This window comes from Ursus arctos, unplaced genomic scaffold (genome assembly GCF_023065955.2).
Source record: "Ursus arctos isolate Adak ecotype North America unplaced genomic scaffold, UrsArc2.0 scaffold_31, whole genome shotgun sequence".
Lineage (NCBI taxonomy): Eukaryota > Metazoa > Chordata > Mammalia > Carnivora > Ursidae > Ursus > Ursus arctos.
In genome coordinates, this window is record NW_026622997.1 from 438,260 (window position 1) to 510,348 (window position 72,089).

A 72,089-nucleotide genomic window follows, 5' to 3' on the forward strand; every position below is an offset into this window, starting at 1 on the left:
CCTTACATGACGTGGGAAGAATTCCTTTCTCTATTTTCTGAAAGGGTTTATTTAGCATTGATATTGTGTCTTCTTCAAAATTTAATAGAATTCACCGGTGTAGACATATGGCCCTATAGTTTTCTTTGTGGGAGCATTTTAAATTAAAAATTAAGCTACTTCCATTGGTATCAAAGTATTAACATTTTACATTTCTTTTTGAATATGTTTTCATTATTGATATCTTTCAAAGGATCTCCCAATTTCACCTTAGCTGTCAAATTTATTGTTGATAATATTTCGCTACTATCCTCTTGATCTCTGTAAGATCTATACTGACCCCCTTCATTCTGATCTAGTAGTTTGTATTTCCTCGTCTTAGTTCTTAGTTAGCCTAGCTAGAGATTGTCGGTGCTTCGATCTTTTCTAAGTACCAACTTGTGGTTTCATATGTTATTTTTTAACAGTTTTGTTCTGTATCTCATAGATCTGCTTTTATATTTATTATTCCCTTTATTCTGTATTTCATTTAATCTTATCTTTCTTCTTTAGCCTTTTAAGGTAGAACCTGAGACTACTGATATTAGACATTTCCCTTTTTCAAAAAGCATGAGCGTTTAATGCTAAAAATTTCTGCATCTCACACACGTTGACATTTTTCATTGTCATTTTTATTTTGTTTCAAATATTTTCTCATTTGTGATTTCTTCTTTGGCTGAAGGCCGTGGCACATTGGGTATTGTCATGAAAGACTAATCAGGAACACAGATACGGGGAAATAAGATTCCAGCTGAGCTGATAACTTTACATGAATCTAGAAACACTTCACTATCGTACATCGTGTCTATCTTCTCTGTAGCTTTTCTATCATTCACACAAACTCAGAGAATTTGTCTTGAGATCAGAGTTTAAACAGAAAAATCTGGTGTTTATGGTAAAGGCAGATTTTTATACGTGCGAGTCATTGCAATTTCCTGAACTAGAGTCCCTTACTGATCCGTGGGTTATTTAGGGTCCCTGGAAGTCGGTCAGGGACAGCCAGCTCAGGAATTCTATGCCTCTTGTAATGGGTACACATGCCATCACCTACCCCATTAAGAGCCTTTTATTTGGTCAGTCCTAGAACTGTCTTCACCATTTTAAATCTGGTGAGATATATATATAGTGCATGGATTTTAAAAAAAACAGGCACCTACCCCTTCTCAAGCTTAATCTTCATAGACACCTTTACATCCTTTTTTCTCAATGTATTGATGAGGGTATTGACACTGAGGGTGAGGATTACATAGAAGAGAATAAGGACTCTGCCTGATCTTGGCAATGGAAGTATGTTGTTGGAGAGAGATCTTTGTCTATAATCTGCTCTATTGCTATCTATCTATCTATCTATCTATCATCTATCATTATCTATCATTTATCTATCATCTATCTAACATCATCATTATCAATCTACCATTATTTATCACCTCTCAATCACTATCTATATATTTATCATCTACCTACCATTGTTGTCCATCAATCATTGTCTACTGCCTACCATCTATCAATCATCTATCATGTTGTGGTAGCACAGGAGAGACACACGGTAGGGAAATATAAACATTAAAGGTTTTCTTTCCTCTCGCAGCTGTTATAATGAAAGGTCAAGTTACCACATGCCAGCGTACCTATAGGAGATGAGGGTTAGAAGAAGGGGCACAAGGGTAATAAGTGTTGTGAAGACAAAAGCCCCAAGGGCCATAGTATTCACCAGGAGGACAGTGTCTGGGTCAAGGGCATCCATGTAAGAGCACGGCCAAACATATGGGCATGTGGGGCCAAGTAGTGCAGTGTTTTGCAGCCTGCAGCATAGTTGTCTAGACAGCCACTAGGATTCACCTCCCCCGTTCCATTGCCCAGGAAATATAGTGCTGGATGGCAACCCCAGACAGATGTGGTCTTACCTGCACCCCAGATGAGATTATACAACAATGGAAGGGTGGAGCCTATGGTGAAACTCACATCCGGCAATGAAAAGGTGACTCCCAGAAACCATGTTGATATGAGGAGTAGAAAATCTAGAGATGAAAGCAAGAAAATATTCCTACTTCTCAGGAGGAAACAGGTAAAAGTAGGAAAATCACAAAGGGAATTAGCTCTTGAACCGAAATAGCCATAGAAACTTAGGAGGATAAAGCTTTCTAAGGTCTGATATTGTTCCTTTTCATTTCCTGTAGCCTTGCTTTCCCTCTTGGAGGAAGACAAGTGTCTGTGACAAGGACATAACTGCAGAGTCCAAAATGGAATGACCCTGGGGGAGAAGCGGTTATTTGCCTAGAATATCAGCAAAGGCACATCAAGCAATTGTGAGATCTGAGATGCATAACATTTTGGGGAGGTGATTCTTTGATAATATGGACATTTTAACAATAATTGTTTTTCCAATTCATGAACATGGAATGTCTTTCCATTTCTTTGTGTCATCTTCATTTTCTTACATCAAAGTTTATAGTTTTCAGACTACAGATCTTTCACCTAAAGAGGCTAGGTTTATTCCTACTTATCTTATTATTTTTGGTGTAACTGTAAATGGGATTGTTTTCTTAATTTCTCTTTCTGCTGTCATTGTGGCTTTGGTTAGCATTTCTCTAAATGATGAGTGATGTTGAGCATCTTTTCTTAAGGATTTTATTAATTAATTAATTAATTTGAGAGACAGAGAGAGAGAGCGCACAAGCAGGGGAAAAGGCAGAGGGAGAGGGAGAAGCAGGCTTCCTGCTGAGCAGGCTGCCAGATGCGGGGCTGGATCCCAGGACCCTGACCTGAGCCAAAGGCAGATGCTTGACCGACTGAGTCACCCAGGTACCCCATTGTGACATTTTAAAAAATGTTGAGCTTCTTTTCATGTGTCTGTCAGCCATCCATATGTCTTATTTGGACAAATGCCTGTTCATGTCTTTTAAGTTGGATTATTTGATTTGGGGGAATTGAGTTGCATAAGTTCTTTATGTATTTTGGATATTAACCCTTTATTGAATATATCATTTGCAAATATCTTCTCCCATTCAGTAGGTTGCTGTCTGTTTTGTTGATTCATTCCTTTGCTGTGCAAGCTTTTTAGTGCGATGCAGTCCCGAAGGTTTACTTTTTCCCTTTTATTTCCTTTGCCTCAGGAGATATATCTAGAAACGTTTTGCTATGGGCACTGTCAGAGACGTTACTGCCTGTACGATCTTCTAGGATTTTTGTGATTTGGGGCCTCACGTTTAGGTCCTTAATCCATTTTGAGTTTACTTTTGTGTATGGCTTAAGAAAGCGGTCCAGTTTCATTCTTTTGCATGTAGCTGTCCAGTTCTCCCCACACCATTTGTTGAAGAGATTTGTCTTTTTCCCATCGCGCGTTCTTGCTTTCCTTGTCAAAGATTAATTTGATCACATAATTGTGGGTTTATTTCTGGGCTTTCTATTCTGTTCCAATGATCCCTGTGTCTATTTCTGTGCCAGCACCATGCTGTTTTGATTACTAATGCTTTGTAGAGTAAGTTGAAATCTGGGATTGTGTTACCTCCAGTTTTGTTTTTCTTTTTAAAGATTGCTTCAGCTATTTTTGCTCTTTGTGGTTCCATACAAGTTTAAAATTGCTTTTTCTCATTCTGTGAAAAATATTGCTCGTTTTGATAGGGATTGCATTAAACGCAGATTGATTTGGGTAGTGTGGACATTTTAACAACATTTGTTTTTCCAATCCATGAACGTGGAATTTCTTTCCATTTGTTTGTGTCATCTTCAATTTCTTTCATCCTGTTTTTTAAATAGTTTTCAGAGTACAGGTCTTTCATCTCCTTGGTTAAGTTTCCTCCTAGGTATCTTGTGGGATTTGGTGCAATTGTAAATGGGATTGTTTCCTTAATTTCTCTTCCTGCTGCTTTATCATTAGTGCGTAGAAATGCAACAGATTTCTGTACATTGATTTGGTATTCTGCAACCCTTCTGAATTTATTTATCAGTTCTAGGAGTGTTTTGGTGGAGTCTTTCATGTTTCCTCTATATAAGATCCTTTCATCTGCAAATAATGTAAGTTTTACTACTTCCTCACCAGTTTGGATGCCTTTTTTTTTCCTTTTTGTTGTCTGATTGCTGTGGCTAGATCTTTCAGTGCTATGTTAAATAAAAGTGGTGAGAGTGGACATCTTTGTCTTGTTCCTGACCTTGGGAGAAAACTGCCCATTTTCCCCCATTGAGTATGATGTTAGCTGTGGGTTTTTCATCTGTGGCCTTTGTTATTTTGAGGTACATTCCCTTCAGACCTACTTTGTTGAGAGTTTTATCATGACAGATGTTGTACTTTGTCAAACGCTTTGTCTTCCTGTTGAAAGGACCACGTGGTTTTTATTCTTTCCCTCATTGATATGACGTATCATGTTGATTGCTTTGTGAACATTGAGCCACCCTTGCATCTCAGGAATAAATCCCACTTGACTGTGGCGAATGACTTTTTAAATGTACTGCTGGATTTGGTTTGCTTATATTTTGTTGAGGATTTTTGCATCTATATGCATCAGAGATATTGGCTGTGGTTCTCTTTTTGGGTAGTGCCATTATCTGGTTCTGGAATCAGGGTAATGCTGGCCTCGTAGAATGAATTTGGAAGACTCCCTTCCTCTTCTGTTTTTGGGAATAGTTTGAGAAGAATAAGTATTAGGTCTTCTTTAAATGTTTGGTAGAAGTCATCTGTGAAGTCATCTGGACTTTTGTTTTGGGGGAGTGTTTTGATTACTGATTTAATTTATTTAATAAATTTAATTTATTCACTGGTACTCAGTCTGCTCAAATTTTCTCTTTCTTCCTGTTTCAGTTTTTCTCCCGTCTCTGTGCCCGTGGCATCCCTCCCTCCCACAGGCAGTCCTGTGGGTCTGGTTAGCTCTCAACTGTGTCTCTGCCCTCTCCTACCCTCTTTGATTCAGCTTCTTCTCCACATTTCGTTGTTGAGTTTGTTCCACCGGTCTTCAGGTCTTTTTCTGGCTTATTTACACTGATGTAAATGTTATCTAGTTGTATCTGTGGGACAAGGTGAGCTGAAGGGCCTCCTTCCCTGGCATCTTCCCAGAAGCCTAATGATCAACTTCAATAAACAATTTATTTTTGTCAACTTGAAGGATGTACCTATCAAATGTCAACCTAGTAAGCTAGTAAGTGACCAGGCAAGACCTTAGAAAGCAGGCAATGGGATAATTTTTGATATAGCCTTCTAATTTTCATCTGTTTTTCTCTCCCTTTATGTTAACATTTATCCTGGTGAGATGAGAGTGAACAGCCTGTGGCACCCCAGTGACCCCAAGTTGTATTCTATCCCAGCCTCAGTTGTGTTGCTATACCTTACATTGCTGGTGTGTGTTCTTGCCTTTGGTGTGTGTTGTTTTCCTCACACCTATCAAAGTTGAAGGGAAGGAAATCATATCAACAATAAATAAACACCACCGCCTGGAGCCCAGCTACAGCTGACATTCCATCCCTGATGGTACACACTTTATGATCTGTGCTAATTCACATTCTTCTTAAATAAAACACTCCATTGATCAGAATCCTACAGAGAGGAATTAATATCACTTGTCCCTAAAGGGTCTTATTCTTGTGCCCTGTGGTCTACAGTGGTTTTACAATTAAAATGTTTTCCATGGGTTTCTTATCCTTGAGGGTGAGTATGGAGTCAGAACCCATATTTCTGCCAGAAGTTACTTTGAAAGTCACATATGGCTAGTACGTTTCTTCTCTCAAGTGTGTTGAAGGAAAACCAGAAAGTTGAGAACTGCTGCTTTAAAAGTAATTTCCTGTGATTAAGTCGTTTTATAGCAATCATGTTTTCCCAACGAGCTCATAATATTTCACACAAAAGCTTTAAAATCTGATAGAGCCAAGTAGATTGGCAGAGGCAAAAAATTCTGCTACGAATCTGTTGCTTAAGCATGAAGAATAGTGGAGCATGGTGCAGTGTTTTCCCAGGTTTTGGTGACTGAGTGAATTGTGCTAGTACAGGATCACTGTTGAATTCTCCAGTAAAGGAGAGAAAATAAAATATAAGTATGTAACTAGTTAATAATATTGTATATTTAAGTATTTATTATTTAATTTTAATATATATTAAAGTGAGCCCCAATTACACAGGCCAAGCTCCTGACAGTGGTTAATCCTGATGAGAATCGGATGAGATCTCAAGCTACGGTGACATTTGGGCAGAGATAGGCTTAATTTGAATGAGATCATACGAGATTTGGACTCTCATGAGATTTGGAATGAGATCTGAAGAAATTTGGCTAGAAGTCTCGCAAGGTTTGTTGAGATCTAACAGGATTTGGACGGAGATGTGGTGAGGTTTGGACTGAGATCTGGTAGGTCTGAAAGAGATCTCATGAGATTTGGACTGAGAGCTGCTGAGATTCAAAGAGATCTCACAAGATTTGGATGAGTTTTCTTGAGGTTTGTACAGATATTGGCGAGATTTGGATGTGATCTCATGAGATTTGGACTGTGATCTCACGAGATTTTGCTAAAAATCTCTTGAGATGTGTGGGCAATCTCAGGAGAGTTGGGCCCAATTCTCAGGAAAATTGGGCAGAAATCTTGCGAGATGTTCCTGAGATCTCAAGAGATTTGGACAGAGTTCTGAGGAGATTTGGGTAGAAATCTCGGGAGATGTGCATGAGGTTTCATGAGATTTGGACTGAGATCTGGTGAGATTTGTATGAGATTTAATGAGGTTTGGACTGAGTTCTCACGAGATTTGGACTTGGACCTGGCAAGATTTGGACTAAGATCTCACGAGATTTGGGCAGAAATCTCGCTAGATGTGCGTGAGTTCTCACAAGATTTGGATGTAGATCTGGCAGGATTTGGAGGAGATCTCATGCGATTTGGTCTGCGTTCTTACCATCTTTGGACTGAGATCTCATGAGATTTGGACTGAGGTCTCAATAGATTTGGCTAGAAATCTCATGAGATATGTGTGAGATCTCATGAGATTTGTACTGAAATGTGGCAAGATTTGGATAAGATCTCACGAGATTTCAAGATTTGGACAGAGATTGGCTTGATCTGAATGAGATCATATGAGATTTGGACTGAGAACTCACGAGATTTTTCTAGAAATCTCAGGAGATGTTCCTGAGATCTCAAGAGATTTGGACAGAGTTCTCACGTGGTTAGAAATCTCACGAGATATGCATGAGTTCTCATGATTTGTATTGAAATCTGGTGAGATTTGGATGAGAGCTCATGAGATCTCAAGATCTGGATAGGAACTGGCTTGATTTGAATGAGATCATAGGAGATTTGGTCTGAGATCTCATGAGATTTTACTAGAAATCTCACAAGATGTTCCTGAGATCTCAAGAGATTTGGACAGAGCTCTCAGGAGATTTTGCTAGAAATCTCAGGAGATGTGCATGAGTTCTCCAGATTTGGACTGAGTTCTCATGAGATTTGGACTGAGAGCTCATGAGATTTGGCTAGAAATCTCGAGAGATTTGCATGAGAGCTCACTGATTTGCACTGAAATCTGGTGAGATTCGGATGAGATCTCACAAGGTCTGGAGATTTGGGCAGAGATTGGCTTGATTTGAATGAGACCATATGAAATTTGGACTGAGATCTCATGAGATTTGGGTAGAAATCTCAGGAGATGTGCATGAGGTCTCACAAGATTTGGACTGAGTTCTGGCAAGATTTGGATGACATCTCACGAGATTTGGACTGAGATCTCATGAGACTTGGACTATGATATCAGAGATTTGGGTAGAAATCTCGTAAGATGTGTGTGAGGTCTCACGAGATTTGGTCTATGATCTCATGAGATTTGGTTGAGATCTCATTACATATGGAGATGTGGACAGAGATTGGGTTGATTTGAATGAGATCATAGGAGATTTGGACTGAGTCTGGCAAGATTTAGAATGAGATCTGACAAGATTTGGCTAGAAATCTCATGATATGTGTGTGAGATCTCATGAGATTTGGAAGAGATCTCATGAAATTTGGACTGAGCTCTCCTGAGATATCGACTGAGATCTGATGGACTTGAAAGAGATCTCACGAGATTTACGTAGAGTTCTCATGAGATTTGGACTGGGATCTGGCGAACTTTGGACTAAGATCTGTTGACATTTGGGTAGAAATCTCCTGAGATGTGCATGAGTTCTCATGAGAATTGGACGTAGACCTGACCAGATTTGGAAGACTGCTCACGAGAAATTTAAACTGTATGTATTTAAGTAGTTAATAATAATTTATATTTAACTATTGATTATTCAACTAATTTTAATATATGTTAAAGTGAGCTCAAATTATACACGCCAAGCTCATCATACTGGTTATATCTGGGTTGGGTGTCTGGTTAGAGAATGGGAATTAAAGAGGATATGGGGTTTATCTGTGATATTTTCTCTGTTAAAATGTTAGAAATAAATATGGTAAAAGTAATAGTTGGTGATTCTGAGTTGTGGGAATGCAGGTCTCTTGTTTTTAATACATTTAATATCTAAAATAAAGAAAAACAAAGAAATAATGTAGAACTGTTTAAAATATCAGTTCAAATTAAAATTCAACGTGACGGCAAGAGCAGCTTACATGTATTGACTGATTATGTATTAGCCCTGTGGGAAATGTTTATGTATTTTTATTATTGAGTTCTCACAATAATTTAGGCCACTGAAACATATACAATTTAAGAAACTTAATTTTGGGGCGCCTGGGTGGCTCAAATGATCTTAAGGTCCTGGACTGAGCCCCACATCAGGCTCTCTGCTCAGCAGAGAGTCAGCTTCTCCCTCCCCTTCTGACTCTCCCCCTGCTTTTACACTCCCTCCCTCTCTTTCTCTCTCTCTCTCTCAATGAATAATTTTAAAAAATCTTTAAAAGAATAAAAATAAATTCATTTTATCACAACACATGATTTTCATACCAAGATTTTCTTTGGTACAAATGGAATATACTAGCTAGAAACAATATAAAATTCAAAAATAGTCATTAATCTATTAACTCATGATATAATTCATTAATCTATTAACTCATGATATAAAATATATAATCTATAACTCATGATATAATCTATTAACTCATGATATAACTCATGATATAATAGCTAGAAACAATATAAAATTCAAAAATATTCATTAATCTATTAACTCATGATATAATTTTGGTATAGTTTTTATGTATTACATTTAAAAAAATGTTTCAAAAACCAAAGCTGGTGGCATCACAATTCTGGACTTCAAGCTCTATTACAAAGCTGTAATCATCAAGACTGAATGGTACTGGCAGAAAAACAGACACATAGGTCAACGGAACAGAATACACAACCCAGAAATAGACCCTCACTCTGTGGTCAACTACTCTTTGATAAAGCAGAAGAGAATATCCAAAGGAAAAAAGACAGTCTCTTCAACATATGGTGTTGGGAAAATTGGGCAGCCCCATGCAGAAGATTGAAACTGGACCACTTTCGAAAACCATACAGACACACAAAAAAATTCAAAATGGATGAAAAACCTCTTTGTGAGACAGGAATCCATCAAAATACTAGAGGAGAACGAAGGCAGCAACCTCTCTGACCTTGGCTCCAGCAACTTCTTGATACACATGTCTCCAACAGCAAGGGAACTAGGGCAAAAATGAACTATTATAACTTCATCATGATAAAAAGCTTTTGCACAGCAAAGGAAAGAGTCAACAAAACCAAAAGACAACCGACAGCACGGGAGAAGATTTTTGCAAATGTCTTATCAGACAAAGGGCTAGTATCCAAAATCTATAAAGAACTTATCAAACTACATACCCAAAGAACAGATAATCCAGTGAAGACATGGGCAAAAGACATGAACAGATATTTTTCCAAAGAAGACATCCAAATGGCCAAAAGACACATGAAGGAATGCTCCACATCACTTGGCATCAGGGAAATAAAATAAAAACCACAATGAGATACCACTTCACACCAGTCAGAATGGCTACAATTAACAAATCAGGAAATGGCAGATATTGGCGAGGATGTGCAAAAAGGGAAACCTCTCACACTTGGTGGGAATGCAAGCTGCTATAGCCATTCTGGAAAACAGTATGGCGTTCACTCAAGAAGTTAAAAATAAAGCTACTGTATGACCCAGCGATTGCACTCCTATGTATTTAGCCCAAAGATACCAATGTAGTGATCCAAAGGGCCACCTGTACCCCAATGTTTATAGCAGCGATGTCCACAATAGCCAAACTATGGAAAGAGCCCAGATGCCCGTTGACAGATTAATGGATAGAGAAGATGAGGTATATATGTGCAATGGAATATTACTCAGCCATCCAAAAAACCCCGAAATATTGCCATTAGCAACATCATGGATGGAACTGGAGGGTATTATGCAAAGTGATATAAGTCAGTCAGAGAAAGACAATTATCATATGATCTCACTGATATGTGGAATTTAAGAAACAAAACAAAGGATCCCAGGGAAAGAGAGGAAAAAAATGAAACAAGAGGAAACTAGAGAAGGATATAAACCATAAGAGACTCTTAATCACAGGAAACAAACTGGGTTGCTGGAGGCAAGAGGGGTGGAGAGATGGGGTAACTGGGTGATGGCTATGAAGGAGGGCATGTGATGAAATGAGCACCAGGTATTATATAAGACGGATGAATCACAGACCCGTACCTCTGAAACCAATAATACATTATATGTTAATTAATTGATTTAAAAATTTTTTTAAATGTTAAAAAAAAAGAAACAGAAAAAAATTGAATTTGAAAACAATGACCTCTTACCAGTTGCAATGATGTGGATGGAATTAGAGGGTATTATGCTAAGTGAAATAAGTCGATCAGAGAAAGACAATTACATGATTTCACTCATGTGAGATTTAAGAAACAAGACAGAGGAGCATAGGGAAGGGAGGGAAAAATAAAAGAGAATGAAATCAGAGAGGGAGACAAACCATAAGACAAACCATTAACTCTAGGAACCAGACTGAAGGTTGCTGGAGGGGAGGTGGGTGGCTGGATGGGGTAACTGGGAGATGGGCACTAAGGAGGGCACGTGATGTCATGAGCACTGGGTGTTATAGGCAACTGATGAATCACTGAACTCTACCTCCAAAACTAAGAATACACTATATGTTAATTAATTGAATTTAAATAAAAACAAATGAATAAAAATTAAGAAAAAATGTTTCAAACTTCCCTTCCTTCCCCAAATTCGACTACCTCTGACAAATGATCCCTCAGGTTTTGCCCTCAGCATAATGAGGTGTTGGAGAAGAAATTTCAGGTAATTCAGGACAGCCCATTCCCTTCCCTCTAAATGCAGATTAAAGCATTTCTATCAGTGATGGGTGCTTTGTAGATTTGTCTTTACCTTAAGTACAACAGTGCGGTATCATGTTAAAGAGATCCCTCAGAAGCTGTTCTAACCAGGACAGCTCCTGGAAGAACATTAATTGCTTCTCTGGGATTTACCCTCCCAATGGCCCCAGTCAGGAGAAGCAAGTCATATTCTTTTGTTTTCATAAAGGCTCCAGTTGCTCTAGGAAAAGGGTCTATCCCTCAGTACGCTGAAGGCTCTAATCAGTTCTTCCTTCAGCTAAAACGAAACCTGTATGGTAAACGCAGGACTCTCTCTTTTATAGCAATGATAATCACAGTAATTTCCAGACTCCGTTTGCCTAATATGATATAGTGGATTAGAGCATGTGGTGTGGTCGGCCATCTGTGTTGGCAGTTTCATGGAGGTGAACGCCGAAGGTCAGATAGGTCCACAGGGAAGGCGGGCGTAGATCATGAAGACAGATGCAGGGAATGTGGACACACGCAGGAGGGACAAGTAGTATTTAAGCAGTAGCTAAGAGCATAAAAAGACTCACCTAAGAAAAAAGTAAGCTGGCCAGTGATTTGCACATGTGCAAAGACTTGTGTCCACCATTTTCCCTCCGTAGTGCCTTAGTTCAAAAAAAGAGAGGAGAGGAGATATTTCATGCCATAGCCTACAGAAGCAACTAGTGGTGAAGCCTTTCTCTCTCTTCCAGTAGGAAGAAAACTAAATGATAAAGTTCCTACCGTTTCTCTCGTTATGCCTGGTGTCCTTTGGTCCCTCACGTCCTACCGCTTTCTAACTTCTGTAGAATGCTAAGGGCGAGCGAGGCGATACATAAAGACACCTCACAGCTCCACTTTCAGTTAATGCACCAAGTTGTTCGGGTACCTGTGTAAAGAAGAAGAACATTATATCTGCATTGGGAGGAGCAATGGCAGTGGGATCGTGTTTCTCATGATGTATTATCGCCCATTCTAGGGAGGTTGAAAGAGAATCTCAGCATTTTTCCATCATCCCTCGAATGGAAGTGACCTGAAAGTGAAATAATCTTCATGGTTTCCTGTCCGTTGCTGTTGCTTGGTTCAGCCAGATCAGACTTCTTCACCCAGCGGGCTGCAGCCACTCCTGCTTCGGTGAGGTCTGACCCTCAGCCGTGGAGAGGGAGCCCCCCTTCCATGTTTGGATTCTCTTGGGTACTGTCCCTTGGCCCAAGATATCCTTTACAGCTCTATTTCCATCCTTATCCTCTCCTTCCATGGTTTAATAATTCTCTGTATTAAACTTGTGTTTAATTACCAGAGAATTTCTTTTTAAGCCTTGCACTTGTGTGATTATCCTGGATGGTTTCGGAGCTATAGAACATGGTCTAGATTCACGTAACCGCTAGTTACTGGTGAAGAGTGATAAAGCCTGCATAAGTCCTACAGCCTTGGGCCAAACTGTTTATCACTTTCCTGCTGAAACTCAATCAGGTAGCTATTTCTAATATCTTATAGAAAGAGCTGCATTTGTAGAAGGTAAGCAATTGGTGGCTCTGCTGTGGCTCTTTCTTTCTTTCTCTTTTTATTGTATGTGATTATTCTCTTTGAATTTTAATTTAAGTTCAATTTAATTAACATATAGTGTATTACTCCTTTCAGAGGTAGAGTTTAGGGATTCATCAGTTGGCTACGATACCCAGTGTTCATTACATCAAGTGCCTTCCTGAATGCCTATCACCCAGTTACCCCATCCCCCCCCCCCCCAGCAACCCTCAGTTTGTTTCCTAGAGTTAAGAGTCTCTTATGGTTTGTCTCCCTCTCTGCTTTCTTCTTTCTTTCTTTCTTCTTTCTTTCTTTCTTTCTTTCTTTCTTTCTTTCTTTCTTTGCTGTAGCTTATTAGGAAGTGTGAGGGAGAATCAGCTATGAGAGGGGGGAAGGGAACTGCAAAGCTGAATGAGGCAGAACCTTGTCATACCAACCACGGAACAAAAGGTAACATCAAGTCTCTCCTATGAACGACTGAAAACCCACAAGAGAAAAAGGATCACCTAAGAGATATAGAATTGTTGTGATGTACTTAATTCTTTAACCAAAAAGGTAAGATTCACTGGGCACAGTATATAAATGATAGCTATTCAGTAGTTTCAATAAATATTCAGAATGCTTCTTGAAGTTAGAGAATAAAAATACATGTAGAAATTATAAATTATGGCCAGAATTCAAATACTGCCTCAGTTACTGTCCTGGACCGGAGGGAATAATGTGGACACCTTCCTCAGGCCTGTGACAGACACACATTCAGCTTCAAGCCCTACAGTCAGGGTGCTTTCTATTTCCCTCTGTCCTCATGCTCGTCCTCCTTTGCTCTTTGAAAAAATGTATATCTTCCTTTCCTAGAAATCCCTCTTTTCAAATTCAGTTCCATTTACAGGTCCTTTGTGAAGCATTCTGTCTCTTTCTCCCAGCTCCATGTCACAGGTCTGTTCATAGGAACTAAGTATTCCAGCTTTGTTCATGTCGTGAGTTGATGTATGTCCGTGTGTCTTTTTTGTGTCTCTGTTGGTACCTTAGTTTTCAGCTTAGAAACAAGCTCTTAGTGCAAGCAAACCATCAGAAGATACAGTTGTTTCTACAAGAATATTTAACTGGAACTCTGGACTTTTCACCCTGTGTACCTAGCGCCCTTATCCGAGGTTTCACGTTTTGCAGTTTCCGTGACCCTGTGATCAACCGTGGCCTTAGAAGCAGGTGGTCCCAGTGACCTTCATCAGAAGGTCACCGGCAGCCCAAAGCTACTTCACATGCCTGCGTCATTCATGTCACTTCATCTCATCAGGTGGACATTTCATCATCTCACAGCATCACAAGGAGGAGAAGGGTGAGTTCTGCACAATATTTGAGGAGACACCACACTCACATAACTCTTACAGTGCACTGTTATCATTGTTGTATTACTAGCTATTGTTAACCTCCACTGAGCCTAATTTATAAATTAAACTTTATCATGGGCGTGTATATGTAGGAAAACATAGTGTATATGGGGCTTCAGGCATCCACTGGGGGCCTTGGAACATACCGCCTGCAGATACGGGGGTTTACAGAAAACAGTTTGAAATCAATATTGTTCATCCTGGGGTTTTAACCCTGAGAGATCATGGGGATTACAATTGTTCTGTGTGTTTTAATTATTATTATGTTATGTTAGTCACCATACAGTACATCATTAGTTTTTGATGTAAAGTTCCATGATTCATTATTTGCATATAACACCCAGGGCTCCATGCAATACGTGCCCTCCTTAATACCCATCACCAGCTTATCCCATTCCCCCACCCCCCCTGAAACCCTCAGTTTGTTTTCCAGAGTCCATAGTCTCTCGTGGTTCATGGAAATAGACTGAAAATGTTGAAAGAGAACTGAAGCAATTCATCTAAAAAAGATAATTTCTTCCATGGGAATTTTCTTCTGTTAGGAATGTTAGGAGTTTTCAAATTACTATTTACCCAGATGTCACCCTAGGATGGAATGAGTCTTTGAGTTAAAAAGCTATTTTTCCATTACATGGTAAATATCTTGATAAAATATAAATGTGAGAAAATTTTATTTTATATTTATTTTTGTAATTTTAATTCTGGTGAAATTTCAAATTTACATAGGAATTGCAAACTAGGTACAAAGAACTACTATAAACCCTAACCAGATCCAGCAATAGTGTATTTTGTACCTAAAAAGATGTTTTTTGTCCATGTACCTACCTACCTGCCTACTTACCTATCATCATCTTTTCTGCTGGACCGTCTGGGAGAAAGTTGAAGATGTCGTGTTTGCTCAATGTTTATTTCCTAACCACAGGGACTTTATTTTACATAACCACTGTAGAGTTGAGAAAACAGAAAATACAATATGGATACAATATTGCAATCTAATTCATAGTTCATTGTCATATTTCTCCATAGCTCTCAGTAATGTTAATAGCTGTTTTCCCAGTCCAGGGCCACACACTTAGATAACATGTCTCTTTGGTTTCCTTGAATGCGGACCAGTTCCTCAGCCTTTATTTGTGTTCATTTAACTGAACACGTTTGAAGAGTACAGGCGAGCTATTTTGTCCAACTTGCCTCAATTTGAGTTTGGCTTATGCATATTCGTTATTAGAATCAGGCTGTAAATTTTGGCAGGAATGTCACTGAAGTGACATTATGTCCTGCTCAGAGCATCATGTCGGTAGGTACCTCATGTTGCTTTGTCTCAACCCTGGTGATGTAAACATTGAGTAGTCTTGGCTATGATCATGTACACCACCATTTTCTATTATAAAGTTTACTATGTCTTATTTTGTAATTAATGAGCAATTAGGAAGAAGGTATTTTAGGCCATAGAAATATCCTGTTTCTCAAGACATTTTCATTCACTAGTTTTTAGCATCTATTTATCTTCTTTAATCTACCATTCCTTCTACACATACTATTAGGATCCTACTGACAGGAATAATTTTTTTCTCCACTAATTAATTAACTTACATATTTTTGATATCTCACTATGAGCTTGTGGATTCTTTTTTTTTTCTTTCAATTCATTAGTATCATGGTTAATGTCAAACTCTCCCAGAGTTGAACAGTGGTAGGCCTTTCAAACTGGCTTCTGATTCTTTTTCTAGCGTGCCTGTGATACTTGGGACATTTTCTTACCTTTTTGGATGAATGTGTTTCTTTCCTCAGGTAACAAGAAATGAATGATGATGGGAAAAATGCAAGTTCTGAAGGCTACTTGGTTCTACTGGGTTTTTCCAAGTGGCCTCATCTGGAAGTAGCTCTCTTTGTGGTTATCTTGATGTTCTACTTGATGACATTGATAGGCAACCTGTCCATCATTATCTTGTCGTACATGGACGCCCATCTCCACACTCCCATGTACTTCTTCCTCTCAAACCTCTCTTTTCTGGACCTCTGCTACACCACCAGCTCCATCCCTCAGATGCTGGCCAACCTCTGGGGCCCAGAAAAGACCATCTCCTACACCGGTTGCATGATTCAACTTTACTTTGTCCTTGCACTGGGAACCACAGAGTGTGTCCTCCTGGTGGTGATGTCCTATGACCGTTATGCAGCTGTCTGTAGACCCTTGCATTATGCTGTCCTCATGAACCCTCGTTTCTGCCACCTGTTGGCTGTGGCTTCCTGGGTCAGTGGCTTCACCAACTCAGCACTTCATTCTTCCTTTACCTTCTGGGTACCCCTATGTGGACATCGCCGAGTGGACCATTTCTTCTGTGAAGTCCCAGCACTGCTGCGATTATCGTGTGTTGATACCCGTGTTAATGAGCTGACCCTCCTGATCACGAGCTCCATTTTTGTTCTCATACCCCTCATCCTCATTCTCAGCTCATATGCTGCCATTGCCCGGGCTGTGCTGAGGATGCAGTCAACAGCCAGACTTCAGAGAGCCTTTGGGACATGTGGAGCCCATCTTACGGTTGTGTCCCTCTTTTTCATTCCAGTCATCTGCATATATCTGCAGCCACCATCAGGAGAGTCTCAAGATCAAGGCAAGTTCATTGCCCTCTTTTATACTGTTGTCACACCTAGCCTCAACCCTCTAATCTACACTCTGAGAAACAAAGATGTAAGAGGGGCAGTAAGGAGACTCGTAGGGCGGGAGAGATCCACACATTCATGACCTTCACGAGACAGTGGAGCCTCTTCAGCAGGGGCTCATCTGCATCCATCCATCGCCACTGTCCTCTTTACTCACACTGTCAGCACCAGTGAAGCATGTGTCTTGCGAGGGCACAGAGCTCTTGCTCACAGATATGAATTAAACAGTTTGCATGTTTGTACCATTTACTGGAGAAAACAGCCATGTAAAATCAAGATTAAACATCAATATTAAATTTTTACAGTGGCACAATAAATCAAAGGTATCCTTTTCTTTTTTTTTAAACGATTTTTATATTATGTTAGTCACCATACAGTACATCCCCGGTTTTCGATGTAAAGTTCGATGATTCATTATTTGCGTATAACACCCAGTGCACCATGCAATATGTGCCCTCCTTACTACCCATCACCAGCCTATCCCATTTCCCCAACCACCTCCCCTCTGAGGCCCCCAGTTTGTTTCTCATAGTCCATAGTCTGTCATGGTTCATTCCCCCTTCTGATCACCCCCCTTTCTTTATCCCTTTCTTCTCCTACCGATCTTCCCAGTTCTTATATTCCATAGATGAGAGAAATCATATAATATTGTCTTTCTCTGCTTGACTTATTTCACTTAGCATTATCTCCTCCAGTGCCGTCCATGTTGCAACAAATGTTGAGAAATCGATCTTTCTGATAGCTGAGTAATATTTCATTGTATATATGGACCACAACTTCTTAATCCATTCATCTGTTGAAGGGCATCTCGGTTCCTTCCACAATTTGGCTACTGTGGACAATGCTGCTATGAACATTGGGGTGCATATGGCCCTTCTCTTCACTACGTCTGTATTTTTGGGGAAAATAGACAGCATTGCAATGGCTAGTTCATAGGGTAGCTCAATTTTTAACTTTTTAAGGGACCTCCACACTGTTTTCCAGAGTGGCTGTACCAACTTGCATTTCCACCAACAATGTAGGAGGGATCCCCTTTCTCCACATCATCTCCAGCAATTGTTGTTGGTGCTATTATAAAAGGGATAGATTCCCTAATTTCTCTTTCTTCAGTCTCATTATTTGTGCATAGAAATGCAACTGATTTCTAAGCATTGATTTTGTATCCCGCCACATTACTGAATCGCTCTATAACTTCTAATACTTTGGGAGTGGATTCTTTTGGGTTTCCCATATAGAGTATCATGTCATCTGCGAAGAGAGACAGTTTGACTTCTTCTCTGCTGATTTGGATGCCTTTATACCTTTTTGTTGTCTGATTGCTGTTGCAAGGACTTCTAGTACTATGTTGAATAGTAGTGGCTAGAGTGGGCATCCTTGTCGAGTTCCTGATCTAAGGGAAAGGCTTCCAGCGTTTCCCCATTGAGAATGATATTTGCTGTATGCTTTTCATAGATGGTTTTTATGAGATTGAGGAATGTACCCTCTATCCCTACACTCTGAAGGGTTTTAATCAAGAAAGGATGCTGTATTTTGTCAAATGCTTTTTCTGCATCTATTGAGAGAATCATATGATTTTTGAATTTTTCTTTCTGGATAAAATCTAAGACACTGATCGATTTGCGAATGTTGAACCACCCTTGCATCCCAGGGATGAATCCCACTTGGTCATGATGGATAATCCTTTTAATGTACTTTTGGATTCTATTAGCCAGGATCTTGTTGTGGATTTTGGTGTCCATATTCATTAGGGAAATCGTCTGTAATTCTCCTTTTGGATGGTGTCTTTGCCTGGTTTGGAGATCAAGGTAATATTGGCCTCATAGAATGAGTTTGGTAGCTTTCCTTCTGTTTCTATTTTTTGAAATAGCTTTAGGAGAATAGGTATTATTTCTTCTTTGAATGTTCGGTGGAATTCCCCAGGAAAACCATCCGGGCCTGGAGTTTTGTTATTTCGAAGGTTGTTTATCACTGACTCAATCTCTTCATAATTAATTGGCCTGTTTAAAAAACCAATTTCTTCCTGTTTCAGTCTTGGTAGTTTATGGGTTTCCAGGAAGGCCTCCATCTCTTCCAGATTGCTTAATTTATTGGCATAAAGCTGTTGATAAAAGTTTCTAATAATCCTTCCAATTTCATTGGTGTTGGTTGTGACCTCTCCTTTTTCATTCATAATTTTATTAATTTGGGTCCTTTCTCTATTCTTTTGTAGAAGTCTTGCCAGGGGTTTGTCAATTTTATTAATTCTCTCAAAGAACCAGCTTCTAGTTCTGTTGATCTGCACTACTGTACTCCTGGTTTCTAATTCATTGATTTCTGCTCTAATCTTGGTCAAATGATTCCTTGTGCGTGGATTAAGCCTGTCCCTCTGTTGCTGTTCCAGCTTCTTGAGGTGAGAATATAAAAACTACATTTTAGATTTTTCTATTCTTTTGAGTGAGGCTTGGATGGCTATGTATTTCTCCCTTAGGACTGCCTTTGCAGTATCCCATAGGTTTTAGACCGTTGTGTTTTCATTCTCGTTGGTCTCCATAAATTGTTTAAATTGATTTTTAATTTCCTGGTTTATTGAATCATTCCTGAGCAGGATGGTTCTTAGTCTCCAAGTGTTTGAGTTTCTTCCAAATTTTTCCTTGTGGTTGAGTTCCAATTTCAAAGCCTTGTGGTCTGAGAATATGTAGGGAATAATTTCAGTCTTTTGGTATCAGTTGAGACCTGTTTTGTGTCGCAGAACATGGTCTATTCTTGAGAATGTTCCATGGGCATTAGAATAGAATGAGTATTCTTTGGTTCTGGGGTGTAGTGTTCTTTATATATCTATGAGGTCCAACTCGTCGAGTATGGCATTCAAAGCTCTTGTTTCTATGTTGGTTTTCTGCTCCGGTGCTCTGTCTATTGCTGATAGTGGAGTGTTGAGGTCCCCTACTATTAATGTATTTTTATCCATATGTCTCTTTATTCTGGTTAAGAGTTGGGTTGTGTATCTTTCTGCTCCCCTGTTTGGGGCATATATATTTATAATTGTCATCTCCACTTGTTGGATACATCCTTTAAGAATAATATAGTGCCCTTCTGTGTCTCTAACTATAGTCTTTAGTTTAAAATCCAATCTGTGTGATATGAGAATTGCTACCCCAGCTTTCTTTTGAGGTTCATTGGCGTGAAAGATGGTATTCCATCCCTTTACTTTCAGTCTGGATGTATCTTTAGGTTCAAAATGAGTCTATTGTAGACAATAAAAGGATGGGTCATGTCTTTTTATCCAATCTGCACCCCTGTGGTGTTTTATGGGAGCATTTAGGCCATTTACATTGAGACTGATTATTGAGAGATATGATTTTAATGATGACATGTTGCCTGTAAAGTCTTTGTTTCTATAGATTGTGACTTTCTGTTCCGTATCACTCTTGGGCCTTTTTACTTTTATAGAACCCCCCTTAATATCTCCTGTAGGGCTGGTTTCATGGTTATGAAATTGGTCAATGACTGGCGATTCTGGAAGGTCTTTATTTCTCCATCAATTCTGAATGACAGCCTTGCTGGATAAAGGATCCTTGGTTGCATGTTTTTCTCTGAAAGAACTTTAAAAATGCCCCCCCCACTACCCTTTCTCTCATTCCAGGTCTGTGTAGACAGGTCTGACATAATTCTGATACCTTTGCCTTGGTACGTGAGAAATTTCTTTGCCCTGGCCTCTTTCAATACTGTATCCTTGGATCTAATATTTGCGAATTGCACCATGACGTGGCGTGTTAGGTCTGTCGTGGTTCAGCTTGGGAGGGGTCCTCTCTGCCTCTTGGACACGAATGTTTGTTTCCCTCGCTAGATTAGGGAAGTTTTCAGCTACAATTTGTTCAAATATCTCTTCTAGATCTCTGTTTTTCTCCACCCCCCTCGGGGATGCCGAGGATTCTGACATTGGAACATTTCATTGAGTCAGTAATCTCCCTTAACCTACATTCCTGAGCATGGATTTTTTTGAGTCCAGATTCTATGCTAGCTTTCTCTTCTACTAACCCATCCTCCAATTCACTGATACATTCTTCAGCCTCATTCACCCTGGCCGTCAGAGCCTCTAGTTTTGCCTGCATTTGGCTCATAGTTTTTTAATTTCTTCCAGATTCGCTCTCATTTCCGCCCTTAGAGATTCTATATTCTCATTAACATTTTCGTTAATACTTTTTTCAAGTCTACACATCATCTTGACCATTGTTACTCTGAATTCCATTTCTGATAATTTGGTTATATCCATATCCATTAGTTCTGTGGCAGAGGCCACAGACTCATTGTTTTTTCTTTGCTGGGGGGGACTTCTCCTTCTCGTCATTCTGATGAGGAGAGGTTGCGGGGCTGTCCAGAGCCCAAATTATTGACCGGGACCCAGGCCATGCACCCTTGTTTTATAGGGATCTTAGGGATGTGGGCTTCTTGATTTTTCAGCCTGCCTTCTGGGGGAGGGGTCTGCCGCGCCAATACTCAGGCAACCCTGTTTGGGTAGAGACTCCGTGTCCCCTGTGAGGGGGGATGGGGATGGGCACATTGTGAGCCGGTATTTCCAGACTTTTGTTCTCTGGCGGCTTTCACTGGCGGTTTGCTGTGCCTCTTCTGAGAGTCAGAGCAGCAGTGGCCGAATCTCAGCCTCTGTCTCAGAACAGAGGGATCGCGACCGTTCTCCACTGATGTTCTGGCCACTTTAACTCTGTTTCTGTTGGTGCTGCTCAACCCTGCAGTGTCCCGGGATGTGTACCACACACCTGGCATCCCAGCCCTTACTTCCAGGGCCAGCGTGTCTCTGTCCTTTGTGTTTCTAACACCGCCAGCCGCAAGCCGCCATCTGCCCTGAGCTCCCTGGCTCACGGTCTCAGACTGCTCTCTCGCGGGTGCTGGTCCGTGAGTCCGCCCGATCCCCCATGCAGGTGGCTACCGCTTCCCAGCGCCCGAACGCGGTGGCTCCCTCCCCCTTCCGTTTATCTTCCGATATCTGTGCTCAGTTTCACGGCTCCCCGCTTCGTACCTCAATACTCATCGCTGGAGATGTTCATTTGTAGAGATCCAGATGTATCTTCCTGCATCTCAGGCTGACACCGTGGATGTTCAGGCTGGTCTTGTACCTATCCAACTCGACTCAGGGGACCAGCTGAAAATGGGGTCCCCTACTCCTCCACCATCTTAACTCCCCTCTCCGCCATATCAACATCTTGATTTTGGACTTTTACCCTCCAGAACAAGTGCCACAGTCACTTCCCCAAGGTAGAGAGAAGAGAAGGATGAATGAATTGAAACAAGTTGGGGATTGAGTCCTCACAGAGCTCGGCTTCCTCTTCTCTTTCTCTGGGTCTTTTTCCTGGTCCCTCTCTCATCTCTCTCCATCATTAGTTTTTGTTATAATGTTCAATGATTCATTAGTTGAGTATATTACCCAATGCTCATCATACCAAAGCTACCCTAATTTATTAGCACCATGCCCAGTGACAAATTAAGTCATATAAAGATAGTTCATTTTTCATCTTACATTGTCATTTCTTCCACCAGAAAATGAGTTCTACTTAGATTTTAAAAAAGAGTCCTTTATTCATCTATGTTAACAAAAATGCCAAAAGTAGAAGACATTTAGCTACAAAGTAAATAAATGAATGAATGAGCAGGTGAACATATGGACGGGAGAACAAATGAACCATTTGAACAGGTATTTCTTTATACTCTTCAATGCAACTAGTGTATAGACCCACAGGATAAAACACTCATATAATTTAGTATCTTGAAAAAAGTATGCTTCAGCCAAAGAACTGACATATATCTTTTGACCATTTAGCTAAATCAAATGCCTGTTAATGACGAAAGACTCAATTCATTTATATCTTTGCCTTATTGTTCCCCTCTCTGTAGATATTAATGCTCAGTCCATAAATTAGTGTATTATCTTTAAAACCCAGTCTCTACAATTATCATATGATTTCTCTCATCTATGGAACATAAGAACTAGGAAGATCAGTAGGGGAAGAAAGGGATAAAGAAAGGGGGGGTAATCAGAAGGGGGAATGAAGCATGAGAGACTATGGACTCTGAGAAACAAACTGAGGGCTTCAGAGGGGAGGGGGTGAGGGAATGGGATAGGCTGGTGATGGGTAGTAAGGAGGGCACATATTGCATGGTGCACTAGGTGTGATACGCAACTAATGAATCATTGAACTTTACATCAAAAACCAGGGATGAACTGTATGGTGACTAACATAATAAAAAATAATAATAATTTAAAAAAAATAAATAAATAAAAATAAAACCCAGTCTCTAGTTTCCATGGACACTAAATAGGGAATTATTAAAGATTAAAATGGTACAAATCAAAAAGTTACCTTTAGATAATATTTTCAGAATAAGCCAATCAAAAGAACCCAAAATTAGGGCCGAAATTTTCTGTTATGCTTCCTGGGTTGTAGACCAAAAGAAGTATCAAAGAAGCAGGGAAAACAAGCTCCAGGATGGACAAGACTCTGAACAAAGATTGCAGGACAAAAATTGTAATCTCTCTGTCACATCTCCCTCTCCCGCCCTACGAGTCTCCTTACTGCCCCTCTTACATCTTTGTTTCTCAGAGTGTAGATTAGAGGGTTGAGGCTAGGTGTGACAACAGTATAAAAGAGGGCAATGAACTTGCCTTGATCTTGAGACTCTCCTGATGGTGGCTGCAGATATATGCAGATGACTGGAATGAAAAAGAGGGACACAACCGTAAGATGGGCTCCACATGTCCCAAAGGCTCTCTGAAGTCTGGCTGTTGACTGCATCCTCAGCACAGCCTGGGCAATGGCAGCATATGAGCTGAGAATGAGGATGAGGGGTATGAGAACAAAAATGGAGCTCGTGATCAGGAGGGTCAGCTCATTAACACGGGTATCAACACACGATAATCGCAGCAGTGCTGGGACTTCACAGAAGAAATGGTCCACTCGGCGATGTCCACATAGGGGTACCCAGAAGGTAAAGGAAGAATGAAGTGCTGAGTTGGTGAAGCCACTGACCCAGGAAGCCACAGCCAACAGGTGGCAGAAACGAGGGTTCATGAGGACAGCATAATGCAAGGGTCTACAGACAGCTGCATAACGGTCATAGGACATCACCACCAGGAGGACACACTCTGTGGTTCCCAGTGCAAGGACAAAGTAAAGTTGAATCATGCAACCGGTGTAGGAGATGGTCTTTTCTGGGCCCCAGAGGTTGGCCAGCATCTGAGGGATGGAGCTGGTGGTGTAGCAGAGGTCCAGAAAAGAGAGGTTTGAGAGGAAGAAGTACATGGGAGTGTGGAGATGGGCGTCCATGTACGACAAGATAATGATGGACAGGTTGCCTATCAATGTCATCAAGTAGAACATCAAGATAACCAGACAGAGAGCGACTTCCAGACGAGGCCACTTGGGACAACCCAGTAGAACCAAGTAGCCTTCAGAACTTGCGTTTTCCCCTCATCATTCATTTTTTCCTGGACCTGAAGGAAGAGTCATAAACTAATACTACACTGTATGTTAACTGACTCTGGAATTTAAAGAAAAACTTCTGAAAAATGGAAAAGAATCCAAATATCACTCAATCTTTTTTATGCTGAACATTAAAGTGATCTTTGTCAATTTTTATTATTTAGACTAACATAACATAATAAAAAATTATTAGAAAAAAATTATATTATTTCAAAAATCTTCCATTAACAACCTCCCTTGACTGCCCATTAAAATCTGTATCCAGGAAGGGATTTTTGTTTCCTCATAATGAATCACACTGCTAATGCAGTGGCCTGTTTTCTATATTGCATGTCTTCCACTCGTCTGAGTCTAGCAGGAGCCACAGACGTTAATTAGAAAGTCTTAAGCTTCTATCTCCCTTATTCCCTCCAAACTCTAACAGTGGTTTGGTTCTACAATGAGCCCAACTCCTCTCACTTGCCTTTCACTCTTGAACTCTGTCTGGGTGCCTTTGGCTTTACATACTAGCTTCCAATTTTACACTGGTTCTGACATGCCCTCCCTAATAATAATAGCAAATACTTCTAATGCACTTAATAAGCGCTAGACTATTTTAAACACTGCATGTGTTAGCCCTTTTAATCCCCGCCAGTACCCTATGTGGAAGGCTAGTCTAATTACCAACTTGTCCAAATGAGAAAATTGAGGTGCAGAGAACTTAAGCCACTCACCCTTTGCCACAATGTTCGTGGTGGCAGCAGGATATGAAACCAAGCATGCTGGCTCCAGAACTGGAGCTCTTTGTCACTCCGATGTAATGTTAAAATTCAGCCACACGTATTTTGCAAATATACATGAGAGAGAAATCATTGCTATACCAAGCCATGTTCCATTAATGTAAACCATTAAAGTCTCCTGCAATTTTATAGAGAAAAGGATGTAATATTCTGTTTGTACAAGGATAGAAAAGTGCAAAACATTTTCTTATGTATATTACATTAAGATTACCCAATACTATCTTAAAATCTAATTTAATTTAGAATTTAATCAATTTTAGAAATATTTAGTTTTATATACAAATATAACATTATATATAATGTTACAGAAACATAATATATATGCATCATATAATAAATGCTACATATAATTATATATGTATATAAATGTATATATAAACATTATATAATTCTATATGCATAAATATATAACATATATGTAAACATTATATAATATGTAATATAAAGATTATAGGAGTAAGGGGGCAGATGGCGAAGGAGTGGGGGATTCCGATTCACCTGGTCCCCTGAATTTAGCTGAATATCTACCAAGCCTGTCTGAACACCAATGAAATCATCCTGAGATGTAAGATTATACCTCTGGATCTCTATGGGAGCAGAGGATCACAGCTGAGCGGTATAAAGGACGGAGCTGTGACTGCATGGACAGATATAGGAGGACAAACAGAAGGGGGAGGGAGCCACCAGAAGCTAGCCACCGGAAAGTAGTGTAATACCCCAGTGAAAAAGTGTCCTGCACCTGGGGACCAGAGATAGCTTGCAGAGTGGTGGCCGTGGGTCAGGAAAGGCCTGAAAACAGTGTTCAAATAGAATCCAGGAGCTTAAGAGGCAAATGCTGGGAGGTTGGCAGCCACTTGCACAGACCTGTGCTGGTGGACCCTGGGGGCTGGCCAGCCACCATCATGGCCTATGGCCCACGCCCACCTAGACCAGGATCGCTGTGGGTTTTGGAGGCACAGGGGGCAGAGACAAGCGGGGGCCTGAGTTGTTGCTGACAGATCGCTGGGGACGAGCACCACCTGTGTGAGGCTGCGGTGTTCAGCAGAACTTAGGGAGGGGGAGGCTGTTCTGGAAGATTCAGAGAAGAGCAGACTGTGGCTTCTCTCCTCGGGGGGGCAGAGGTCTGGAGTGGACATTTTCCTTCCCTCTGACCCTCTGAAAAGACGTGAAAAGCTGCCAGAGAACAAAAGCCTAAAAAACCAGTTTCCACAGACCCCAGCCCCTTGATAGGGGCAGGGCAAGTCCGCCAAATCAGGGTTGCCTGAAAAACAAGGCGACAGGCCTCTACCCCAGAAGACAAGCTCAGAGAACAAGAGGATGACAACCCTAGGGTCCCATGAAACTGTAAAAGCTCAAAACCATGGGAAAATAGTATGTTGAGCTCCTGGTGTTCCCTTACGGTCTGTGGATTTCTTAGATACAACTTTTTTTTTTTTTAATTCTGTCTAATGTTTCTTCTCTGTTTTTCTTTTTACCTATTTATATTGCAACTAGATGCTTAATACAACATATTCCACAGTAACTTTTTAACTTGTACTTTTTCACACCTATACTTTTTTCTTTTTCTTTTTATATATAGATAGATATAAGCTTCAATGTAGTCCTTTTTTCCCTATTCAATACTACCTTTATATTTATACCAGTTTTAATTTCCCTGTAACCCCTGGAAGCAGTGTTCTCTAACAAAGAGAACAAAATACACTCAGGAAGAACTGAAACACCCTTACATCGCTCACATTGAGAGATTACAGCCCCCCTCCCCTCACCCCTCCTTTTTTTTTAACTTTATAAATCTTACTCTTGGGCTTCATTTCGGCTGGGTTTTTTGGTGGTGGCTTCCGATTGCTCCGAACTTTCCCGGGTGCACCTTGCATGGATTGTGGTTGATATTTTTGACTCTGTACATTCCCTCAACCACCCCTCAACAGAATAACTAGGAGGAGGAACTCCAAATCAAGAAAAGAACCGAGGCAATGGACCCTCCTGCAGACCTAATGGATATGGATATAACCACGATGTCAGAAATAGACTTCAGGGTAACAATTATGAAGACAATAGCTAGACTTGAGAAAATGATCAACAGCAATCCCTAAGGAATCTATGAGAACTAATCAGGCCAACCTTAAAAATGCTATGAATGAGATGCAGTCTAAACTAGATACTCTAACAGCTAGGGTAAATGAGGCAGAGGATGAAATAGTGATCTAGAAGATAAACTAATAGAAAGGAAGGAGCAGGAGGAGCCTGGAACAAACAGCTTAAAATCCATGAAAACAAACATAAAGAAATCAACAACGCCATGAAACGTTCCAATGGCTGAATCATTGGGATCCTAGGGGGGATGAAGAGACAGAGAAAGAACTAGAAGATATATTTGAGCAAATCATAGCTGAGAACATCCTTAATCTGGGGAAGAAAATAAGCATTTGTGTCCAAGAGGCAAAGAGGACCCCTCCAAAGATCAATGAGAACAGACCAACACCACGACATATAATAGTACAATTTGCAAATCGTAGATCCAAGGAAACAATCTTGAAAGCGGCGGGGGGAAGAGATTCCTTACGCACAGAGGGAGGAACATCAGAATAACGTCAGACCTGTCCAAGGAGCCCTCACAAGCCAGAAAGGGCTGGCAAGACATATTCAGGGTACTAAATGAGAAGAACATGCAGTCAAGGATTACATAACTGGCAAGGCTGTCATTCAGAATGGATGGAGAGACAAGGATATTCCAATACCAGCAGAAACTGAAAGAATATGTGACCACCAAGCCAACCCATAAGAAATATTAAGGGGGGTTCTATAAAAGGAGAAAGACCCCAAGGGAGATACAGAACAGAAATTTACAGACACAATCTATAGAAACAAGGACTTCACAGGCAGCATGATGACATTAAAATCATATCTCTCAATAATCACTATCAACGTGAATGGCCTAAATACTCCCATAAAACACCACAGGGCTGCAGATTGGATAAAAAGACATGACCCATCCATATGCTGTCTACAAGAGACTCACTTTGAACCTAAAGATATATCCAGACTGAAAATGAAGAGATGGAATACCATTTTTCATGCCAACAGACCTCAAAAGAAAGCTGGGGTAGCAATTCTCATAACGGACAAATTAGATTTTAAGCTAAAGACCGTAGTTAAAGATACAGAAAGACACTATATTATTCTTAAACACTATGTCATCCTTAAAGGGTCTATCCAACAAGAGGATGTAACAATTATAAAAATCTACGCCGCCAACAGGGGAGCAGCCAACTACGCAAGCCAACTGTTAACCAAATAAAGAGACATACAGATAATAATACGTTAATAGTAGGGGACCTCAACACTCCACTCTCAGCAACAGACAGATCATCTAAGCAGAAAATCAACAAAGACACAAGAGCTTTGAATGACACACTGGACTAGATAGATCTCATACACATATACAGAACATTCCACCCTAAAACAACAGAATATTCATTCTTCTCAAAAGCACATGGAACTTGCTCTAGAATAGATCACATACTGGGTCACAAATCAGGTCTCAACCAATACCAAAAGGTTGAGATTATTTCCTGCATGTTCTTAGACCACAGTGCTTTGAACCTGGAACTCAATCACAAGAAAAATTTGGAAGAAAATCAACATTTGGAAGCTAAAGACCATTCTGCTTCAGGATGTTTGGGTCAACCAGGAAATTAAAGAAGAACTTAAACAATTTATGGAAACCAATGAGAATGAAAACACATCAGTCCAAAATCTGTGGGATACTGCAAAGGCAGTCCTAAGGTGGAAATACATAGCCATCCAAGCCTCACTCAAAAGAATAGCAAAATCTAGAATACAGACTCTATATTTACAACTTAAACAGCTGGAGAAGGAACAACAAAGGAGGCCTAAGCCACGCACAAGAAGAGAAGTAATTATTATTAGAGCAGAGACCAATGAATTAATAACCAGAAATACAGTAGAGCAGATCAATGAAACTAGAAGCTGGTTCTTTGAAAGAATTAATAACATCGATAAATCACTGGCTAGACTTACCCAAAAGAAATGAGAAAGGACCCAAATTAATAAAATTATGAATGAAAAGGGAGAGATCACAACTAACACCAAAGAAATAGAAACAAATATTAAAAATTATTACCAACAACTATATGCCAAAAATTAAGCTACCTGGAAGAAACAGATGCCTTCCTGGAAACCTATAAACTACCAAGACTGAAACAGGAAGTAATTGACAACCTAAATAGACCAATAACCAGTAAGGAGGTTGAAGCAGTGATCAAAAATCTCCCAAAAACCAGGAGTCCAGGGCCTGATGGCTTCCCAGGAGAATTCTACCAAACATTTAAAGAAGAATTAATACCTATTCTCCTGAAGCTGTTTCAAAAAATAGAAACAGAAGGAAAACTTCCAAACTCTTCATTTATGAGGCCAGCATTACCTTGATCCCAAAACCAAGCAAAGACCCCATCAAAAAGAATTACAGACCAATATCCCTGATGAACATGGATGCCAAAATACTCAACAAGATCCTAGCTAATAGGATCCAACTGCACATTAAAAGGATTATCCATCACGATCAGGTGGGATTTATTCCTGGAATGTAAGGATGGTTCAACACGCGCAAATCAATCAGGGTGATAGAACACATTAATAAGAGAAGAGACAAGAATCATATGATCCTCTCAATTGATGCAGAAAAAGCATTTCACAAAATATAGCCTCCTTTCCTGATTAAAAATCTTCAGAGTGTAGGGATAGAGGGTACATTCCTCCATTTCATAAAAACCATCTATGAAGAGCCCACAGTGAATGTCATTCTCAGTGGGGAAAAGCTGAGAGCCTTTCCCTTAAGATTGAACATGACACGGATGCCCACTCTCACCACTATTGCTCAACACAGTACTAGAAGTCCTAACCTCAGCATTCAGACAACAAAAAGAAATAAAGGGATTGGCAAAGAAAAAGTCAAACACTCTCTCTCGTTGTAGATGACATGACACTTTATGTGGAAAACCCAAACGACTCCACCTGAAAAATGGTAGAACTCATACAGCAATTCCGTAATGTCCCAGGGTACAAAATTAATGCACAGAAATCAGTTTCATATCTATACACTAACAATGTAACTGTCGAAAGACAAATTAGGGGATGGAGTCCATTTACAATAGCACCAAAACCCATAAGATACCTAGGAATAAACCTAACCAAAGAGGTAAAGGATCTATACTCTAGAAACTAGAGAACACTTATGAAAGAAATTGAAAGACACAAAAAGATGGAAAAACATTCCATGCTCATATATTGAGAGAATAAACATTGTTAAAATGTCTGTGCTACCCAGAGCAATTAATATGTTCAAAACCATCCCAATCAAAATAAAAACGCCATTTTCAAAGTGCTGGAATAAAAAAATCCTCAAACTCATATGGAACCAGAAAAGACACCAAATCACCAAGGATTTGTTGAAAAAGAAAAAAAAATCCGGGGGCATCACGTTGCCTGATTTCAAGCTATATTAGAGAGCTGTGATCACCAAGACAGCATGGTACTGTCACAAAAACAGACACATAGATCAATGGAACAAAATATAGAGATTCCAGAAATGGACCCTAACTCTATGGTCAACTAATCTTTGACAAAGCAAGAAAAAATATCCATTGGAAAAAAGACAGTCTCTTCAATAAATAGTGTGGGGGAAATTGGACAGCCACATGCAGAAGCATGAAACTGGATCATTCTCTTACACTATACAAAAAAATAAACTCTAAATGGATGAAAGACCTCCATGTGAGACAGGAATCCATCAAAATCCTAGAGGAGAACATAAGCAGTAACCTCTTCATCAGCTAAAGTTTTTATTTCAATTCCAGTGAGTCTACGGGCAGTAGCGTAATGTTAGCTCAGGTGTAAAATATGGTCATTCAGCACTTCCATACACCCAGTGCTCATCACAACAAGTGCATTACTTAATCCCTATCATCCATTTAACCCATCCCCCAACACCTCCTCTCTGGTGCCATCTGTTTTCTATGCTGAAGAGTCTGTTCTTTGTCTCTCTCTTGTCTTTCTTTGATTCTTTTGTATCTTGAATTCCACATATGAGTGAAATCCTATAGTATTTATCCTTCTTTGATGGACTTATTTCACCTGGCATTAGATTTCAAATGGCCCCCACAAGTAGAACTAAAACCAGCAAAAAAAAAAAAAAAGGCAAATAAAAGGGGACAGAAAAACATTTTGATTTAACCAAAGAGGTTCAAAAGACATTATATTATTCATGTAAGGCAAAAGCTCCTGCTTCACAGTCAAGGTTTGCTCATTCCTGGGTAACCAGTGAGAAATTTTTCAAAAATTAAACAATGCAGATGATTTGTCTCATGTGTCCAGTGTAGCAAATCTATGGACTATAATCACAGGATAAACAGTGAGGGACAAGGAAATCACTGTGTGGGAATGTAATATATATATAAATTACATATATCTAATATATGTATCTATGTATACATGTATGTGATATATGTATTTATGTATACATTTATAATATATGTATCTATGTATACATTATGTATACATAAGTATATGGATGTATACGTGTATACATTATATGTGTATATATATACATTTACATATATATAATACATGATATACATCTTTGTTTTTCCTCTTATGAAATTTAATTATAACTTTTACAGAAGTTTTTTTAAAAAACTAACAAGGAGAGCTATAGAAAACTTAACTAAAAGGGAAAAGAAGAAAACATGAGATTGAAAATTGAGATCTTTAGTCAACGTGAATATTTTCAAGTATCCGTATGTGAAAATTTTGATAGATAAAAATGGGCCATTGGCTGACTTTGTATTTCTTCTTATCATCATTAATAACAGTATTTATACAGAATCTGTACACAAATATACATATACTCGCTCTATATATAATCCTAAAAGAAGTGTCTGAGAGGGGGGAAAGTGTTTACCAGATATTTTGTCAAATACCAGTAGGAGCTCTCCCAAAACTGATAAAAGTATCTTTACATCGTACAGACCCCCAAATCGACTGCAATAGTAATAGTTAATACTAATTTGAATGCTTACTGTGTGCCAGCCAATACTGCAATATTTTACATATGTTAAATTTATTTACTCCTCATACTAACCCCTGAAAATATGTATCATTTCCCATCCCCCTATTGTAGACAAGAAATCTGAGGCACTGAAAAGTTAAGTAATTTTCCCAAGTTCACACCAGCTGATAACTGGAATCACCAGGATTTCAGCCCAAAACATCTGGCTCCATCGACATCATACTGTACTCTATCTCACATGTAGAATTCTATGCTTACTATCGTAACAGATACTTAAAATTATTGTGTTATTCAGAGATGAGAATTCATCGGACTTAAAGATGTATCATGAGTCAGCTTATGCTTACGTACTTCATGAGGTATGCAACTTTAACTTACGATCATAAAGCAACTCAAACATCTTCAGACACATACTCGATTCAGGGTCTTGGGTTTAGATAGTGACCTCAGCCCGACGAAACTAACTGTCGTAGACACGGAAGTGTGTGAGTTACTTATCGTGGTCATCAAGACAAAGGCAACCTAGAACTGAATAAAGATACAAATCTCGTGATCCTCAACTTATTATTTAGGGCTGTGCAGATTGAACATCTTCTCTTTCACACACAACTGTTTCAACTTGGCTATCAGAGATAACTATTATAGGTTCCTTAAACGATACTTGCTTCAGCCGCATCAGTTCCAAATATGTGCCTTTAATAGTAAGAGTATTTATAGATTAATATATAGTTCTAGAGTCTGACACGCACGTTTAAACGTACATTTTATTTGTAGCATATTCACTACCAGAGAAAAACTTCTAAATATACATTTTCTCCCCACCCCACTCCCACCGCCCACCTTACAGTTTTCCCTCATATTGGCACGACTTCTGTGTCTATGACATGTGTCCTAGTGAAACATTGGGATACGGTCTAATTGTCCAACCTTTTAATGAGCTGACATTTTCAATGGCACTTTATGGACATCAGCTGGATGCAGGTCAATGGGTTAGAAAATCTTTCTTGAGGATCCGGGTTTTCAGGCAACATCGGGAAATTTGGTTCAATTCTTATTCTGAATTACCTGTTGCTTTTATAAGGTGTCTCTAGGACTAAGATCTATTGGCAGGTTAATTTAAAGTCAGAACAAGTAGTAAGAATCTGTGATAGGTTTCATCCCCTTATGTGAAGTCACATGTTCAGGAAGGAGGAGTCCTGTCCAGAATCAGTTCCTTAACCCACTTGGGGAGCAGCAAAAGTCACAGATGCATTGCGGCAAAGACGTGAAGGAGCCACAGTGCCGGACAGCAAGTGCTTAACTTTTCCATACGTTGTGGGATCCTCACTAGTCGAGAAGCAGAATATCGGGGGAACTCTCTCTGGATCACAGTAATGTTAATCTTTAATATCTCTTGGAAAATAATGTGCCTGGCTTGGTAAAACATCTTGTGGGCGGTAAAAGGAAAAAAAAACACCTTATGTTTATATGGACTGATTCTTCTGGTTTTCTGTTAGAATTCTTAGACTAAATAAGTATTGTAAATCTCTGCAGAGAAATTCTCCTTTTTATCTCTCTTATGAAAGATTAAATGTATTGTCTGTTATAAGAGGAGGACATGAACCTATTTCTTGATTTGTGATTTCAGACATTTTGATCCAGCAGAAATACAAGAGGGAAATGTAGATTAAATTGCAAATGAAGAACTGAAAGACAATATTTTAATCATGAAGACTGTGGAGCTGGGAAGGAATAGGATATTTTTAATCTGTCTGTAAATCTCATGATGTGCATGAAAAATTATCTGAAGACTTCCTATGTCAGGTTTTTAATAGGCAGAAGAAGGATTTTTCCTTTCCTGAATTAATCTTTGAAGGCTATAGTGATGATGGAAATAGCGAAGGAATTAACAGCATGGCAATGGCTTTCATTTTAAAAGAATTTTCGTTTTTGTTTTCATGTAATTTTAACTGAAGTTTGTCTTCATCAGAAGTTAGCCGCTATCACACACGCCAACCTGTCTGTCAAAACATAAATAAGTGTTGGGTGTTAGATGCAACTAATGAATAATTGGACAGTACATCAAAAACGAATGATGTACGTTGGCTAATTGAACATCGTAACAAAAGCTTTTTAAAAAACAAGAGTAAAAACAAATAAACAAAAAATAAATAAGTATTAATTATGTATTTGTCCCCCTGCTCAGACATTGCATACCTCTCACGGTGTGTGACAGTGTGTAATACATTTCAGAGTTTTTTTTTTTCTCTTATCCAACTTGGTCAGTGGCAGAATCGAGACTCAAATCATGATTCTGGAAAAGCTAGTTCTGAGGAAATCACCAAACGACTCTCTCAAAACAACTCTCTTAACCGGTATATTCAGTTGGTCTTCTAAACGGTCCACTTTTGAATCATGGCCGCAGTTTGAAGTAATTTCTCATAATATCCAGGAAACATATTTGAAATGGCATAACGAACATAAAGCATAACCTTTTGTACTATATCTACACAGAGAAAGAGAGAGAGAGAGAGTCACCAGTTTGACCTTTAACTGTTATTTTTCGATCATGGTTTTTGTCTTAGTTATTTTTAACAGAAGTTTTCTGGATGTTTCTACGGCTTCAGGTGGCAGGAAGTTACCATTTTATACTCAGTGATAGGAAACTGCGGAGGGCTACTGACAATCTGTTCAACTGTTAAAACTTTGGGCAGTTCTGATGTCCTCATCCATGACTGTGGGAACTCTACCTGTGTCACACTACTGAACAAAGCTGAGCTGCTTATTCCGTAGAATAGAAACCGATGTCTTCCACTACTTTTCATCAAACTGAATAGATCTATGTAAACCGTGTAGATTTAACCACACATGTCGTCCATTTGTCCGCCACCTTCCATCATCCCATCCAGGTAATTTCAGAAACACCAGCGTAAGTTCTCAATGTAAACAAAATGCTAACAACAACAGGAAAGGGCTAACTAACCATTTTAAGTGATTTTTCACCATTATTCATACTGTGATATTTTGTCTTTTTTTCAAAAATCATGTGCAAATCAGGGGTTAAGGTAGAGGGTAGATGAGATCTAGGCACACAGAGGGACAGATGCATAGATACACAGATACATGGTTAGATAGGTATGGGGGGTACTTTAGGTGACATGGATAGAGTGGAGAGCAACAGACATCAGGCCCACTTTCTCAAAGCTTACAAACCACCATGGAGGGCTGTGAAACAAATTTTTACCAAAGAATACATGATTATAATCGGCTCACTTTTTCCGTTTTTCAAGTTCTTATTTAAGTTTCAGTTAGTTAATATGCAGTGTAATGTTAGTTTCCGGTGTACAATTTAGTGATTCAAGACGTCTGTACACCGCTCGGTGCTCATCACAAGTGCACCCTTTAATCCCCTTCACCTGTTTCTCCCAACCTACCCACCTCCCCTCTACCAACCATCAGTTCGTTCTCTAGTTAAGAGTGTATTTCCTGGTCTTCCTCTCTTCCCCACGATGCCCCACCAGATTCCTCTGCTTTGTTTCTTAAATTCTGCATATGACTGAAATCGTATGGTATTTGTCTTTCTCCGGCAGACTTATTTTGCTGAGCATACTACCTAGTTCCACAACACTGCAAACAGCAAGACTCAGTTCTTTTTTATGGCTGAGTAATATTATATTATATATGTAAATATGTATATTTATTTATACACATTATGTACACGTTATATATGTAAATATATAATGTAAAAGTATATTTGAATATACTGTAATATTGCCTTATGTATATAGATATATATCATGTTTTCATTGTCCATTCATCAACTCATGGACATTTGGGCTCTTTCCTAATTAGGCTATTGTTGATAATGCTGCTATCAACATGGGGGGCATGTATCTCTTCAAATTAGCATTTCTGTATCTTTTGGGTAAATACATCCTAGCGCAATTGCTGGATCGGAGGGTGGTTCTATTTTTAACTTTTTGAGGAACCTCCGCACTGTTTTCCAGAGTGGCTGCACTAGGCTGCAATCCCACCAACAGTGTCCGAGGGTTCCTCTTCCTCCGCAGCCTCTCCAACACCTGTTTCCTGTGTGTTCATTTTAGACATTCTGACCGGTGTGAGGTGGTATCTCATGGTACTTTTGATTTGTATTTCCCTGGTGATAAATGATGACGAGCACCTTTCATGAGTTTGTTAGCCATCTGAATGTCTTCTCTGGTGAAATGTCTATACGTGTTTTCTGCCCTTTTCTTTCTTTACTGGACTCTTTGTGTCTTGGGGGTTGAGCTTTATAAGTTCTTTATGTATTTTGGATACTACCCCTTATCAGATGTGTCATTTGCAGATATCTTCTCTCATGTCATAGGTTGCCTTTTAATTTGGTTCACTGTGCCGTTCACCATGCAGAAGCTTTTTATCTTGACAGAGTCTCAATAGTTCATTCTTGCTTTGGTTCGCTGGCCACGGGAGACATATCTAGTAAGAAGACGCTGTGGCTGATGTCAAACAGGTTACCGCCTGTGTTCTCCTCCAGGATTTTAATGGTTTCCTGACTCATAGTTAGGTGTTTGATCCGAATTGAATTTATTTTTTCTGTCTGATATAAGTAAGTGGTCCAGTATCATTCTTTTGCATGTTGCTGTCCAGTTTTCCCATCACCAATTTTGAGACACTCTCTTGTTTCCACTGGGGATTCTTTCCTGTTTTGTTGGAGACTAATTGACACTACAGTTGTGGGTTATTTTTGGGTTTTCTATTTTGCACTACTAGGTGTTTAGCTGAAGGATACAAAAACACTACTATGAAGGAATACACGCACCCCAGTGTGGATAACGGCTTTATCAATGATAGCCAAATTTTGGAAACAACCTAAATTGCCATCGACTAGGGAAAGGATAAAGAAGATGTGGTGTATATATTTGCGATGACATGGACGGAGCTAGAGAGTATTATACTAAACAAAATAAGTCAGTCAGAGAGAGACAAAGCCATATCATTTTATTCATATGTGGAATTTAAGAAACAAAAAGAAATGAACATGATGGGGGAAAATAAAAACAAAACAGAGAGGCAAACCAAGAAACAGACTCTTCACTAGAGAGAACAAACTGATGGTTACCAGAAGGGAGGTGGGTAGGGGGATAGGATGACTAGGTGATGGGACTAAGGAGGGCACTTCCTTTTTTCTTTCCTTTTTTTTTTTTCCACTTCACTCCTTGGTACTTCATTTTCTTTTTTCTTCTCCTTTTTTTTATTATGATATGTTAGTCACCATACAGTACATCGTTAGCTTTTGAAGTAGTGTTCCATGATTCCTTGTTTGCGTATGACATGAGGAGGGCACTTCTGATGAGCGCTGGGTGTTGTATGGACGATTGAATCACTAAATTCTACACCTGAAACTAATATTACATTGTATATTCACTAATATTACATTGCATATTCACTAACTAATATTGTTTAAACAATGAAAAAATTTTAAAAAGAATTTAAAAAGTCAGGATAAGGAATGAAGACAGTTGCCAGAATCTAGAAAGGAGACGAGAGTGCTTTGGATTATGGTAGAGATTGTGGAAGCTTTTTAAAAGTGAGAGGATAGTTAAAGTGTAATTTGCATTCAAGCTTCCCAGTTTGGGTGACAAGTTAGGTATTGGGATGAGAGAGATAAATGTGCCCAAGATAAATGCCTTATCCCCCACACAAGAAACCGGACATCAACAGTGCTACTCACCAAGATTTGAAAAGAGAGGAACACTCTGCCTCGTTCTGACATTCACAAAATAATTACATTTTATAGGTGAATTTGCTGACCAATAAAAGAGTGTGTTCACTATTTCAAGCCAAGAAGATTTGTACAGAATCGGAGGGTCCCATCACGTTAGAAACAGATCTATCCCAAAGTTCCAAACTTAAATATGAGAAATTTCAGAACTTGACTTTAAGAGTAACCTCGCCAAGCTCACCTAGATAAAAATATAATGTTAAACGTCACTATAAAAGGATCTACAACAAAGACCAGTTTACTTGGCTCTTACATTTACTTTTACCCATTATTTTTGAAGTATTAACATAAATTATTTCCCTTTAATATTCTGTATTTAATTAAACCATGTAGATAGTCTGTACTGACATATTTCTCTTCCTTCTCCTCCTCTCCCTCCTCCCCCTCCTCCCCCCTTCTTGCTCCTCCTGCTCCTCTTCTTCCTCATCTTCATCCCCATCCTCCTTCACCTCCTTCTACTCTTCTCGTTCTAGGACTTGGTCACTGAGGGGCTATGGACCAAAACAATTGCACTTCTCTACACGGTTTTGTTCTGCTTGGTTTCTCTGACCATCCCAAACTGGAGATGGTCCTCTCAGGAGTTGTCACTATCTTCTACTTCATTACCTGGGTGGGTAACACAGCCATCATCCTTGCATCTCTCCTGGATCCCCATCTCCACACGCCAATATATTTTTTCCTCAGGAATTTATCTTTCCTGGATCTCTGCTTCACAACTAGCGTCGTCCCTCAAATGCTGGTTAACTTGTGGGGACCTGACAAGACCATCAGTTATGAGGGCTGTGTCACTCAACTCTACGTTTATATGTGGTTGGGGTCCACTGAGTGCCTCCTCCTAGGTGTTATGTGCTATGATCGTTTCACAGCTATCTGTAAGCCCTTGCATTACTTCGTCATCATGAACCCCCATCTCTGTCTCAGGATGGTAATCACAGTCTGGAGCATTAGTTTGGCCAACTCTGTGATATTATGTACACTCACCCTGAATTTGCCTCGATGTGGAAACAACCTCGTGGACCATTTCTTGTGCGAGTTGCCAGCTATGGTCAAAATAGCTTGTATAGACACCACAAGAGTTGAAATGTCTGTTTTTGCTTTAGGCATCGTCATTGTCCTTACGCCCCTCAGCCTTATTCTTATATCCTATGGCTACATCGCCAAAGCTGTGCTGAGAATAAAGTCAAACGCAGGCCGACAAAAAGCAATTAATACCTGCGGATCCCATCTCACTGTTGTGTCCATATTCTATGGAACTATTATCTACATGTACCTACAACCAGGTAACAGTGCCTCTCAAGACCAGGGCAAGTTCCTCACGGTCTTTTACACAATCATCACTCCAAGTCTCAACCCTCTTGTTTATACCCTACGGAATAAGGACATGAAGAATGCACTGAGGAAGCTGGTGAGACTTGACCACGAATCTACAAAATTGAAGAGGAGCCAGGTGTCATAGCAAAATATTACCCTGGATAAGGCAATGAAATATGTTTTCTAATCGTCTTTACTTTTTGCATTTGATTATAATTGACACAGCGTGTTCTGTTAGTTCCAGGTGCACACTATAACGATTGAGCGATTCTGTCCATTTTTCAGTGTCCCACTTGAGAAAGGTACTCTATATCCCCTTTATCTATATCACCCATCAGCGATCCTCCTCCCCTCTCGTAACCACTTACTTGTTCTGTGTTTAAGTGTCTATGTTTTTTGTTTGTCTCCTGTTTTGTTTGTTCATTTGTTTTGTTTCCTAAATTCCACAGATGTGTGAACTCGTATGGTGTTTGTCTTTCCTGCCTGCCTTAGTTCACTTAGCGTTACTCCCTCTAGATCCATCCATGGTGTTGCCAACGGCGAGGTTTTGTTCTTTTTATGGCTCAGTAGTATTCCATCGTGTGTATACGTACACCATGTTTTCTTTAGCCATTCATCCAGGAATGGTCACTAGGTTGCTTCTATATTTTGGCTGTTATAAGTAAGGCTGCAATAGACACGAGGGTGTGTACATCTTTTCAAATTAGTTTTTATGCTTGTTTGTTTTCTTTGGGTAACTCAGCATTGGAATTACTGGATCATATGGTAAATCCATTTTTTTATCTTTCAAAGAACCTTCATAGTCTTTCCCATGGTGGTGCACCAATTTGTATCTCACCGATGGTGCAAGAAAACAGTAATTTTTTGACATCGGCCATAGGTACATTTTTCTAACTGTATCTCCTCTGATAAGGGAAACAAAGGAAAATTTAACTGTTAGGCCTACACCAAAATAAAAAGGTTTTGCAGAGCAAGGAAACCATCCACAAAACAAAAACTCCACCTCCTGAATGGGAGAAGATGTTTGCAAATGATACATCCAATAAGGAGCTCATATGCAAAATATATAGAGAACTTATACAACTCAATACCAAACAACAACAACAAAACTCCAGTTTAAAACATGGGCAGAGGTTCTAAATAGACTTTTTTCCAAAAAAGATACAGATGGTCAACGAGTGTATGAAAGGATGCTCAAGATCACTAATCATCAGGGAAATGTGAATTAAAATACCAATAAAGTATCACTTTTCACCTGTCAGAATGGCTAAATTAAAAAACAGAAGATGTAAAAGTTGTTGGCAAGGAAAAGATACCCTTGTGCTGTATTGTGAGCCTGTCTTTAATGTCTACTGAAGCAACCAGTCTCTAGACCATGGACACAATTAATAGCATAATTCCTGTTTGTAAACATTCTCTGGATGCAAACAATTTCATAACCATCCTACTTAGCTCTATTATCACTCTAATCACTGACGTACCTTCAGAGAAAATAGCTCACTAGGAATTTGTAATTTTGTTTGTAATATAACACACAGAGGATGTAAACATAAACCTAATGCATTTAATTCATTCTAAGGACCCACAGAATTGTTTTGATGATCTAGTTTTTATTTTCTGAATCTCAATTTACGCAGGAAGAAAAATCACTTAATATTTCTGAACTGGTGTTATCTTACGTTTAAAATGATTATTAGCAATCGAAGACGACAGCATAGTAGGAGGACTCTACCTTCCTCCCGTCCCATGAACACAGCTAGATAACTATCACATCATCCTAAATACCCCAGAAATTGACCTGAGGACGGAGAGAACAAACTCCACAACTAGAGGGAAAGCGAGGCCACATCAAGGAAGGGAGGAAGTGTGGAGATGTGGTTTGGAGAAGAAACAGATCATGGGTGCTAGAGAGGGCAGGGCGCCCTGGTCACAGCAAAGGGCAAGAGAGAGAGGAGCACAGAGGAGTGCACAAGGAGAACATTTCCCCAACATCATTGGCTTGGAAAGTGAGAAGGGTTGATGTTCATGAGTTCTTGCAACCAGTGGGGCCTAAAGCCTGGAGGTTTGAAGGTGGACAGGCTTGGCTGGGGTAGAGCCCTGAGGGCACTGTGCTGCTCTTGGAGAGAAGGCAGGCAAACAACCCTCAGGGATAGGGCAGGGATAAAAGTGGTCTGAAGAATGCCTGAGGCACACAGCGGGAGATGAATCGCTCTGCCCTGGGAGGCAATACTCACAGAGACACCTCTCTGGGAACAGGGAAGCTGACCAGCGCCATGCCCCTCCCCCACCCCTCAGCATAAACAGAGCCCTCTGCAGGAGGCAGCACACTGCTTACACTGGTTGCCCCACTTGCTTACACCAAGCCCCTACCCTGGCACTCTGGCAGGACTGCCCTTCTCCCTCAAGCTCACCCCATTCCCAGTATAGTGCCCCGCCCGCCCCCCAAAGACCAGCCAAGGCCTCTGTGCATACCATGTCTCTAAACCCTGGAGTTTTAAAGGTCAGCAGGCTTGGCTGGGATAGAGCCAAGGGGTCGGTGCTCTGCTCCTGGAGAGAAGGCAGTCAAATACCCTGGGTGTAGACAGCATGGAAACAGCAATCTGAAAATCATCTGGGGACACAGTAGAGAGATAATTCTCTATTCTAGGGGTGCTTCCCTGAGAGGCAGAATTCAGGGAGAAGCCTCTCCAGGAACAAAGGACCTGGCCAGTGCCATTTCTTTCCTGCAGCCCTCAGCATAAACACAGAGCCACCTGTGGGAAGCAGGGCAGCACCCACACTGGCTGCCTAACTTGCCTCACCAAGCCCCACCGCCCTGTGCTCTGGGCGGGGATGGCCCTTCTCAGTCAAGCATGCCTCAGTCCCAGCATGGCAGGGACTTCTCCCAGAAGACCAGCAAAACCTACTGCCCACAACACATCTCCAGAACAGAGAATTTCACAGGGCATCAGTTCTGGTGGAGTTGGTGTCAGGTCTCATTTCAGAAGACCACAGCACACCTAGTCAAAACTCACCACATTCAGGCCAGGGTCCAAACACTGCCAATGGCAGGCAAGGAGAGCCTCTGCAGATGACCACCCTGAAGGACAGAGCAGCCAAAACACAGCAGTGGAGCACAGGCTGCACGTGCTGGAGACACTCCCTGAAGCCCCAGACCCTGGGCACTACATGACCTCTTCTTCATAAGGCCATTCCTTTTGGGAGGAAGAGACATAACTGTGGCTTTTCTAACACAGAGAAGAAGGCAGAGACTTAGACAAAATGCCAAGAGACAGGAATTTATACCAAATGAAGGAACAAGATAAGGTCACGGCCAGATTCTAAGTGAAACATATATAAGTAACATGCCGAATGGAGAATTTAAAGCAGCAATCATAAGGATACACACCGGGCTTGAGAAAAAAATGGAAGACACCAGGGAGACCCTTACCACAGACATGAAAGAGTTTAAAAAGAATCAATCAGAGATAAAGAATGCAATAAACTAGAGAGGAAATAAGCTTGATGAAATGAACAGCATGCAGGAAGGAGCAGGAAAATGCCTAAGTGATATGGAAGACAAAGTACTGGGAAATAAGGGAGCTGAACAAAGGACATGAAGAAGACTTACAGATCGTGAGAACAGACTTAGGGAACTCAGTGACTATAACAAATGTAATTATATTCATAGTACAAGAGACCCAGAAGAAGAGAGAAACAGGGAGTAGGAAATGTATTTCAAGGAATAATAGTGGAAAACTTCCTATTAATCGGGGGAAAGAAACAGATATTCAAATCCAGGAGGCACATAGAACTCCCATCAAAACCAACAAAAGCAGGGCAACACTAAGACATAGTCTAATTAAATGCGCAAAATATAGTGATAAAGAAAAAAATCTTAAGGGGGCGCCTGGGTGGCACAGCGGTTAAACATCTGCCTTCGGCTCAGGGCGTGATCCCGGCGTTCTGGGATCGAGCCCCACATCAGGCTCCTCCGCTGGGAGCCTGCTTCTTCCTCTCCCACTCCCCCTGCTTGTGTTCCCTCTCTCGCTGGCTGTCTCTCTCTCTGTCGAATAAATAAATAAAATCTTTAAAAAAAAAGAAAAAGAAAAAAATCTTTATGCAATATCCCATAGGTTTTGGACCGATGTATTTTTATTCTCATTAGTTTCCATGAATTGTTTAAGTTCTTCTTTAATTTTCTGGTTGACTCAATCAGTCATGAACAGGATGGTCTTTATCTTCCAAGTGTTTGAATTCTTTCCAAATTTTTTCTTGACTGAGTTCCAGTTTCAAAGCATTGTGGTCTGAAAACACACGGGGAATAATCTCAACCTTTTGGTATCAGTTGAGATCTGATTTGTGGCCCAGTATGTGGTCTATTCTGGGAAAAGTTCCATGTGCTTAAAGAAGAATGAGTATTCTGTTTTTGGGGATGGAATGTTGTCTATATATCTACAAAATCCATCTGGTGCAATGTGTCATTCAAAGCTCTTGTTTCTTTGTTGATCTTCTGCTTAGATGATGTGTCTATTGCCGAGAGTGGAGTGTAGAGGTATCCTACTATTAAAGTATTATTATCAATATGATTCTTTATTTTGGTTAAAAGTTGATTTATGTAGTAGGTGCCTGCTCCCGTGTTGGGGGCATAGATATTTACAATTGTTAGATTTTCTTGTTGGATAGACCCTTTACGTATGATACAGTGTCCTTCTACATCTCTTACTACAGACTCTGGTTTAAAATCTAATTTGTCTGGATGAGAATTGCTACCTCAGCTTTTTTTTTTTTTAGTGTTATTTTTTTATTGTAATAATTTTTTATTATGTTAGTCACCATACAGTACATCCTTAGTTTTTGATGTAGTTATTCATTATTTGCATATAACACCCAGTGCTCCATGCAATATGTGCCTTCCTTAATACCCATCACCGGCCTATCCCAATCCCCCACCCCCCCCCCGCCCCTCTGAAGCCCTCAGTCTGTTTCCCAGAGTCCATAGTCTCTCATGGTTCATTCCCCCTTCTGTTTACCCCCCCTTCATTCTTCCCTTCCTTCTCCTACCGATCTTCCTGCTATTTCTTATGTTCCATAAATGAGTGAAAGCATATGATAATTGTCTTTCTCTGCTTGATTTATTTCACTTAGCATTATCTCCTCCAGTCCCGTCCATGTTGCTGCAAATGTTGGGTAATCGTTTTTTCTGATGGCTGAGTAATATTCCATTGTCTATATGGACCACAACTTCTTAATCCAGTCATCTGTTGAAGGGCATCTCGGCTCCTTCCACGATTTAGCTACTGTGGACAATGCTGCTATGAACATTGGGGTGCATATGGCCCTTCTCTTCACTATGTCTGTATCTTTGGGGTAAATACCCAGTAGTGCAATTGCTGGATCATAGGGTAGCTCAATTTTTAACTTTTTAAGGGACCTCCACACTGTTTTCCAGAGTGGCTGTACCAACTTGCGTTCCCACCAATAGTGTAAGAGGAATCCCCTTTCTCCACATCCTCTCCAACATTTGTTGTTTCTTGCCTTGTCAATTTTTGCCATTCTAACTGGCGTAAGGTGGTATCTCAGTATGGTTTTGATTTGAATTTCCCTGATGGCTAGTGATTTTGAACATTTTTTCATGTGTCTGTTAGCCATTTGTATGTCTTCATTGGAAAAGTGTCTGTTCATATCTTTTTTTTTAAATTTTTAATTTTTATTTTTTTAATGTAAAGTTCGATGATTCATTAGTTGCGTATAACACCCAGTGCACCATGCAATACGTGCCCTCCTTACCACCCATCACCAGCCTATCCCATTCCCCCACCTCCTCCCCTCTGAAGCCCTCAGTTTGTTTCTCAGAGTCCATAGTGTTCATTTCTGCCCATTTTTTGATTTGATTATTTGTTTCTCATGTATTGAGTTTGAGTTCTTTTTTTTTACAGTAATATATTTTTATTATATTATGTTAGGCACCATACAGTACATCCCTGGTTTTTGATGTAAAGTTCCATGATTCATTAGTTGTGTATAACACCCAGTGCACCATGCAATACGTGTCCTCCTTACTATCCATCACCAGCCTATCCCATTCCCCCATCCCCCTCCCCTCTGAAGCCCTCAGTTTGTTTCTCAGAGTCCATAGTCTCTCATGCTTCATTCCCCCTTCTGTTTACCCCCCCCTTTATCTCTTTCTTCTCCTACCAATCTTCCTACTTCTTATGTTCCATAAATGAGTGAAACCATATGATAATTGTCTTTCTCTGCTTGACTTATTTCACTTAGCATAACCTCCTCCAGTGCCATCCATGTTGCAGCAAATGTTGAGAAATCATTCTTTTTGATAGCTGAGTAATATTCCATTGTATATATGGACCACATCTTCTTTTTTGTTGTTGTTGTTTAAGATTTTATTTATTTATGTGACAGAGAGACAGCCAGCGAGAGAGGGAACACAGCAGGGGGAGTGGGAGAGGAAGAAGCAGGCTCCCAGCGGAGGAGCTGATGTGGGACTCGATCCCAGAACACCAGGATCACGCCCTGAGCCAAAGGCAGATGCTTTAATGACTGCACTACCCAGGCGCCCCTGTACTGCATCTTCTTTTTTTTTTTTTTTAATTTTATTTATTTATTCGACAGAGGTAGAGACAGCCAGCGAGAGAGGGAACACAAGCAGGGGGAGTGGGAGAGGAAGAAGCAGGCTCATAGCGAAGGAGCCTGATGTGGGGCTCGATCCCAGAACGCCGGGATAACGCCCTGAGCCGAAGGCAGACGCTTAACCGCTGTGCCACCCAGGCGCCCCCTTTTTTTTTTTTTTAAGATTTTATTTATTTATTTGACAGAGAGAGACAGCCAGCGAGAGAGGGAACACAAGCAGGGGGAGTGGGAGAGGAAGAAGCAGGCTCATAGCAGAGGAGCCTGATGTGGGGCTCGATCCCATAGCGCCGGGATCACGCCCTGAGCCGAAGGCAGACGTTTAACCGCTGTGCCACCCAGGCGCCCCCCTGTACTGCATCTTCTTAATCCAGTCATCTGTTGAAGGGCATCTTGGCTCCTTCCATGATTTAGCTATTGTGGACATTGCTGCTATGAACATTGGGGTGCATATGGCCCTTCTCTTCACTACGTCTGTATCTTCGGGGTAAATACCCAGTAGTGCAATGGCTGGGTCATAGGGTACCTCAATTTTTAACTTTTTAAGGGACCTCCACACTGTCTTCCAGAGTGGCTGTACCAATTTGCATTCCCACCAACAATGTAGGAGGGATCCCCTTTCTCCACATCCTCTCCAACAATTGTTGTTTCTTGCCTTGTTAATTTTTGCCATTCTAACTGGCATAAGGTGGTATCTCAGTGTGGTTTTGATTTGAATTTCCCTGATGGCTAATGATTTTGAACATTTTTTTCATGTGTCTGTTAGCCATTTGTATGTCTTCATTGGAAAAGTGTCTGTTCATATCTTCTGCCCATTTTATGATTTATTTGTTTTTTGTGTATCGAGTTTGAGAAGTTCTTTGTAGATCTTGGATTCCAGTCTTTTATCTGTAGTGTCATTTGCAAATATCCTCTCCCATTCCGTGGGCTACCTCTTAGTTTTTTGACTGTTTCGTTGGCCGTGCAGAAGCTTTTTATCTCGATGAAGTCCCACAAGTTCATTTTTTCCTTTGTTTCTCTTGCCTTAGGAGACGTGTCAAAAAGAAATTGCTGTGGCCAATGTCGAATAGGCTACTGCCTATGTTCTTCTCTATGATTTTGATGTATTCCTGTCTCACATTGAGGTCTTTCATCCATTTGGAGTTTATCTTTGTGTATGGTGTGAGAGAGTGGTCAAGTTTCATTCTTTTGCATGTAGCTGTCCAATTTTCCCAGCACCATTTATTGAGGGGACTGTCTTTTTTCCACCGGATGTTTTTTCCTGCTTTGTAAAAAATTAGTTGCCCATAAAGTTGAACGTCCATCCCCAGCTTTCTTTTGAGGTCCGTTGGCATGATAAATGGTTCTCCATCCCCTCACTTTCAATCTGGAGGTGTCTTTAGGTTCAAAATGAGTCTCTTGTAGACAGCATGAGGATGGGTCCTGTCTTTTTCTCCAATCTTCAACACCGTGCCATTTCATGGGAGTATTTACGCCATTCATGTTGAGAGTAACTATTGAAAGATATGAATTTACTGCCATCATATTGCCTGTAAAGTCCCTGGTTTTATAGATTACCTTTGTAAATTTCTCGCCTATATTACTCTTGGGGTTTTTCTTCTTTTATAGAATCCCCCTTAGTATTTCAGCAGGGCTGGCTTGGTGGTCACTTGTTCTTTCAGTTCCTGCCAGTTCTGGAAGCTCTTTGTCTCTCCATCCTTTCTGAATGACAGCCTTGCTGGATAAAGTATTCTTGTCTGCATGTTCTTCTCATTTAGTACCCTGAATATGTCTTGCCAGCTCTTTCTGGTTTGCCAGGTCTGATGTTATTCTGATGTTCCTCCCTCCATACCTGAGAAATCTCCTCCCCTAGCTGCTCTCAGGATAGCTTCCTTGGATCTAAGAGTAGCAAGTCTTAGTATTATATGCTGGGGTGTTTTTCTATTTTTATTGATCTTGGGAGGGGTCCTCTCTGCCTCTTGAACACGAATGCTTGTTTCCTTCCCCAGATTAGGGAAGTTCTCAGCTATGAGTTGTTCAAATATACCTCTAGTCCTCTCTCTCCACCCCCTCAGGTATCCCAATAGTTCTGACATTGGAATGTTTCATGGCATCATTGATCTCCCTAAATGTGTTCTCATGGCTTCTCACTGCTTATCCCTATCCTACTCGGCTTCCTTCCTTCCTATCAGCTTATCTTCTAGATCACTAATTGTTCTTCTGCCTCATTTACCCCTGGCTGTTAGAGTATCCAGTTTAGACTATATCTCATTCATAGCATTTATAAGTTTGGCCTGATTAGATCTCATTTCTGTGCTCAGAGATTCTATATTGCCACTAGTGTTTTTCTCAAGCCTGTATATTGGCTTCATAATTGATACCCTGAAGTCTATCTCTGAGATCTTGCTTATATCCATATCCAATAGGTTTGTGGCAGTGGCCATCTTCTCTGGTTCTTTTCTTTGTTGGGAGTTTCTCCTCCTAGTCATTCTGTTGAGGGGGTGTTGAAGGAATGTACAGATTGCAAAATATCAACCACCACCCAAGCAAGATGCACTCTAGGAAAATCCAGAGTGGTTGGAAGCCACCACCAAACAAACAAACAAACAAACAAACAAACAAAAAACAAACAAACAAAAAAACCAAAGCCAAAATGAAACACAAGAATAAAATTTATAAAATTAAAAAGTAAAAAAAAATTTAGGGCGCCTGGGTAGCGCAGTCGTTAAGCGTCTGCCTTCGACTCAGGGCGTGATCCTGGCGATCTGGGATCGAGCCCCACATCAGGCTCCTCCGCTATGAGCCTGCTTCTTCCTCTCCCACTCCCCCTGCTGTGTTCCCTCTCTCGCTGGCTGTCTCTATCGCTGTCAAATAAATAAATAAAATCTTTTAAAAAAAATAAATAAAAAAAAAATAAAAAGTAAAAAAAATTTAAAATTAAAAAAAAAGGGGTGAGTGGATGGGGGCTATAATATCTCAGTGTGGACAAAGTAGGGTGTTTCAATTGTTCCTGGGTATGTTTTGGTCTGTTAGAGGACCCTACTTTCCAAAATTACAGGGAAAGTAAAACTTGTATATATGTAAAGGTAATATTGAATAGGAAAAAAAGACTACAATGAAGCCTGCGTCTATAAAAAATATAGGTGTGAAAAAGTACAAGTTAAAAGCTACTATGAAATATAAGTTGTTATATTAAACATCTAGTTCAAATGAGAAAAATGTAAAAAGAAAAAGAAGAAGCATAAGAGAAAGAATAAAAAGAAAAAGAGAGTTGTATCTGAAAAATAAACCAGCCGTGATGCAATGCCTGGAGCTCAATATACTATTTTCCCCTGGTGTTGGTATTTTACCGTTTTATGGGGACCATAGTGTTGTGGGCCTTTTGTTCTTCCAGCCTGTCTTTTGGGGAAGGGGCCTGCCGCACTCTCAGGCAACCCTGCTTGGGCAGAGTTGCCCTGCCCCCTGTAGGGTGAATGGGCTCAGTGGATACCATTCTTTTGAACTTTTGTTCTCTGGCGGCTTTCCTGCCTCTTCAGAGGGTAAGAGCAAAAATAGCCACACCCAAACCTCTGTCCCTGCGCAGAGAAATCGCAGTCTGCTTTCTTCAATAAAACCTCCAGGACCAACAGTCTCTGTTTATGTATGCGCTGCCAGAAACCGCAGCCTCCCATAGTATGGGCCCACAACTCTCTCAGAGGTCATCCCAGGGTCCGAGTGTATCCCTGCCCTTTGTTCTTCTAAAACAGAGAGTGGCGTTTGGCTCGCATGCACATGTGCAGCTTCTGGGTCCTCTCTGGGTGCAGTAATGGGATAGGCTGGTGACGGGTATTAAGGAGGGTACATATTGCATGGTGCACTGGGTGTTATACGCAAGTAATGAATCATGGAACTTTACATCAAAAACTAGGGATGTACTGTATGGTGACCAACATAATAAAAAAATATTATTATAAAAAAATAAATAAATAAAGCCCTTTCCAGGCTGTACTGCTCTGCGAGTTTTTGCCCAGTCCCAGGACTCTTTTGTGCTCTGGTCTTATATCACTTTTCAGGAACCAGCTAATGGAGGCTCCCTCCCCCTTCTGTTTATTTTCTGATATCTCCCCAATTCACGATTCTGCCCTTCCTGCCTTGTGACAGGCAGTGCTTTTCAGCTCATAGAGATCCAGATACATATTCTTATATCTCAGGCTGATTTCATGGGTGTTCAGAATGGTTTGGTAGATATACAGCTAAGTTCAGGGGGCCAGTTGAAATGGGATTCCCCTACTCCTCTGCCATCTTGGTTTCTCTTGTCAATGGTATTTTAATAGGGATTGCATTGAATGTGTAGACTGCTCTTGGTAGCATAGATATTTATCAATGTTTATTCTTCCAATCCATGACCATGGAATGTTTTCCATCTCTTTGTATCTTCCTTAATTTCTTTCATAAGTTTTCTATAGTTTCTAGACTACAGATTCTTCCATTTCCTTGCTGGTTATTTGTCTGTTCAGATGCTCTACCTCTTCCTGTTTCAGGCAACTGTGAAGGAAGTATTGTGTGGATGAAAGGACATTGGCAATATGCTACATCACATTCAATATATATTATGTGAGGCATTTCTGTGTAGTTCTGAGTTGGAAAGTAAAAATTATCCAGTGACTCCCCCTCTTCAATTCTCAAGAATTATGAGTGACAGGAGACAATATTTTATATCTGATTGATTACAATTATTAAATAATAGGGTTTTTTAGAGAGAGGTATCCCATCACAGAAAATATCAGAGTTTAATTCAAAAGTCACCACATTTCCCCATAAAAAAAACTTGATATTATGGCATGATAAATGGAAATGAAAAGATTTTATCATTTTAAAAAATTCCACTACATAAAAATGTACAAATCTACATTTCTGAATATTTCCATAAATTCCAAGATCTATAGGTAGATCAAAGCCAAATCCTAATTAATGTCAAGGGAATCATATTATTTTCTCCATTGAAGTTGAGACAGTCATGGAATGAATGTTTCATGAAAGAATACATAATGAATAAGACTGTCTTATCACCTTTTAATCCCTCTAATTTGTGTCTTCTCACTTTGTATACAATTAATGAAGAAATAACTTAAATAACAAAGATCCTTTACTCAAGATATTGATAAATGTTTGTATGTCATCACAAGAGATTTAATATGCAAGATCATGATTTCTATATTATTATTTAATATACAAACCATACTGTATATGTATCCATTCATTCAAGTTTATTTTTCTGAAGATCCAAGCATTAGCTTAGAAAAAAGAAAGCTAGATATCAAAACAGTTCTGTGGGTCTTTAGAATAAATTAAATGCATTCAGATTTATGTTTACATCCTCTTTGTGTTATATTACAAACAAAATTACAAATTCCTAATGAGCTTTTTTCTCTAAAGGTATGCCGATGATTAGAGTGATAATAGAGCTAAGTAGGATGGTTACAGTATTGTTGCATCCACAGAATGTTCCTGCACAGGAACTATGCTATTAATTGTGTCCATGGTCTAGGGACCATGGTTGCTTCAGTAGAAATTAAAGACAGACTCACCATAGAGCACAAGGGTTTCTTTTCCTCCACATCCTTGCCAACACTTGTTACTTCTTCTGTTATGGATTTTAGCCATTCTGACAAGTGGAAAGTGATATCTTATTGGTATTTTAATTCACATTTCCCTGATGATTAGTGATCTTGAGCATCCTTTCATACACTCGTTGACCATCTGTATCTTTTTTGGAAAAAAGTCTATTTAGATCCTCTGCCCATGTTTTAAACTGGAGTTTGTTGTTGTTGTTTGGTATTGAGTTGTATAAGTTCTCTATATATTTTGCATATGAGCTCCTTATTGGATGTATCATTTGCAAACATCTTCTCCCATTCAGGAGGTGGAGTTTTTGTTTTGTGGATGGTTTCCTTGCTCTGCAAAACCTTTTTATTTTGGTGTAGGCCTAACAGTTAAATTTTCCTTTGTTTCCCTTATCAGAGGAGATACAGTTAGAAAAATGTACCTATGGCCGATGTCAAAAAATTACTGTTTTCTTGCACCATCGGTGAGATACAAATTGGTGCACCACCATGGGAAAGACTATGAAGGTTCTTTGAAAGATAAAAAAATGGATTTACCATATGATCCAGTAATTCCAATGCTGAGTTACCCAAAGAAAACAAACAAGCATAAAAACTAATTTGAAAAGATGTACACACCCTCGTGTCTATTGCAGCCTTACTTATAACAGCCAAGATATAGAAGCAACCTAGTGACCATTCCTGGATGAATGGCTAAAGAAAACATGGTGTACGTATACACACGATGGAATACTACTGAGCCATAAAAAGAACAAAACCTCGCCGTTGGCAACACCATGGATGGATCTAGAGGGAGTAACGCTAAGTGAACTAAGGCAGGCAGGAAAGACAAACACCATACGAGTTCACACATCTGTGGAATTTAGGAAACAAAACAAATGAACAAACAAAACAGGAGACAAACAAAAAACATAGACACTTAAACACAGAACAAATAAGTGGTTACGAGAGGGGAGGAGGATCGCTGATGGGTGATATAGATAAAGGGGATATAGAGTACCCTTCTCAAGTGGGACACTGAAAAATGGACAGAATCGCTCAATCGTTATAGTGTGCACCTGGAACTAACAGAACACGCTGTGTCAATTATAATCAAATGCAAAAAGTAAAGACGATTAGAAAACATATTTCAGGGGCGCCTGGGTGGCACAGCAGTTGGGCGTCTGCCTTCGGCTCAGGGCGTTATGGGATCGAGCCCCACATCAGGCTCCTCTGCTATGAGTCTGCTTCTTCCTCTCCCACTCCCCCTGCTTGTGTTCCCTCTCTTGCTGGCTGTCTCTATCTCTGTCGAATAAATAAATAAAATCTTTAAAAAAAAAAAAGAAAACATATTTCATTGCCTTATCCAGGGTAATATTTTGCTATGACACCTGGCTCCTCTTCAATTTTGTAGATTCGTGGTCAAGTCTCACCAGCTTCCTCAGTGCATTCTTCATGTCCTTATTCCGTAGGGTATAAACAAGAGGGTTGAGACTTGGAGTGATGATTGTGTAAAAGACCGTGAGGAACTTGCCCTGGTCTTGAGAGGCACTGTTACCTGGTTGTAGGTACATGTAGATAATAGTTCCATAGAATATGGACACAACAGTGAGATGGGATCCGCAGGTATTAATTGCTTTTTGTCGGCCTGCGTTTGACTTTATTCTCAGCACAGCTTTGGCGATGTAGCCATAGGATATAAGAATAAGGCTGAGGGGCGTAAGGACAATGACGATGCCTAAAGCAAAAACAGACATTTCAACTCTTGTGGTGTCTATACAAGCTATTTTGACCATAGCTGGCAACTCGCACAAGAAATGGTCCACGAGGTTGTTTCCACATCGAGGCAAATTCAGGGTGAGTGTACATAATATCACAGAGTTGGCCAAACTAATGCTCCAGACTGTGATTACCATCCTGAGACAGAGATGGGGGTTCATGATGACGAAGTAATGCAAGGGCTTACAGATAGCTGTGAAACGATCATAGCACATAACACCTAGGAGGAGGCACTCAGTGGACCCCAACCACATATAAACGTAGAGTTGAGTGACACAGCCCTCATAACTGATGGTCTTGTCAGGTCCCCACAAGTTAACCAGCATTTGAGGGACGACGCTAGTTGTGAAGCAGAGATCCAGGAAAGATAAATTCCTGAGGAAAAAATATATTGGCGTGTGGAGATGGGGATCCAGGAGAGATGCAAGGATGATGGCTGTGTTACCCACCCAGGTAATGAAGTAGAAGATAGTGACAACTCCTGAGAGGACCATCTCCAGTTTGGGATGGTCAGAGAAACCAAGCAGAACAAAACCGTGTAGAGAAGTGCAATTGTTTTGGTCCATAGCCCCTCAGTGACCAAGTCCTAGAACGAGAAGAGTAGAAGGAGGTGAAGGAGGATGGGGATGAAGATGAGGAAGAAGAGGAGCAGGAGGAGCAAGAAGGGGGGAGGAGGGGGAGGAGGGAGAGGAGGAGAAGGAAGAGAAATATGTCAGTACAGACTATCTACATGGTTTAATTAAATACAGAATATTAAAGGGAAATAATTTATGTTAATACTTCAAAAATAATGGGTAAAAGTAAATGTAAGAGCCAAGTAAACTGGTCTTTGTTGTAGATCCTTTTATAGTGACGTTTAACATTATATTTTTATCTAGGTGAGCTTGGCGAGGTTACTCTTAAAGTCAAGTTCTGAAATTTCTCATATTTAAGTTTGGAACTTTGGGATAGATCTGTTTCTAACGTGATGGGACCCTCCGATTCTGTACAAATCTTCTTGGCTTGAAATAGTGAACACACTCTTTTATTGGTCAGCAAATTCACCTATAAAATGTAATTATTTTGTGAATGTCAGAACGAGGCAGAGTGTTCCTCTCTTTTCAAATCTTGGTGAGTAGCACTGTTGATGTCCGGTTTCTTGTGTGGGGGATAAGGCATTTATCTTGGGCACATTTATCTCTCTCATCCCAATACCTAACTTGTCACCCAAACTGGGAAGCTTGAATGCAAATTACACTTTAACTATCCTCTCACTTTTAAAAAGCTTCCACAATCTCTACCATAATCCAAAGCACTCTCGTCTCCTTTCTAGATTCTGGCAACTGTCTTCATTCCTTATCCTGACTTTTTAAATTCTTTTTAAAATTTTTTCATTGTTTAAACAATATTAGTTAGTGAATATGCAATGTAATATTAGTGAATATACAATGTAATATTAGTTTCAGGTGTAGAATTTAGTGATTCAATCGTCCATACAACACCCAGCGCTCATCAGAAGTGCCCTCCTCATGTCATACGCAAACAAGGAATCATGGAACACTACTTCAAAAGCTAACGATGTACTGTATGGTGACTAACATATCATAATAAAAAAAAGGAGAAGAAAAAAGAAAATGAAGTACCAAGGAGTGAAGTGGAAAAAAAAAAAAGGAAAGAAAAAAGGAAGTGCCCTCCTTAGTCCCATCACCTAGTCATCCTATCCCCCTACCCACCTCCCTTCTGGTAACCATCAGTTTGTTCTCTCTAGTGAAGAGTCTGTTTCTTGGTTTGCCTCTCTGTTTTGTTTTTATTTTCCCCCATCATGTTCATTTCTTTTTGTTTCTTAAATTCCACATATGAATAAAATGATATGGCTTTGTCTCTCTCTGACTGACTTATTTTGTTTAGTATAATACTCTCTAGCTCCGTCCATGTCATCGCAAATATATACACCACATCTTCTTTATCCTTTCCCTAGTCGATGGCAATTTAGGTTGTTTCCAAAATTTGGCTATCATTGATAAAGCCGTTATCCACACTGGGGTGCGTGTATTCCTTCATAGTAGTGTTTTTGTATCCTTCAGCTAAACACCTAGTAGTGCAAAATAGAAAACCCAAAAATAACCCACAACTGTAGTGTCAATTAGTCTCCAACAAAACAGGAAAGAATCCCCAGTGGAAACAAGAGAGTGTCTCAAAATTGGTGATGGGAAAACTGGACAGCAACATGCAAAAGAATGATACTGGACCACTTACTTATATCAGACAGAAAAAATAAATTCAATTCGGATCAAACACCTAACTATGAGTCAGGAAACCATTAAAATCCTGGAGGAGAACACAGGCGGTAACCTGTTTGACATCAGCCACAGCGTCTTCTTACTAGATATGTCTCCCGTGGCCAGCGAACCAAAGCAAGAATGAACTATTGAGACTCTGTCAAGATAAAAAGCTTCTGCATGGTGAACGGCACAGTGAACCAAATTAAAAGGCAACCTATGACATGAGAGAAGATATCTGCAAATGACACATCTGATAAGGGGTAGTATCCAAAATACATAAAGAACTTATAAAGCTCAACCCCCAAGACACAAAGAGTCCAGTAAAGAAAGAAAAGGGCAGAAAACACGTATAGACATTTCACCAGAGAAGACATTCAGATGGCTAACAAACTCATGAAAGGTGCTCGTCATCATTTATCACCAGGGAAATACAAATCAAAAGTACCATGAGATACCACCTCACACCGGTCAGAATGTCTAAAATGAACACACAGGAAACAGGTGTTGGAGAGGCTGCGGAGGAAGAGGAACCCTCGGACACTGTTGGTGGGATTGCAGCCTAGTGCAGCCACTCTGGAAAACAGTGCGGAGGTTCCTCAAAAAGTTAAAAATAGAACCACCCTCCGATCCAGCAATTGCGCTAGGATGTATTTACCCAAAAGATACAGAAATGCTAATTTGAAGAGATACATGCCCCCCATGTTGATAGCAGCATTATCAACAATAGCCTAATTAGGAAAGAGCCCAAATGTCCATGAGTTGATGAATGGACAATGAAAACATGATATATATCTATATACATAAGGCAATATTACAGTATATTCAAATATACTTTTACATTATATATTTACATATATAACGTGTACATAATGTGTATAAATAAATATACATATTTACATATATAATATAATATTACTCAGCCATAAAAAAGAACTGAGTCTTGCTGTTTGCAGTGTTGTGGAACTAGGTAGTATGCTCAGCAAAATAAGTCTGCCGGAGAAAGACAAATACCATACGATTTCAGTCATATGCAGAATTTAAGAAACAAAGCAGAGGAATCTGGTGGGGCATCGTGGGGAAGAGAGGAAGACCAGGAAATACACTCTTAACTAGAGAACGAACTGATGGTTGGTAGAGGGGAGGTGGGTAGGTTGGGAGAAACAGGTGAAGGGGATTAAAGGGTGCACTTGTGATGAGCACCGAGCGGTGTACAGACGTCTTGAATCACTAAATTGTACACCGGAAACTAACATTACACTGCATATTAACTAACTGAAACTTAAATAAGAACTTGAAAAACGGAAAAAGTGAGCCGATTATAATCATGTATTCTTTGGTAAAAATTTGTTTCACAGCCCTCCATGGTGGTTTGTAAGCTTTGAGAAAGTGGGCCTGATGTCTGTTGCTCTCCACTCTATCCATGTCACCTAAAGTACCCCCCATACCTATCTAACCATGTATCTGTGTATCTATGCATCTGTCCCTCTGTGTGCCTAGATCTCATCTACCCTCTACCTTAACCCCTGATTTGCACATGATTTTTGAAAAAAAGACAAAATATCACAGTATGAATAATGGTGAAAAATCACTTAAAATGGTTAGTTAGCCCTTTCCTGTTGTTGTTAGCATTTTGTTTACATTGAGAACTTACGCTGGTGTTTCTGAAATTACCTGGATGGGATGATGGAAGGTGGCGGACAAATGGACGACATGTGTGGTTAAATCTACACGGTTTACATAGATCTATTCAGTTTGATGAAAAGTAGTGGAAGACATCGGTTTCTATTCTACGGAATAAGCAGCTCAGCTTTGTTCAGTAGTGTGACACAGGTAGAGTTCCCACAGTCATGGATGAGGACATCAGAACTGCCCAAAGTTTTAACAGTTGAACAGATTGTCAGTAGCCCTCCGCAGTTTCCTATCACTGAGTATAAAATGGTAACTTCCTGCCACCTGAAGCCGTAGAAACATCCAGAAAACTTCTGTTAAAAATAACTAAGACAAAAACCATGATCGAAAAATAACAGTTAAAGGTCAAACTGGTGACTCTCTCTCTCTCTCTTTCTCTGTGTAGATATAGTACAAAAGGTTATGCTTTATGTTCGTTATGCCATTTCAAATATGTTTCCTGGATATTATGAGAAATTACTTCAAACTGCGGCCATGATTCAAAAGTGGACCGTTTAGAAGACCAACTGAATATACCGGTTAAGAGAGTTGTTTTGAGAGAGTCGTTTGGTGATTTCCTCAGAACTAGCTTTTCCAGAATCATGATTTGAGTCTCGATTCTGCCACTGACCAAGTTGGATAAGAGAAAAAAAAAAACTCTGAAATGTATTACACACTGTCACACACCGTGAGAGGTATGCAATGTCTGAGCAGGGGGACAAATACATAATTAATACTTATTTATTTTTTGTTTATTTGTTTTTACTCTTGTTTTTTAAAAAGCTTTTGTTACGATGTTCAATTAGCCAACGTACATCATTCGTTTTTGATGTACTGTCCAATTATTCATTAGTTGCATCTAACACCCAACACTTATTTATGTTTTGACAGACAGGTTGGCGTGTGTGATAGCGGCTAACTTCTGATGAAGACAAACTTCAGTTAAAATTACATGAAAACAAAAACGAAAATTCTTTTAAAATGAAAGCCATTGCCATGCTGTTAATTCCTTCGCTATTTCCATCATCACTATAGCCTTCAAAGATTAATTCAGGAAAGGAAAAATCCTTCTTCTGCCTATTAAAAACCTGACATAGGAAGTCTTCAGATAATTTTTCATGCACATCATGAGATTTACAGACAGATTAAAAATATCCTATTCCTTCCCAGCTCCACAGTCTTCATGATTAAAATATTGTCTTTCAGTTCTTCATTTGCAATTTAATCTACATTTCCCTCTTGTATTTCTGCTGGATCAAAATGTCTGAAATCACAAATCAAGAAATAGGTTCATGTCCTCCTCTTATAACAGACAATACATTTAATCTTTCATAAGAGAGATAAAAAGGAGAATTTCTCTGCAGAGATTTACAATACTTATTTAGTCTAAGAATTCTAACAGAAAACCAGAAGAATCAGTCCATATAAACATAAGGTGTTTTTTTTTCCTTTTACCGCCCACAAGATGTTTTACCAAGCCAGGCACATTATTTTCCAAGAGATATTAAAGATTAACATTACTGTGATCCAGAGAGAGTTCCCCCGATATTCTGCTTCTCGACTAGTGAGGATCCCACAACGTATGGAAAAGTTAAGCACTTGCTGTCCGGCACTGTGGCTCCTTCACGTCTTTGCCGCAATGCATCTGTGACTTTTGCTGCTCCCCAAGTGGGTTAAGGAACTGATTCTGGACAGGACTCCTCCTTCCTGAACATGTGACTTCACATAAGGGGATGAAACCTATCACAGATTCTTACTACTTGTTCTGACTTTAAATTAACCTGCCAATAGATCTTAGTCCTAGAGACACCTTATAAAAGCAACAGGTAATTCAGAATAAGAATTGAACCAAATTTCCCGATGTTGCCTGAAAACCCGGATCCTCAAGAAAGATTTTCTAACCCATTGACCTGCATCCAGCTGATGTCCATAAAGTGCCATTGAAAATGTCAGCTCATTAAAAGGTTGGACAATTAGACCGTATCCCAATGTTTCACTAGGACACATGTCATAGACACAGAAGTCGTGCCAATATGAGGGAAAACTGTAAGGTGGGCGGTGGGAGTGGGGTGGGGAGAAAATGTATATTTAGAAGTTTTTCTCTGGTAGTGAATATGCTACAAATAAAATGTACGTTTAAACGTGCGTGTCAGACTCTAGAACTATATATTAATCTATAAATACTCTTACTATTAAAGGCACATATTTGGAACTGATGCGGCTGAAGCAAGTATCGTTTAAGGAACCTATAATAGTTATCTCTGATAGCCAAGTTGAAACAGTTGTGTGTGAAAGAGAAGATGTTCAATCTGCACAGCCCTAAATAATAAGTTGAGGATCACGAGATTTGTATCTTTATTCAGTTCTAGGTTGCCTTTGTCTTGATGACCACGATAAGTAACTCACACACTTCCGTGTCTACGACAGTTAGTTTCGTCGGGCTGAGGTCACTATCTAAACCCAAGACCCTGAATCGAGTATGTGTCTGAAGATGTTTGAGTTGCTTTATGATCGTAAGTTAAAGTTGCATACCTCATGAAGTACGTAAGCATAAGCTGACTCATGATACATCTTTAAGTCCGATGAATTCTCATCTCTGAATAACACAATAATTTTAAGTATCTGTTACGATAGTAAGCATAGAATTCTACATGTGAGATAGAGTACAGTATGATGTCGATGGAGCCAGATGTTTTGGGCTGAAATCCTGGTGATTCCAGTTATCAGCTGGTGTGAACTTGGGAAAATTACTTAACTTTTCAGTGCCTCAGATTTCTTGTCTACAATAGGGGGATGGGAAATGATACATATTTTCAGGGGTTAGTATGAGGAGTAAATAAATTTAACATATGTAAAATATTGCAGTATTGGCTGGCACACAGTAAGCATTCAAATTAGTATTAACTATTACTATTGCAGTCGATTTGGGGGTCTGTACGATGTAAAGATACTTTTATCAGTTTTGGGAGAGCTCCTACTGGTATTTGACAAAATATCTGGTAAACACTTTCCCCCCTCTCAGACACTTCTTTTAGGATTATATATAGAGCGAGTATATGTATATTTGTGTACAGATTCTGTATAAATACTGTTATTAATGATGATAAGAAGAAATACAAAGTCAGCCAATGGCCCATTTTTATCTATCAAAATTTTCACATACGGATACTTGAAAATATTCACGTTGACTAAAGATCTCAATTTTCAATCTCATGTTTTCTTCTTTTCCCTTTTAGTTAAGTTTTCTATAGCTCTCCTTGTTAGTTTTTTTTTTAAAACTTCTTTAAAAGTTATAATTAAATTTCATAAGAGGAAAAACAAAAACGTATATCGTGTATTACATATATGTAAATGTATATATATATACACATATATAATGTATACACGTATACATACATATACTTATGTATACATAATGTATATGTAGATACATATATTATAAATGTATACATAAATACATATATCACATACATGTATACATAGATACATATATTAGATATATGTAATTTATATATATATTACATTCCCACACAGTGATTTCCTTGTCCCTCACTGTTTATCCTGTGATTATAGTCCATAGATTTGCTACACTGGACACATGAGACAAATCATCTGCATTGTTTAATTTTTGAAAAATTTCTCACTGGTTACCCAGGAATGAGCCTACATTGTGAAGCAGGAGCTTTTGCCTTACATGAATAATATAATGTCTTTTGAACCTCTTTGGTTAAATCAAAATGTTTTTTCTGTCCCCTGTTTATTTGCCTTTTTGTGTGTGTGTGTGTGTGTGTGTGTGTGTGCTGGTTTTAGTTCTACTTGTGGGGGCCATTTGAAATCTAATGCCAGGTGAAATAAGTCCATCAGAGAAGGATAAATACTATAGGATTTCAGTCATATGTGGAATTCAAGATACAAAAGAATCAAAGAAAGACAAGAGAGACAAAGAACAGACTCTTCAGCATAGAAAACAGATGGCACCGGGTGTTGGGGGAGGTGTTGGGGGATGGGTTAAATGGATGATAGGGATTAAGTAATGCACTTGTTGTGATGAGCACCGGGTGTATGGAAGTGTTGAATGACCATATTTTACACCTGAGCTAACATTACACTACTGCCTGTTGACTGACTGGAATTGAAATAAAAACTTTAGCTGATGTCGAAGAGGTTACACCCTATGTTCTCCTCTAGGATTTTGATGGATTCCTGTCTCACATGGAGGTCTTTCATCCATTTAGAATTTCTCTTTGTGTATGGTGTAAGAGAATGGTCCAGTTTCATTCTTCTGTATATAGCTGTCCAATTTTCCCAGCATCATTCATAGAGACCATTGGATATTTTTTCCTGTTTTGTCAAAGATTAGTTGACCATAGCATTAAGGGTCCATTTCTGAACTCTCTATTCTGTTCCATTGATCTATGTGTCTGTTTTTGTGCCAGTACCATGCTGTCTTGGTGATCACAGCTTTGTAATATAGCTTAAAATCAGGCAATGTGATGCCCCCAGCTTTATTTTTCCTTTTCAACATTTCCTTGGCGATTCAGGGTCTTTCTGGTTCCATACAAATTTTAGGATAGTTTGTTCCAGCACTTTGAAAAATGGCATTGGTATTTTGATTGGGAGAATATATCCTATCTCTCTTGTTCACCACTCTACTTGAATGATCACTAACAAATTCCTAGCACCTATATTTGACAACGAAAAGAGGTATCACATAGAACAAAACAGTCAAAAGGGAAAACTCCCTGCCTCCACAGATTTTATGTCTATTTGGTGAAGAGAGGCAATAAACAAATATGCATCGAGTGCAGTGAGTTTGACTGTGATGAGTGCTAAGGAAAGTGAGGCAGGGAGCAGATGGTATATGATGGAGGGTGGGGAGTGTGGTGGTTGGATTCTTCCTGGTCAGAGGAGGCTTCTCTGAGGAGGCATGCCATTGAACAAAAGGATCAAAATTGAAAATATCAACAATAAAGATAATCTGGAGTATGGTCACTCTGTTTGGAATCTTAGGGACTTTCAGGAGTCTGCTTGTGTCGGGTCACAAGGCTCTCACAAAGGCAGCCAGAAAAATGTGGATGTGGATAATATGCTTCAATACATACTTCATCAGAGTGAGAAAGAGAGCAACTTTGGGAATCATGTTACAATGAGGCAAAAGTGAATGCTGGTCAAAATCAGATTTAATCTGTAGGCACATTGAATGTACAGTACTGCTTGCTAGTCCAGAGGAATGATGATATAACTGCATATCCACTGAGATGATATGTAATAATTTTGGGATAATAATATTTAATCTTCCGACCTGCCCTTCTTTTGTGTTTTTTAAAATTTCACTGTATGTTAACATACAGTGTTGTAATAGTTTCAGATGCACAATATAGTGATTCAACAATTCTATATATTATTCCATGCTCATCAAGACAAGTGTCCCCTTAATCCCCATCACCTATTTCACCCATCCCCCACACACATCCCCTCTGGTAACCATTGTTTTGTTCTAGTTAAGAGTCTGTCTTTTGTCTTTTTATTTTCCTCTTTTTTCCCCCGTGTTCATCTGTTTTTTTTCTTAAATTCCACATATGAATGAAATCATATAGTAATTGTATTTCTCTGACTTGTTTTGCTTAGTGTAATACTCTAGCTCCATCCACATCATTGCAAATAGCAAGATTTCATTCTTTTTCATGGCTGACTAATATCCCATTGTGTGTGTACACACACACACACACACACACACACACACCACATCTTCTTGATCCACTCATCAATTGATGAACATTTGGACTCTTTCCATAGTATGGCTATTGTTGATTATGCTGCTATAAACATCAGGGTGCCTGTATCCCTTTGAATCAGTATTTTTGTATCCTTTAGGTAAATACCTCCTAGTGCAATTGGGTGGTAGGGTAGATTTTTAACTTTTTGAGGAATCTCCAATCTGTTCTCCAGAGTTGCTGCACCAGTTTGCATTCCCACAAACAGCATAAGAGGATTCCCCTTTCTCTACATCCTCACCAACATCTGTTGTTTCCTGAGGTGTTAATTTTAGCAATTCTGACAGGTGTGAGGTGGTATCTCATTGTGGTTTTGATTTGTATTTCCCTGATGATGAGTGATGTTGACCAATTTTCATGTGTCTGTTGGCCATTTGTGTGTCTTCTTTGAAGAGATGTCTGTTCATGTCTTCTCCCCATCTTAACTGAAATATTTGTTTTTTGGGTGTTGATTTTCCTAAAATTTTTATAGATTTTGGAGACTACCCCTTAGCAGATATATCATTTGCAAATATCTTCTCCCATTCCATAGGTTGACTTTTTGTTTTGTTGATTGTTTCCTTTACTGTGAAGAAGCTCTTTATCTTGATGAAGTCCCAATAGTTTAATTTTGCTTTGGTTTCCCTGCCTCAGGAGCAATACCTAGTAAGAAGTTGCTACAACTGATGTCAAAGAGGTTACTGCCTGTGTTCTCCTCTAGGATTTTGATGGTTTACTGTCTCACATTCAGGTGTTTTATCCATTTTAAATTTATTTTTTCACATGGTATAAGAATGTGGTCCAGTTTCTTTTTTTCTGAGTGATCCTGTCCTGTTTTGCCAACACCAATTTTTGAAGAGACTCTGGTTTTTTTCCCCCATTAGATATTTTTTCCTGCATTGTCGAAGATTAGTTGACCATAGAGTTGAGGGTCCATTTCTGGGGTCTCTATTTCATTCCATTTATCTGTGTGTCTGTTTTTGTGCCAGTACCATACTGTCTTGATGACTACAGCTTTGTAAAATAACTTGAAGTCCAAATTGTGATGCTTCCAGATTTGCTTCTTTTAATTTAAATTCTATGAGACAATAAATAGTACACCCCTAGTTTCTGCTGTAGTGTTCAATGATTCATCCCCTGCATATAACATCCAGTGCTCATCACATCACATTCCCTCCTTAATGGCCATCAAGCAGTTACCACATCCTTCACGCACCTCCCCTTCCACAACCATCAGTTTGTTTCCAAGAGTCAAGAGTCTCTCATGGGTTGTGTCACTCTCTGATTTCCTCCAATTTGGTTTTCCTTCCCTTCCCTATGATGTTTTCTGCCATTTCTTATCTTGCACATATGACTGAAACCATATGAATATGGTCTTTCTCTGAATGATTTCACTTAACATAATACCCTCCAGTTCCAACCATGTCATTGCAAATGGTGGGTATTCATCCTTTCTGATGGCCAAGTAATATTCCATTGTATATATGAACCACATCTTCTTTTTCATTCGTCTCTTGAAGGGCATCTCGGCTCCTTCCACAGTTTGGCTATTGTGGACATTGTTGCTATGAACAATGGGGTACATGTGCCCCTTCTTTTCACTACATCTGTCCATTGCTGAGAGTGGAGTGTTGAAGTCTCCTACTATTAATGTATTATTATCAGTATGATTCTTTATTTTGGTTATTAATTGGTTTATGTAGTTAGCTGCTCCCACATTGGGGGCATAGATAGTTACAATTGTTAGATCTTCTTGTTGAATAGACCCTTTAAGTATGATATGGTGTCCCTTTACATCTCTTACTACAGTCTTTGGTTTTAAAATCTAATTTGTCTGATATGAGAATTGCTACCCCAGCTTTCTGTTGAGGTCTGTTAGCATGGTAAATTGTTCTCAGTACCCTCACTTTCAATCTGGAGGCGTCCTTATTTTCAAAATGAGTCTCTTGTAGACAGCATATGGATGGGTCCTTCTTTTTTACCCAATCTGAAACCCTATGTCTCTTGATGGGAGCATTCAGCCCAGTCACATCGAGAGTAACTGTTGAAAGAAATGAATTTAGTGACTTTGTATGGCCTGTAAAGTCCCTGTTTCTATAGATTGTCTCTGTTAATTTCTGGTCTATATTACTCTGAGGTGTTTCTTCTTTTATAGAATCCCCCTTAATAGTTCTTGCAGGGTTTGGTGGTCACAGATTCTTCCAGTTTCTGCCGGTCCTGGAATCTCTTTGCCTCTCCATCCATTCTGAATGACAGCCTTGCTGGATAAAATATTCTTGACTGCATGTTCTTCTCATTTAGTACCTTGAATATGTCTTGCCAGCCCTTTCTGGCTTGCCATGTCTCTGTGGACGGCTCTAACATTATTCTGATGTTCCACCCTCCATACCTAAGAAGTCTCTTCCCCCCTATCTGCTCTCAGGATGGCTTCCTTGGCTCTAAGATTAGCAAGTTTTACTATTATATGCCTTGGTGTTGGTCTATTTTTATTGATCTTGGGAGGGGTTCTCTCTGCCCCTTGGACACTGAACGCCTGTTTCCTTCCCTGGATTAGGGAAGTTCTCAGCTATGAGTTGCTCAAATATACCTTCTGGTCCTCTCTCTCTCCACCCACTCAGGGATCCCTGCAGCTCCTGGATCATGTCTGGGCACTGCTCTAAAGCCCTTGCTTGGCTGCTACTGGTCTGCGAGTTTTTGCCCAGTCCCCAGCGCAGGATGGTTTTGCACTCCAGAGTTATATCACTTTCCAGGAGCCAGCTTATGGGGAGGCTCCTTCCACTTCTGTTTATATTCCGGTATCTCCCCAAAGATTACCAACTCCACCCTTCCTACTCTGCAACAGGCAGTGCTTTTCTGCTTGTAGAGATGCAAATATATATTCTTACATCTCAGGCTGATTTCGTTGATGGTTTGGTAGATATCCAGCTACGTTCAGATGACCAGTTGAAATGAGGTCCCCTACTCCTCCACCACCTTGCCTCTTCTCCCCCAAATAAAAAATTTTTTAAAGGTTCTGGAAGAATGAACGGGGGGTAAACAGAAAGGGAAATGAACCATGACAGACTATGGACTCTGGGAAACAAACTGAGGACTTCAGAGGGGAGGGGGGGGATTGGGATAGGCCAGTGATGGGTAGTAAGGAGGGCACATATTGCATGGATCACTGGGTGTTATATGCAAATAATGAATCATGGAACACTACATCAAAAACTAAGATGTACTGTATGGTGACTAACATAATAAAAAACTATTATTAAAAATAAAATAAAATAAAATATTCTTCTGGATTCCAGGAAACAAATTGAGGGTTGCAGAAGGAAGGGGGTAGGGGAACGGGTAACTTGGTGACAGGCATTAAGGAAGGCACTTGATCCAATGAGCACCGGGTGTTATAAACAATTAATGAATCACTGACCACTACATCAAAAACTATTGATGTACTATATGTTGGCTAATTGAACTTAATTTTTTAAAAAAAGATTCTTTCATGTTTAAATTTAGTAATTCTGAACACCAAGATATACATCATTTAAAATAAAATGCCTAGCAACAAACTTTGAGAAAATATCACAGGACACACAACGAACACAAAGTTTAAAGCAGTTGTAAAGACCCTTATACATTACTGAGAAAAAAACAGAAGCAATGACAAATAACAATTGTCAGAATCTACAAAGGGGTTTTTCATTGAAAACAATTTTACATAGCAGTAAGTATATGAAAATGTAGTCAACCTCATTAGTTATTAGGAGTTGAAAATCAAGGACACCGCTACATCACATTTATGAATTTGCAGCTGTCAGTGATTTAAAAGTCTGCAAAACCAGGCATTGGAGAAAATGTAGATCAATGAAATAATTTATACAAAACTAGGGTAGGATAAATTGATAGAAAAACTTTGAGAGAAATCTTGGAGGAGTTAAGATGGTGGAGGAGTAGGGGTCCCCTTTTTCAGGTGGTCCCCTGAGTCGAGCTGGATAGGTACCAGACCATCCTGAAAACCCATGGAATCAGCCTGAGATGCAGGAAGATACATCTAGATCTCTACAAAGGAACATCTCCAGCGCTGAGTATTGAGGTACCACGCGGAGAGCCATGAATCCATGCACAGATATTGGAAGATAAACGGAAGGGGGAGGGAGCCACCGCACTTGGGCGCCAGGAAGCAGTAGCCACCTGCACTGGGGAGCGGGCCAGACTCGCGGACCGGCACCCGCGAGAGAGCAGACTGAGACCATGAGCCTATATTTGAGTGACCAGACTGAAAACCGGTGCTCAGGAGCACGCGAACCACACTGAAACAGGGAGCTCGGGAGCGCGCGCGGGAACCGGGGCAGCTGGCGGTGTTAGAAACACAAAGGACAGAGACATGCTGGCCCTGGAAGTGAGGGCTGGGACACCAGCTGTGGGGTGCACAACCCCAAATGCTGCAGGGTTTTTAGCAGCAATGACAGAAACAGAGTTAAAGTGGCCAAGAGAGCTCAGTGGAGAGCGGACTGTGAACTCTCTGTTCTGAGACAGAGGCTAGGATATGGCCACTGCAGCTCTGACTCTCAGAAGAGACACAGAAAACTGCCAGGGAAAGCCGCCAGAAAACAAAAGTCCGGAAATACCAGCTTACATTTGCCCATCTTCATCCCCCCTCAAAGGGGACAGGGAGACTGTATGCAAACAGGGTCACCTGAATATCAGCACAGCAGGCCCCGCCCCCAGAAGGCAGGCTGAAAAATCAAGAAGCCCACATCCCTAAGGTCCCTATAAAACAAGTGCACACTGCCTGGCTCCTGGTCAATAATTGGGGCTCTGGGCAACCCCACAACCCCTCCTCATGAGAATGACGAGAAGGAGAAATCCCCCCCAGCAAAGAAAACATAATGAGTCTGTGGCCTCTGCCACAGAACTAATGGATATGGATATAACCAAATTCTCAGAAATGGAGTTCAGAGTAACAATGGTCAAGATGATGTGCAGGCTTGAAAAAAATATTAATGAAAATATTAACGAGAATGTAGAATCTCTAAGGGCGGAACTGAGAGTGAATCTGGCAGAAATTAAAAATGCTATGAATCAAATGCAGTCAAAACTAGATGCTCTGACGGCCAGGGTGAATGAGGCAGAAGGACGAATTAGTGAACTGGAGGATGGGATAGTAGAAGAGAAAGTTAAAACAGAAACTTGACTCAAAAAAATCCAATCTCAACAATGTAGTTTACGGGAGATTACTGACTCAAGGAAACGATCCAATGTCAGAATCATCGGCATCCCCGAGGGGGTGGAGAAAAACAGAGGTCTAGAAGAGATATTTGAACAAATTGCAGCTGAAAACTTCCCCAATCTAGCAAAGGAAACAAGCATTCTTGTCCAAGAGGCAGAGAGGACCCCTCCCAAATTCAAGCACGACAAACCTATGCCATGTCGCATCATAGTGCATTTCGCAAATATTAGATCCAAGAATACAGAATTGAAAGTGGCCAGGACGAAAAAATTTCTCACATACAGAGGCAAAAATATCAGAATTACGTCAGATCTACACAGACCTGGAATGACAGAAAGGGTTGACACAGCATTTTTAAAGCTCTATCCGAGAAAAATATGCAGCCAAGAATCCTTTATCCAGCAAGGCTGTCATTCAGAATTGATGGAGAGATAAGGACCATCCAGAATCGCCAGACACCGATCAATTTTGTAACCATGAAACCAGCCCTACAGGAGATATTAGGGGGGGTTCTATAAAATTAAAAATTCCCCAAGAGTGATAGAGAACAGAAATTTACAATCTATAGAACAAAGACTTCACAGGCAACATGACATCATTAAAATCAGATCGCTCAATAATCACTCTCAATGTGAATGGCCTAAATGCTCCCATAAAACTGCCACAGGGTTGCAGATTGGATAAAAAGACATGACCCATCCATTTGCTGTCTACAAGAGACTCATTTTGAACCTAAAGATACATCCAGACTGAAAGTAAAGGGATGGAATACCGTCTTTTACACCAATGGACCTCAAAAGAAAACTGGGGTAGCAATTCTCGTATCAGACAGATTAGATTTTAAACTAAAGACTACAGTTAGAGACACAGAAGGGCACTATATTATTCTTAAAGGATGTATCCAACAAGTGGAGATGACAATTATAAATATATATGCCCCAAACAGGGGAGCAGAAAGATACACAACCCAACTCTTAACCAGAATAAAGAGACATATGGATAAAAATACGTTAATAGTAGGGGACCTCAACACCCCACTATCAGAAATAGACAGATCACCTAAGCAAGAAATCAGCAAAGAAACAAGAGCTTTGAATGCCATACTAGACAAGTTGGACCTTATAGATATATACAGAACACTACACCCCAGAACCAAAGAATACTCATTCTATTCTAATGCCCATGGAACATTCTCAAGAATAGACCATGTTCTGGGTCACAAAACAGGTCTCAACTGATACCAAAAGACTGAAATTATTCCCTGCATATTCTCAGACCACAACGCTCTGAAATTGGAACTCAACCACAAGGAAGAATTTGGAAGAAACTCAAACACTTGGAAACTAAGAACCATCCTGCTCAGGAATGATTCAATAAACCAGGAAATCAAAAATCAATTTAAACAATTTATGGAGACCAACGAGAATGAAAACACAACGGTCCAAAACCTATGGGATACAACAAAGGCAGTCCTAAGGGGAAAATACATAGCCATCCAAGCCTCACTCAAAAGAATAGAAAAATCTAAAATGCAGTTTTTATATTCTCACCTCAAGAAGCGGGAACAGCAACAGAGGGACAAGCCTAATCCATGCATGAGAAAGCAGTGGACCAAGATTAGAGCAGAAATCAATGAATTAGAAACCAGGAGAACAGTAGAGCAGATCAACAGAACTAGAAGCTGGTTCTTTGAGAGAATTAATAAAATTGACAGACCACTAGCAAGACTGATCCAAAAGAATAGAGAAAGGACCCAAATTAATAAAATTATGAATGAAAAGGGAGAGGTCACAACCAACACCAATGAATTTGGAAGGATTATTAGAAACTTTTATCAACAGCTTTATGCCAATAAATTAAGCAATCTGGAAGAGATGGAGGCCTTCCTGGAAACCCATAAACTACCAAGACTGAAACAGGAAGAAATTGGTTTTTTAAACAGGCCAATTAATTATGAAGAGATTGAGTCAGTGATAAACAACCTTCGAAATAACAAAACTCCAGGCCCGGATGGTTTTCCTGGGGAATTCCACCGAACATTCAAAGAAGAAATAATACCTATTCTCCTAAAGCTATTTCAAAAAATAGAAACAGAAGGAAAGCTACCAAACTCATTCTATGAGGCCAATATTACCTTGATCCCCAAACCAGGCAAAGACCCCATCAAAAAGGAGAATTACAGACCGATTTCCCTAATGAACATGGATGCCAAAATTCTCAACAAGATCCTGGCTAATAAAATCCAACAGTACATTAAAAGGATTATCCATCATGACCAAGTGGGATTCATCCCAGGGATGCAAGGGTGAGTCAACATTTGCAATTCGATCAGTGTGATAGATTATATCAACAAGAAAAGAGTGAAGAACCATATGATTCTCTCAATAGATGCAGAAAAAGCATTTGACAAAATACATCATCCTTTCCTGATTTAAACTCTTCAGAGTGTAGGGATAGAGGGTACATCCCTCGTTCTCATAAAAACCATCTATGAAAAGCCTACAGCAAATATCATTCTCAATGGGGAAAAGCTGGAAGCCTTTCCCTTGAGAACAAGAACAAGACAAGGATGCCCACTCTCGCCATTATTATTCAACATAGTACTAGAAGTCCTTGCAACAGCAATCAGACGACAAAAAGGGATCAAAGGTATCCAAATCGGCAAAGAAGAAGTCAAACTATCTCTCTTCACAGATGACATGACTCTATATGGAAAACCCAAAAGAATCCACGCCCAAACTATTAGAAGTTATAGAGCAATTCAGTAACGTGGCGGGATACAAAATCAATGCTCAGAAATCAGTTGCATTTCTATACATGAGCAATGAGACTGGAGAAAGAGAAATTAGGGAATCCATCCCATTTACAATAGCACCAAAAACCATACGTTATCTTGGAATTAACTTAACCAGAGACATAAAGGATCTATATTCTAGAAACTACAAATCACTCTTGAAAGACATTGAAGAAGACATGAAAAGATGGAAAAATATTCCATGCTCATGGATCGGAAGAATAAACATAGTTAAAATGTCTATGCTACCCAGAGCAATCTACACTTTCAATGCCATCTTGATCAAAATACCAATGAATTTTTCAAAGAACTGGAACAAACAGCCCTTAAATTTGTATGGAACAAGAAAAGGCCCCGAATCGCCAAGGAATTGTTGAAAAGGAAAAACAAAAGTGGGGACATCACATTGCCAGATTTCGAGCTATACTACAAAGCTGTGATCACAAAGACAGCATGGTACTGGCACAAAAACAGACACGCAGACCAGTGGAACAGAATAGAGAACCCAGAAATGGACCCTCGGCTCCTTGAGCAACTGATCTTTGACAAAGCAGGAAACATCCGGTGGAAAAAAGACAGTCTCTTCAATAAATGGTGCTGGGAAAATTGGACAGCTACATGCAAAAGAATGAAACTTGACCACTCTCTCACACCTTACACAAAAATAAACTCCAAATGGATGAAAGACCTCAATGTGAGACAGGAATCCATCAAAATCCTAGAGGAGAGCATAGGCAGCAACCTCTACGACATCAGCCACAGCAACTTTTTTCATGAAACATCTCCTAAGGCAAAAGAAACAAAAGAAAAAAATGAACTTGTGGGACTTCATCAAGATAAAAAGCTTCTGCACAGCCAAGGAAACAGTCAAAAAAAACTAAGAGGCAGCCCACGGAATGGGAGAAGATATTTGCAAAGGACACTACAGATAAAAGACTGGTATCCAAGATCTACAAAGAACTTCTCAAACTCAATACACAAGAAACAAATAAACAAATCAAAAAATGGGCAGAAGATATGAACAGACACTTTTCCAATGAAGACATACAAATGGCTAACAGACACATGAAAAAATGTTCAAAATCATTAGCCATCAAGGAAATTCAAATCAAAACCACACTGAGATACCACCTTACGCCAGTT

The 72,089-nt window shown here is 39.8% G+C and overlaps 4 protein-coding genes across 4 annotated transcripts; 2 read left to right on the top strand and 2 right to left on the bottom strand.

The window, feature by feature from the left end:
• The first annotated feature begins 16,015 nt into the window (after window positions 1-16,015).
• LOC125283552 (olfactory receptor 2J3) lies at window positions 16,016-16,963 on the top strand. The gene has a single exon (XM_048225573.2). The coding sequence runs from the start codon at window positions 16,016-16,018 to the stop codon at window positions 16,961-16,963; it is 948 nt and encodes a 315-aa protein (XP_048081530.2).
• Window positions 16,964-23,408: 6,445 nt separating this feature from the next.
• LOC113248855 (olfactory receptor 2J3) lies at window positions 23,409-32,776 on the bottom strand. The gene is made up of 2 exons (XM_057304854.1): window positions 32,591-32,776; window positions 23,409-24,337 (listed from the first exon to the last, which is right to left on the bottom strand). The coding sequence occupies exons 1-2, from the start codon at window positions 32,598-32,600 to the stop codon at window positions 23,409-23,411; spliced, it is 939 nt and encodes a 312-aa protein (XP_057160837.1). The 5' UTR covers window positions 32,601-32,776.
• Window positions 32,777-38,470: 5,694 nt separating this feature from the next.
• LOC125283551 (olfactory receptor 2W1) lies at window positions 38,471-39,433 on the top strand. The gene has a single exon (XM_048225572.2). The coding sequence runs from the start codon at window positions 38,471-38,473 to the stop codon at window positions 39,431-39,433; it is 963 nt and encodes a 320-aa protein (XP_048081529.2).
• A 13,425-nt stretch (window positions 39,434-52,858) lies between these two features.
• Window positions 52,859-53,821, bottom strand: LOC113248853 (olfactory receptor 2W1). Its single transcript, XM_026490465.4, has one exon. It carries the CDS (start codon window positions 53,819-53,821, stop codon window positions 52,859-52,861), a length of 963 nt encoding a protein of 320 aa, XP_026346250.3.
• Window positions 53,822-72,089: the final 18,268 nt, after the last annotated feature.

Coding starts and splice junctions, on each gene's coding strand:
- LOC125283552 (XM_048225573.2), top strand. CDS start 16,016: ATGAATGATGATGGGAAAAATGCAAGTTCTGAAGGCTACTTGGTTCTA.
- LOC125283551 (XM_048225572.2), top strand. CDS start 38,471: ATGGACCAAAACAATTGCACTTCTCTACACGGTTTTGTTCTGCTTGGT.
- LOC113248853 (XM_026490465.4), bottom strand. CDS start 53,821: ATGGACCAAAACAATTGCACTTCTCTACACGGTTTTGTTCTGCTTGGT.